This window comes from Triticum dicoccoides, chromosome 4B (assembly GCF_002162155.2).
Source record: "Triticum dicoccoides isolate Atlit2015 ecotype Zavitan chromosome 4B, WEW_v2.0, whole genome shotgun sequence".
Lineage (NCBI taxonomy): Eukaryota > Viridiplantae > Streptophyta > Magnoliopsida > Poales > Poaceae > Triticum > Triticum dicoccoides.
This window is the reverse complement of record NC_041387.1, coordinates 527132705-527204793: the sequence shown is the minus strand read 5'-3', so window position 1 is coordinate 527204793 and position 72089 is coordinate 527132705. Positions and strand designations below refer to the sequence as shown.

The 72089-nt window shown below is 46.9% G+C and overlaps 2 protein-coding genes across 4 annotated transcripts; one reads left to right on the top strand and one right to left on the bottom strand.

Moving 5' to 3' along the window:
• The first annotated feature begins 35043 nt into the window (after nucleotides 1-35043).
• LOC119291245 lies at nucleotides 35044-41732 on the top strand. The gene is made up of 3 exons (XM_037569968.1): nucleotides 35044-35279; nucleotides 36557-36653; nucleotides 37148-41732. The coding sequence occupies exon 3, from the start codon at nucleotides 37225-37227 to the stop codon at nucleotides 39739-39741; it is 2517 nt and encodes an 838-aa protein (XP_037425865.1). The 5' UTR covers nucleotides 35044-35279; nucleotides 36557-36653; nucleotides 37148-37224; the 3' UTR covers nucleotides 39742-41732.
• Nucleotides 41733-45851: 4119 nt separating this feature from the next.
• Nucleotides 45852-48147, bottom strand: LOC119291246 (remorin 1.4-like). 3 transcript variants are annotated; one of them, XM_037569971.1, is made up of 6 exons: nucleotides 47914-48147; nucleotides 47623-47711; nucleotides 47054-47269; nucleotides 46618-46957; nucleotides 46466-46547; nucleotides 45852-46237 (listed from the first exon to the last, which is right to left on the bottom strand). In XM_037569971.1, exons 3-6 carry the CDS (start codon nucleotides 47262-47264, stop codon nucleotides 46049-46051), a joined length of 822 nt encoding a protein of 273 aa, XP_037425868.1. In that variant the 5' UTR covers nucleotides 47265-47269; nucleotides 47623-47711; nucleotides 47914-48147; the 3' UTR covers nucleotides 45852-46048. The 3 variants fall into 3 exon arrangements, with proteins under 3 accessions (XP_037425868.1, XP_037425866.1, XP_037425867.1); XM_037569969.1 differs by having other exon boundaries at nucleotides 47968-48147; XM_037569970.1 differs by having other exon boundaries at nucleotides 46499-46547; nucleotides 47968-48147.
• Between the last annotated feature and the right edge of the window lie 23942 nt (nucleotides 48148-72089).

Here is a 72089-nt window from a genome sequence, read left to right as displayed (position 1 = left end):
TTCCCCCGCACAGACGGGGCGGACGGCGGAGGCGACCCTGCTCAAGTCCACGAGGAATATCAACCCGAACCACTCACTTCTCTGCAATGGGAAGATCTTCGCCGCCGGAATATGGATGTTCTGCATACTCCCATCGTAGGAGAAACTCCCGAGGCTCGCACCTTGGAAGGTGCGCGTTTGGCCAACTTGGCTAAGAGCACTCGACTGGAGAATCTCCAACGAGCACTCGACGAGTGAGGGAGTCCTGGACTAGGGGGTGTCTGGATAGCCGAACTATCATCATCGGCCGGACTCCAAGACTATGAAGATACAAGATTGAAGACTTCCTCCCGTGTCCGGATGGGACTTTCCTTGGCGTGGAAGGCAAGCTTGGCAATACGGATATGTAGATCTCCTACCATTGTAACCGACTCTGTGTAACCCTAGCCCTCTCTGGTGTCTATATAAACCAGAGGGTTTTAGTCCATAGGACGAACAACAATCATACCATAGGCTAGCTTCTAGGGTTTAGCCTCCTTGATCTCGTGGTAGATCTACTCTTGTACTACCCATATCATCAATATCAATCAAGCAGGAGTAGGGTTTTACCTCCATCGAGAGGGCCCGAACCTGGGTGAAAACATCGTGTCCCTTGTCTCCTGTTACCATCCGCCTAGACGCACAGTTCGGGACCCCCTACCCGAGATCCACCGGTTTTGACACCGAAATTCGTGCTTTCACTGAGAGTTCCTCTGTGTCGTCACCGATAGGCTTGATGGCTCCTTCGATCATCAACAACGACACAGTCCAGGGTGAGACTTTCCTCCCCGGACAGATCTTCGTATTCGGCGGCTTTGTAGTGCGGGCCAATTCACTTGGCCATCTGGAGCAGATCGAAAGCTACGCCCCTGGCCATCAGGTCAGATTTGGAAGCCTGAACTTGATGGCCGACATCTGCGGAGACTTGATCTTCGACGGATTCGAGCCACAGCCGAGCGCGCCGCACTGTCACGATGGGCATGATTTAGCTCTGCTGCCGGACAGTGCCCTGGAGGCCGCACATGAGTCCGCTCCGACCCTTAATTCAGAGTCGACCGCGCAGATCGAGGATGGGTGGCTAGACACCGCCTCGAGGGCTGCAACCTCTATGGCGATGGAGCCGAATACTGACTTTGTCCCTCATGAGGCTAGTGACTCTGAGGTGCCGGACTCCTCTCCGGACTCCGAACCTCCCACGCCCCCTCCAATCGAATCCGATTGGGCGCCGATCATGATTTCACCGCTGCAGACATCTTTCAACACTCACCTTTTGGCGACATCCTGAATTCGCTAAAGTATCTCTCGCTATCAGGAGAGCCCTGGCCGAACTGCGGTCAGGACGGTTGGGATGCGGACGACGAAGAAATTCAAAGCCCACCCACCACCCACTTTTTAGCCACTGTCGACGATCTAACCGACATGCTAGACTACGACTCCGAAGACATCAACGGTATGGACGACGATGCCGGAGACGACCAAGAACCAGTGCCTACGAGGCACTGGAAGACCACCTCGTCATACGACATATATATGGTGGACATCCCAAAGGATGGGAATGGCGAGGAAGCAGCGAAGGAAGACTCCTCCAAGAAACAACCCAAGCGCCGGCGTCAGCGGCGCCGCTCTAAATCCCGGCACAGCAAGAATGGAGATTCCGGCACCGGAGATAATAACACCCCAGAGAGTGCCGAAGAGAACCCCCTCCAGCAAGATTCAGCACAGGAGGACGGAGAAGCCAGCCCTCATGAGAGAGCGGCAGACGAAGAGGTAGAGGATGATAATTACATGCCTCCCTCCGGAGACGAGGCAAGCCTCAACGACGACGAATTTGTCGTGCCCGAGGATCCCGTCGAACAAGAGCGTTTCAAACGCAGGCTAATGGCCACGGCGAATAGCTTAAAGAAAAAGCAGCAACAGCTTAGAGATGATCAAGACCTGCTAGCCGACAGATGGACTGAAGTCCTTGCGGCCGAAGAGCATGAACTCGAACGCCCCTCCAAAAGCTACCCCAAGCGCAAGTTGCCCCCCTGATTAGAGGAGGAGGCATATAAACCTGCATCACCAGCGCACAATACGGCGGACCGACCACCTCGTGGCCGCGATAGAGAGGCCTCTAGGCCCTCCACTAGAACCGTACCCCGGCACCGCTTGAAAAGTACGAAGCCAGGGGGAATGCGCCGGACTTGCGAGACATATTGGAGGATAAGTCAAGACAATCAAGATCGATCTATGGATCACGTGGGTGCCCCACGATGCGCGACGACTACCGTCGCACCGGATACAGCAACTCCGGCCGGGCCGAACACAGTAGACAAAGCTCGCTTGAGCTACGTCGTGATATAGCCCAATATAGAGGCGCCGCACACCCACTATGCTTCACAGATGAAGTAATGGATCATCAAATCCCCGAAGGGTTTAAACCCATGAACATTGAATCCTACGATGGCACAATAGACCCCACGGTTTGGATCGAAGACTATCTCCTTCATATCCACATGGCCCGCGGTGACGATCTTCACGCCATCAAATATCTCCCACTCAAGCTTAAAGGACCAGCTCGGCATTGGCTTAACAGCTTGCCAGCAGAATCAATTGGGTGTTGGGAGGACCTGGAAGCCGCATTCCTTGACAACTTCCAGGGCACATATGTGCGACCACCAGACGCCGATGACCTAAGCCACATAATTCAGCAGCTAGACGAATCGGCCAGACAGTTCTGGACACGGTTCTTAACAAAGAAAAATCAAATCGTCGACTGTCCGGATGCAGAGGCTCTCGCAGCCTTCAAACATAACAAGATGGGCATAGACCCCTCAAGGATTAAACCCACAAAGACAACCTTCAAAGGCGTCATACCAGGTGTAGAGGCCAATTGCATAGGCTCAGTCACACTTGAAGTGGTCTTCGGATCCCCGGATAACTTCCGAAGCGAGGAGTTAATCTTCGACATAGTTCCGTTCCGCAGCGGCTATCATACTCTGCTCGGACGGACCGCGTTTGCAAAGTTCAACGCGGTGCCGCACTACGCATACCTCAAGCTCAAGATGCCAGGCCCTCTAGGAGTCATCACGGTCAACGAAAACACTGAATGCTCCCTCCGAACGGAGGAACACATAGCGGCTCTCGCGGCAGAAGTACAAAGCAGCCTCTTAAGGCAATTCTCGAGTCCGGCCGTTAAGCGACCGGACACGGCTAAATGCGCCCGGAGTAACATACAACAAGACCACCTGGCACGTTCCGAGCACGCATAGCAATGCGGCCCCAACCCCTGCCCTTGCAAAATCGCAAGACTAGTCCTTCGCGTACATCACTACGCTCTAGAGATACCATGGGTATAGGGGGAGGGGCACGACCACCACAGGCCCAGAATGCGGCTTAACCGCACCAGGGGCTCCCAAGTGTGTCACTCTTTTTCTTTTTTCTTTTTTTCTTACCCACAGGACTCCGTTCACCAGAGGCCCTGTCCGGCAGTAGACCTGCCGAACTCACGATGCAACAGCCAGGGAAGGAGAAAGGCTACGACGAGTATCCAGGTGGTCTCCATTATGAGCATTAAATCCGTTTTCATACACTATTCTGCAGCCTACCCCTGGAGGGGGACATGTTTAATGGTCCTACCCCTTGCTTACCGCACTATTTGTATCATTCTGCATTCATGGCAGTATTCCTTGAATAAACAATGCATCGCTTTTTGCTTATAATTGCATTTCTTTCTTATATATATGTTCATTTATGACATGATTGCATCCGTACACTTTGGTACGGCTAAACACACCAGGGGCTTAAGTTCCCCACATTATGGTGTGATAAGTCCGAACACTTTCACAAGTGCGGCACCCCGAACTTATAGCATTATATGCATCGGCTCCGAATCATGTCTTGGGTCAATAGTTGGGTTTGCCCGGCTCCCATGTTTTGGTACCTTACATTCTGTTGTATCGGCTAAGGTAGCACTGGGAGAACCACTGCGATTGCGCCCCGGTTGAGCTGGGCGAGCGCCTTAGTGGAGAAAGCTAAAACTGACCGTCATGATAAGGCGAGAGCTGGTCGCTGTTCGAGAGGTTTTTTCGAGTCCCTAAAGACTCATGCCGCTTAGAGCGAGGAACCGGCTTTGTTCGGCCCAGGCGTGGATAGCGCCCCGAACTCGGTCTTCCGAACACTAGGGGCTTCGCCAAAATTTCAAATCATAGAATTCTATGGCTAAGTGAGAGTGTTCAAGCATTATAAGTCCGGTTGCCTAGTTCGTTGTGTTGAACGCCTGGGAACAAGAGCGCTCAAGTTTATCCCGAACACCCCAGCACTTGTGGCATGGGGACTGAAGCCGACGACTTGCCATCTCTCAGATTTGATAAACGGCCGCACAGAAGGTAATATTTTAAATTAACAAGCGTTGCTTAGCGCATATGAACAAAGTTTTCAGCGCACAAGATAACAAAATGCGAGTCTACTCAAATATTACATCTTTGGAGCACTCACCTGCAATCATGCGGGCACTCTTCAGGACACTCTTATAATACATTTCGGGCGTACGACACTCCTTGCCCGCCGGCGGCGCGTCCGTCAGAAGCTTCTCCGCGTCCATCCTGGCCCAGTGCACTTTTGCACGGGCAAGGGCCCGACGGGCACCTTCAATGCAGGCGGAGTGCTTGACCACTTCAACCCAGGGACACGCATCCATCAGCCGCCGCACCAGGCCGAAGTAGCTCCCAGGCATGGCCTCCTTGGGCCACAGCCGAACTATGAGGCCCTTCATGGCCTGTTCGGCCACCTTGTGGAGCTCGACCAGCTGCTTCAGCTGGTCGCTAAGGGGCACCGTATGTCCGGCCTCAGCATACTGAGACCAGAAGACCTTCTCCGTCGAGCTCCCCTCCTCGGCCCGATAGAATGCGGCAGCATCGGACACGCTGCGGGGCAGATCTGCGAACGCTCCTGGAGAGCTCCGAATGCGGGTAAGTAATAGGTAATTCACATTTACATGCTTACTTTGCATGAAAAATGCCTTACCCGCCGCTATCTTCTTTAACGCCTCGATTTCCTGGAGGGCCTTGTGGGCTTCGGCCTTAGCGTCTTTGGCACTCTCAAGAGCCGATGCAAGCTCGGACTCTTGAGTCTTTGAGTCGCGCTCCCACTCTCATGTTTTTCCACGAGAGCCTGGAGCTCTTGCTGCACCTCGGCCACCCGCGCCTCCTGCTTCTCTCGCTCGGCTCGTTCCGCGACCGTATTGTGTTCCACCGCGAACACCGCCTCCTTCAGGGTCGCCACCTCGTTCGTGGCCCCTGGAGTACCCACAGTTATCCTTGTTATTTCTCTTGCAACCAAAATCCTTTTCTGTAAGGTACAAAATTAATATGGTGTTACTCACCTTCCTTTTCCTCGAGCTGCTTCTTGGCACGGCCGAGCTCGCTCTCGGACCGCTCGAGGTTCTGCTTCAAAGCATTAACCTCCGCAGTCAGTGCGGCAGAGGTCAGCAGCGCAGCCTGCAATCCCATATTGACATATTTTTTAGAACTCCCACGTATATCTTTTTAGATCCTCAGTCCGGCTTTTCTTTCCGAACACCGAACCGAGCATCAGGGGCTACTGTTTATGCGGTATTATATTACATGTCTTAAAATTCTTACCTTAAAGCCTGTTAGAAGGCTGCTGCAGGCTTCGGTCAGCCCGCTCTTGGCGAGCTGAACCTTCTGAATCACCGCACTCATGACAGTGCGGTGTTCTTCTTCGATGGAAGCGCCATTGAGCGCCTCCAGCAAGTTATCCGGCGCCTCCGGTTGGACGGAGGCCGCTGGCGTCACAGTCTTGCCCTTCTCACAAAGGGGCCGCTCGCCGGACTCCGGAACCACTACAGGTTCCGGTGCGGAGTCCGGTGCAGAGTCTGGGAGGTTGCCTTGCGGCACCTCTGGGGCCTCCTCCTCCTGGCGGGTCCCTTCCCGGGATCCCATCTCGGCGTCATCAGCGTCACGGGGGGTCGAGGTGGTCGGAAGAGAATCCATATCTGACGTACCCAAGGACCCGCTCGACGAAGCGGGAAGATCGTCCTTGGCCGGACTACAGGTTGTATGCGGCATTAGAAAGACACCATGTGGCGAAAAGAAAAATTATAAATCATCCAGGAGTCCGGATACTTACGATCTTGCCAGGAGCTTGGCCCTTGAGGGCCACTCCTCGTCGCCGTCGCCGACGTTGGCGGAGCAGTCCGGGGGAAGTGTCCTTCCCTTCTTGGACCCTTCGGCCTCCCTCGTTGGGGAGGCCTTCCTCTTCTTCTCTCCCCCCGCTGGGGGAGAGGCCTCTTTCTTCTCCTCTTCGTCTTCGTGGGAGGAGTCCGCCTCGGAGTCATCGGACGATGAGTCCGATATCACCTGACACCGGGAACTCCTTCGGGTTCCCGTGGCCTTCTTCTTGGCCTTCTTCTCCAGCACTACGTAAAGTGCCGGGACCAACAACCCTGTCAAACGAGCGTCCGCTGGGTCTTCTGGAAGGGGAGCCAGACAGTTAACCTGTCCGGACGTCTTCTGCGAGTCCTGTTAAAGGTATTGGGAGTTTAGATCCCACATAGAGTCAAACTATGAAAGGAAAAATGAGTGTCCCATAAAGGATAACGTAGCTTACCTCGCCGGCCGAGCGCTGCATGCTGAATCCGCGATCTTCGGTTGCGGATGCGGGAGCTTCAGCGCCCTTAACAGCACCCTCCAGGCAGCTTCGTACGTCGTGTCGAAGAGCCCATTCAAGGTCCGGTGCTGTGCCGGATCAAACTCCCACAAATTGAAGGCCCGTTGCTGGCAGGGGAGAATCCGGTGGACGAGCATGACCTGGATCACATTGACAAGCTTGAGCTTCTTGTTCACCAGGGTCTGGAGACAGGACTGGAGTCCAGTCAGCTCTTCCGAACTACCCCATAGCAATCCCTTCTCTTTCCAGGAGGTGAGCTGCATGGGGATGCCAGATCTGAATTCGGGGGCTGCTGCCCATTTAGGGTCACGCGGCTCGGTGATGTAGAACCGCCCCGATTGCCACCCTTTGATGGATTCCACGAAGGCACCCTCGAGCCAAGTGACGTTGGGCATTTTGCCCACCATGGCGCCTCCGCACTCCGCTTGGCTGCCCTTCACAACCTTCGGCTTGACGTTGAAGGTCTTTAGCCACAAGCCGAAGTGGGGCTGGATGCAGAGGAAGGCCTCGCACACGACGATAAATGCCGAGATATTGAGGATGAAATTTGGGGCCAGATCGTGGAAATCCAGGCCGTAGTAGTACATGAGCCCCCGGACGAAGGGGTGGAGTGGAAAGCCCAGTCCGCGGAGGAAGTGGGGAAGGAATACGACCCTCTCATGGGGCCTAGGGGTGGGGATGAGCTGCCCCTCGTCGGGCAGCCGGTGCGCGATGTCACTGGACAGGTATCCGGCGCTGCGCAGCTTCTCGATGTGCCCCTCCGTAACGGAAGAGGCCATCCACTTGCCTCCCGCTCCGGACATGGCTGGAGAAGGTTGAGGTGAGATGTGCGGACTTGGGCGCTGGAGCTCGAGTGCGCGGAGATGGATAAGCAAAGGAGGAAGAAGGCATAGGTAAAAGAGGTGGATCCTTATCCCCTTGTATATGGGCGGACGAAAACTGTGCGTCCCCACTGGCCTGGTAAAACTCGCTTATCTCCCAAATGCCACAATCAATGGCGCGGTTGGGTTACCCACGTCCGTATTGATGGGAATCCCGAAATAAGGGGAACACGATCTCTGCTTCGACAAGACGTGCCAAGGAAACCGCTTCGCTAAACGTGCTGAGGTGGTATAATAAAAACGATTCAAGTAAAAGCTTGGTAGTGGTGTGACATCACGCCACAAAATACGTCAGCAGATTGAACTTGTGTACATATTATTCTCTCTACGGTGGTATGTGGAATTTATTTTACAGAGCCGGACACTATCCTGGCGTTCACAATCTTCTACGAATTATTCGGAGGAGGAACACGCCTTGCAATGCCGAAGACAATATGCGCGCCTGACTCGTCGTCATTGAAGCCTGGTTCAGGGGCTACTGAGGGAGTCCTGGACTAGGGGTGTCCGGATAGCCGAACTATCATCATCGGCCGGACTCCAAGACTATGAAGATACAAGATTGAAGACTTCGTCCCATGTCCGGATGGGACTTTCCTTGGCGTGGAAGGCAAGCTTGGCAATACGGATATGTAGATCTCCTACCATTGTAACGGACTCTGTTTAACCCTAGCCCTCTCCGATGTCTATATAAACCGGAGGGTTTTAGTCCATAGGACGAACAACAATCATACCATAGGCTAGCTTCTAGGGTTTAGCCTCCTTGATCTCGTGGTAGATCTACTCTTGTACTACCCATATCATCAATATCAATCAAGCAGGAGTAGGGTTTTACCTCCATCGAGAGGGCCCGAACCTGGGTAAAAACATCATGTCCCTTGTCTCCTATTACCATCCACCTAGACGCACAGTTCGGGACCCCCTACCCGAGATCCGCCGGTTTTGACACCGATAACGAGCGCGCGCGGCAACGAGTACCCGACTCCAGTCGACGTCAACTCTTTCCACCACCGACTCAGGTATATCGAACCCCAACTCAGAATCTAGCAGCTGCAGCCCGTATAGCCGAGTCAATTCAGCCCTCTCAGTCGGAGGCTGGCAGAGGCTTGATGCAGATCCGAGATTTGCTCCGGGCAACGGGAGATCAGAATTCAGCTGTGTCACAGTCACGCAATAGGATTCACAGTCGATCCGTCACTGCGAATACAGCCCAGTCGGCTCATAGCCCAAGATCGCCTCTGCAGCGTGAGGGACGTGGGGGTCGACGTGATCAGTATGATGACCGATTCGATCGTGATGATCGGCGTCGAGTGCCCACTCCTCCCCCAAGGGGTGGGTCTTACGCCCCTCGGCAGCAAGATGACAGACGCCAGCACAGTGTTGGGCGGAGAGCTCCGGTCGACCCCAGGGAACCAGGCTTTGACGCGAGATCCATCATCGTGCAAGGTTTGGTCGACCGGAACAGAGCTCATCAAGAAGGCCACGACAGAGATGCGCCCACCAGCAGCCGAGTCCATGTTTCAAGTCCAGAATGTTTTAGCAGAGCCATCAGAGCCGCGGTGATCCCTCCCAACTTCAGGTTGGCGACTGGGTAAGTAAGTTCACTGGTGAGTCCAAGCCCGAAACTTGGCTCGAAGACTACCGAGTGGCTGTACAGATTGGCGGTGGCAATGATGAGGTGGCCATGAAACACCTACCACTCATGTTGGAGGGTTCGGCCAGGGCTTGGTTGAATCAGTTAGCTCCTAGCAGCATTTACACTTGGGAGGATCTTTCCCGAGTGTTCTTCAGGACATTTGAGGGAACTTGCAAGCGACCAGTAGGACTGACAGAGCTGCACGTCTGCGTGCAAAAGTCAAACGAGACCCTGAGACATTACATCCAGAGATGGATCACCTTGCATCATGCGGTGGAGAACGTATCTGATCACCAAGCAGTCTGTGCCTTCAAGGATGGTGTTAAGAACAGAGAGTTAAGTTTGAAGTTTGGTCGGACCAGAGATATGACCCTGAGTCGAATGATGGAGATTGCCACCAAATATGCCAATGGTGAAGAAGAGGATCGACTCCGGAGTGGCAAGTACAAGCCGAGTCAGTCGGAAAAAGGAAACTCTAGTCGGAAGCAGAAGCGGAAAGCCGAGCCAGCTGCTCCTGGAGAAGCTCTGGCCGTGACTCAGGGCAAATTCAAAGGGAAGCCCAAAGGATCCTGGAACCCCAAGAAGGTAAAGGATAAGGAAGGAAACGACGTGATGGATCTGCCATGTCACATCCACACGAAGAAAGACGAAGACGGTAACTTCATCTACCCAAAACATACCACTCGCCAGTGCCGACTCTTAATCCAGCAGTTTCAAGGAAAACAACCCAAGGATAAGGAAAAGGAGTTGGACAAGGCTGAGGACAAAGAGGATAGTGATGAAGGATACCCCCATGTCAATTCCACCCTGATGATTTTTGCTGATGTGGAGAGCAAAAGTCGATTGAAAGTTATCAACCGTGAGGTGAATATGGTTGCTCCGGCGACACCCAGCTATCTGAAATGGTCTCAGACCGCCATTACATTCGACTAGTCTAATCACCCGACACACATAGCCACCCCTGGGAGGCAAGCTTTGGTGGTCGACCCAGTCGTTGAAGGCACTCGGCTGACTAAGGTTTTGATGGATGGTGGCAGTGGACTGAATATTTTGTATGCGGAGACGCTGAAGGGAATGGGCATTCCGATGTCCAGACTCAGTTCCAGCAACATGAGTTTCCATGGAGTCATTCCTGGAAAGAAGGCTGAGTCACTCGGCCAAATAGCTCTTGATGTGGTTTTTGGCGATTCGAAGCATTTTCGCAAAGAGAAGCTAACATTTGAAGTCGTGGATTTCCAGAGTGCTTATCATGCTATTTTGGGCAGGCCAGCTTATGCACGGTTCATGGCTTGACCATGTTACGTATACCTCAAACTGAAGATGCCTGGCCCCAAGGGTGTGATCACCATCACTGGCAATCGGAAAAAGGCAGAAGAGTGCTTTCAGACGGGCTCAAAGATTGCCGATTCTCAGATAACAGTGCTGGAGCTGGAAGAATATAAGAAAAATGCAGATCCGAGTGATTTATTGCGGGCCAAGAAGCCCGCCACAGAGTCAGCGTTCCAGTCGTCTGGTGAGACGGAACCCGTTCATATTCACCCGACCGACCCCAGCGCGGCTCTGACTCATATTTCCACAACACTCGACTCTAAATAGGAAGAAGCGCTCATCTAGTTCCTCCGTGAGAACTGGGACATCTTTGCATGGAAGCCTGCTGGCATGCCGGGTGTTCCCAGGGGGCTGGCTGAGCATCGTTTACGAGTCGACCCAAAAGCAAAACCTGTCAAAGAACATCTTCGATGGTCCACCGTCCAGAAGAGAAAGGCCATTGGCGAGGAGGTGGCTCGGCTCCTGGCAGCAGAGTTTATCCGAGAGATATACCACTCCGAGTGGCTCGCCAATGTTGTCGTGGTCCCCAAGAAGGACAAGTCACTTCGCATGTGCATTGATTTCAAACATATCAATCGTGCCTGCCCAAAAGATCATTTTCCTCTCCCTCGCATCAACCAAATTGTCGACTCGACTGCGGGATGTGAGATATTGTCTTTTCTAGACGCCTATTCCGGGTACCATCAGATCCGTCTGTATGGACCCGACGAGATCAAAACAGCTTTCATCACTCCATTCGGGTGCTTCTGTTATGTCACCATGCCATTCGGTCTCAAGAATGCCGGAGCCACGTTCATGAGGATGATTCAGAAGTGTTTACTCACTCAAATCAGTCAAAACATGGAAGCGTACATGGATGATATTGTGGTCAAGTCATGAAAGGGTTCCGACCTGTTGACTGACCTCGCTAAAACATTTGCCAATCTCAGGAGGTATGATATCAAGCTTAATCCATCAAAGTGCACATTCGGAGTTCCTGGTGGAAACTTACTCGGTTTTCTCGTTTTAGAATGAGGAATCGGTGCTAACCCAGAAAAAGTTGGCACTATACTCCGAATGAAACGCCCTGTGCGTGTGCACGATGTCCAGAAGCTTACTGGATGCTTGGCCGCGTTAAGTCGATTCATCTCTCGCCTCGGTGAAAAGGCATTGCCTCTTTACCGACTGATGAAGAAGTCAGACAAGTTCGAGTGGACTCCAAAAGCTGATGCAGCGTTTGCCGAGCTAAAAGCTCTGCTCTCCACCCAACCGGTGCTTGCTGCTCCAATCAGCAAAGAGCCTCTGTTGCTTTACATTGCAGCCACAGGACAAGTCGTCAGTACAGTACTTACGGTCGAGCGGGAAGAAGAAGGGAAAGCCTTCAAAGTTCAGCGCCCAGTGTATTATCTTTCCGAAGTTTTGACCCCATCGAAGCAAAGATACCCTCATTATCAAAAGCTCGTGTATGGGATCTACATGACCACGAAGAAGGTTGCTCATTATTTCTCTGATCATTCCATTACAGTCGTCAGTGACGCCCCACTGTCAGAGATTCTGCACAACAGAGATGCGACTGGTCGAGTGGCGAAATGGGCGATTGAACTCCTTACCCTTGATATCAAATTTGAGGCAAAGAAAGCCATTAAGTCCCAAGCAATAGCAGATTTCCTTGCCGAGTGGATTGAACAACAGCAGCCGACTCAAGTTCACTCAGAGCATTGGACCATGTTCTTTGATGGCTCTAAGATGTTAAATGGTTCCGGTGCTGGGGTAGTTTTGGTTTCCCCCCGAGGAGATAAGCTCAGATATGTGCTCCACATCCACTTTGATTCCTCCAATAATGAAGCAGAATACGAGGCACTCTTATATGGGTTGCGCATGGCCATTTCACTCGGCGTCCGTTGCCTTATGGTTTATGGCGACTCAGATTTGGTGGTCAATCAGGTGATGAAGGAGTGGGACGTTAGAAGCCCAGCCATGACTGGATACTGCAATGCAGTGAGAAAGCTTGAAAAGAAATTTGAAGGGTTAGAGCTCCATCATATACCCCGACTGAAGAATCAAGTGGCTGATGATTTGGCGAAGATAGGTTCCAAGAGAGAAGCCATTCCTAGTGACGTGTTCTTGGAACATATCCATACTCCATCAGTTAAAGAAGATCCTTTTACCGAAGAAGCTCCGCAGCCTAAAAGTGTCACAGATCCGACTGAAGTTGAAGTTCCAGCAATGGTCGACCTGATCATGGAAGTGTTGGTGATCACTCCCGATTGGACAGTGCCGTATATCGCGTATATCTTAAGGAAATAACTCCCAGAGGATGAAGAAGAGGCTCGACAGATCGTCCGCCGATCTAAAGCCTTTACCGTGATAAGGGGACAGTTGTATAGAGAAAGCGTGACTGGAGTTGGTCAGAAATGTATAACGCCAGAAGAAGGTCGGATAATCCTTGACGATATCCACTCGGGGACCTGTGGCCATCATGCGTCCTCTCGGACCATTGTGGCCAAAGCATACCGAGCCGGATTTTACTGGGCAAGAGCGAATGAAATGGCGAAGGAGATAGTCAACAAGTGTGAAGGATGTCAATTCTACTCCAATATGTCACACAAGCCCGCCTCGGCCTTAAAGACCATACCACTCGTCTGGCCTTTCGCTGTATGGGGATTGGATATGGTTGGACCTCTGAGGACAGGCAGAAGCGGCTTCACCCATGTGCTGGTGGCAGTCAACAAGTTCACCAAATGGATTGAGGCTAAACCCATCAAGAATCTTGATGCCGGCACTGCTGTCAGCTTCATCAGAGAGCTGATATTCAGATATGGAGTTCCTCACAGCATCATCACTGACAATGGGTCAAACTTCGATTCCGAGGAATTCAGAGCCTTTTGCACATCTCAGGGCACACGAGTCGACTATGCTTCAGTCGCTCACCCTTAGTTGAATGGACAGGCAGAATGAGCAAATGTCTTGATTCTCAAAGGGTTGAAACCCCGATTGATGCGCGACCTCAAGCATGCAGCTGGTGCATGGGTCGACGAACTTCCATCAGTACTTTGGGGATTAAGGACCACACCTAACCGGTCGACTGGGAGAACTCCGTTCTTCTTGGTCTACGGAGCCGAAGCGGTCTTGCTGAGTGACCTGCTTCACAACGCTCCCCGAGTCGAACTCTACACCGAAGCTGAAGCAGAACAAGCCCGGCAAGACGCAGTCGACCTTCTAGAAGAAGAAAGGGAGATGGCCTTGATCCGATCGACCATTTACTAGCAGGACTTGCGTCGCTTCCACGCCAAAAAAGTGAGGAGTCGAGCCTTCCAGGAAGGGGATTTGGTTCTCCGAGTGGATCAGCAGAAGCCACACAAGCTTGCTCCTTCTTGGGAAGGCCCCTTCATCGTCACCAAAGTTCTCCACAATGGAGCATACCGTCTTTACAATGTCGAGCACCAGATCGACGAGCCCTGATCTTGGAACGCGGAGCTGCTCCGCCCCTTTTACACTTAAGTATGCACTCGAAAATGTAATAAAAGTACTTCTGTAGTTCATTTTTCAAAGACAATAGTGTTATAATTTTCCCAGTGATTGTTGTTACTTTTGTTTACACAAAGATCCCCCCAGTGGGTGGCTTAGCTGCGAATCCGTTTCGCCTAAGTTTGTAAAAATCCTACCGAGTGATGAGCCAGCCTCACACTCGGAGGCTTAGCTGCGAATCCGTTTTGCCTAAGTTCAATAAAATCCTACCAAGTGGCGAGCCAGCCTCCCACTTGGAGGCATAGCTGCAGTCCAAGTACTCGCCTAAGTTTAAATAAAATCCTACCGAGTGGTGAGCCAGCCACCCACTCGGAGGCTTAGCTGCAGTCTAGGTACTTGCCTAAGTTTCAACGAAATCCTACCGAGTGGTGAGCCAGCCTCCCACTCGGAGGCTTAGCTGCAGTCCAGTCGCCTAAGTTTCAACGAAATCCTGCCGAGTGGTGAGCCAGCCTCCCACTCGGGGGCTTAGCTGCAGCATAGCGCTCGCCTAAGTACAAGTATAACGTGCGCTCCACAAGGAAGACGAGGTGCAGGTCGACTGCTACCCTCCTCTTCCGAGCTACGCCACAAGTATAATGTGCACTCCGCAAGGAAGACGAGGTACAGGTCGACTGCTACCCTCTCCTTCCGAGCTACGCCACAAGTATAATGAGCGCTCCACAAGGAAGACGAGGCGCAGGTCGATTGATGCCTTCTTCTTCAGAGGTACACCACAAAAATCCTACCGAGTGGAGAGCAGACCTCACACTCGGGGGCTTAGCTGCAGCCCAGCGCTCTCCTATGTTTTTGAAAATCCTACCGAGTGGAGAGCAGACCTCCCACTCGGGGGCTTAGCTGAAGCCCAGCGCTCGCCTAAGTTTTTGAAAATCTTACCGAGTGGAGAGCAACCCCCCACTCGGGGGCTTAGCTACAGCCCAGCGCTCGCCTAAGTTTTTGAAAATCCTGCCGAGTGGAGAGCAAACCTCCCACTCGGGGGCTTAGCTGCAGCCCAGTGCTCGCCTAAGAGTGATGAGGTACAAGTCGATTGCAATATGTGCTTCACCCTAGCCTGCAAAAGGACACCTCAAACCAGATGCAAACATATTCAACGTCGAATCCAAGTTCAGATAACGTCTTACGGAACCAGAAGTGCTCAGGAGCTAAGCTTGTTAAAGTTATCGGTTACAAAAACCACTCGGCATACCGAGGCAAATTTAAAGCATCAAGCATAGAAGTTTTTTACCCCTCCTATGGAGGGCTGGAAGGCGCAACGAATTCGTCCAGGTCGATTCCATCTGCGATCCGAGTGGCAGCGGTGATGAAGGTCTCCATGAAGGATCGGAAATCATGCTTCTTGGTATTGGCCACCTTGAGAGCTGCCATCTTGTCCTCTCGCGCTTCCTTGCAGTGAACACGGGCCAGAGATAGAGCAACGTCCGCACCACACCTGGCAGAAGACTTCTTCCATTCTTGCACTCGACTTGGAACATCGTTCAGTCGAGTCATCAGAGACTCAAGGTCATTCTGAAGTGTTTCTCCTGGCCAGAGTGTTGTGTCGATGCGAGAAGTTGCAACCTTCGGCCTTGCAAGATAGTCGACAACAGCAGCAACGCGAGACTCAAGTCGGAGCACATTCATGGCGGCTTCGTCCTTCACAGGAGAGTTGATGGGATCTAGGCTCTTTTCTAGTCGACCAGTCTCCTCCTCAAAATTCTGGCAGAACTCTGCAGACACAACCCCAAAGTCAAGACAGCAGTTTGATGGCAAGATCATAGTAAAAGGGTCTGTCTGATACAAAGGATTACCTTCGAGCATGAGGAATAGCTTCTTGGCGAGTCCTCCCAGGTAATCCTCCAGATCATTCTTCTTTCCCGCCAACTCGCTGGCCTTGTCACTCAAAGCAATCTTGTCATTCTTCAGTCGACTAACCTCCTTGTTGGCCGCATCAAGAGCATCTTTCAGATTGGTATTTTCCTCTTCAAGCTTGGTAATTGAGGCCAGATTTTCTTCTGCGAGCTTGGTTTTCTCTGAAGCTGCTTTCTGTGCCTCAGCGAGGTCAAGATCCTTCTTCTTCAGAGAACCCCTCAGTTTATCTTCAAAATCACAGTGAGACCAGACTCGGGAATGAACAAGAAACAAAGGCAGTTGTCAAGGTTCTCACCAAACATACCTTTTGCCTCCTCCTTTGCCTTCGTGAAGTTCTCCTGGACAAGTTTCAGATCAAGTTCGAGCTGGATATGCTTGTTCTCCAACTCAGTATAACGAGCTACAAGCTCACAAGATTTCTGCGAAGAACCAATCGACAGACGTCAAAGATAGGTCACTTCCGGGTGACTAAGGAAAAATTGTAGCATTTCTAAGACCACAGCCGAATCTAAACATTCGACCGTAGTCTCGGGGACTACACCCAGTGGGTGCACTCAGCGTGCCCCCACTAGTTCTATCAGCTAGAGTCGATCAGTCGACCAAAAAAAAGACAAAAAGGCTAACCACCAGCAGATAGCCACAAAAAAAGGAGAAGTGATCTTCAGACTGTAACCGACTGCCAGCGGTCGACCACAGTATCGGGGACTACACCTAGTGGGTGCACTCAGCGTGCCCCCACCGGTCTATGATTCCATTCGACCTGATCGAGTAAATAAAAAGCTTAAGACATAAAGACTATGATCGACTGCCAGCAGACCATAGGGGACTACACCCAGTGGGTGCACTCAGCGTGCCCCCACCAATCCAGAATTTCAATCGACGCACTCAGTGGGTGTACGACAGATACTAAGATTTTCAGAAAGAAAAGTGTTCAGGTATCATATCCTAACAGAACAGGCGGTGATCGACTAACCTGAACATTGCTCTGAAGAGCTGAACTGGCGTCATAAGCCGCTTGACTGGCGTCTCAGATTGCCTTCTCCATCATGATCCCCGCCTGACGTATGGCTTCTTTAGCAGCGCTTGCTTGGTCTTCTGGGACGTGGTGGGTCGAGAAAAGTGAAGGCTGATCAACACTCGACGACGAAGGGCGTGCACTCGTCAGCGGCACCGCAAAAGATACGGTAGGCCGAGTGACGTTGTTCCCTTCCACAACCAACGTCTCGGGTGCCGACACGACCTGAGTTGCCTTGCCAGCAGACGCTTTCCTATTCCTCCTCTGCCTCAGTGGTTCCTCGTCATCGTCATCGGGAAGGTCAATGACGATGTTAGTTGGAGCTGCAGAATAGAGTCAAAATTAAGAACAAAGACCCTACCGACTGAAGGCGAAACTACAAAGTTCGTACCAGGTTTGGAAGTGATAGCATCTTCCATTTCGTGGTCTTCAGGTCTGGTCGAGGTATCAGAAGTAGCAGCACTACAGTTTCAGAAATCAGTCGGTCAGCTAACGAATCGACCAAGAGTAAATCCATGAGAAACAAGGAGATGCAAGTTACGTCATTACCCAGAGATAGTGGGAATCACCATCTTCATCTTCGGCAAGGCCTTCGTCGGTTTTGACGGCGCCACTCGAGATTTCTTCGGCGCTTTTTCAGTCGGCACTGGAGAGGTCGTCCGACTACGCTTGGTCGATTGAACAACAGGCGCGACTCCTTTGCCACGCTCGACTGCAGGATCATGGACAAGTTTGGATCTCCTTTCGGAACGGGGAGGCGCGACTTCCTCCTCCTCTTCCTCCTCCTCTTCCTCGTCGGAGCCATCATCTTCATCACCCTCATCGCCATCCGATTCCCACTCCTCTTGACTTTCACCTCCACTTCCTTCCTCCTCCTCAGTCGGTGCCTGCGCCCCGTTGGGTATCAAATACAACTCAATGGTAGCCTGGAAGACAAGAAAAACAAGACAAAGGTCAGTCGACCAATTTGTAGTGAAACAAAATGAATGAAACAGGATCACAGTCGGGGATAAGTGGTCATACCGTGTCTGGTTCATAAGACTGGTCGAGCGGTGGGATCCTCCTAGCCCCATGAGGGTTGTCCTTGTTCCCCATGATGGCAGTCATCCACCTCTCCAGTGTGGCGTTGTCGACCTCCTCTGGGTGGACCCGAGTGGTGTCCTCGGTACCAGAGTACAACCACATCGGGTGGCCTCGATACTGGAGTGGCTGAATGCGCCGTCGAAGAAAAACCTCCAAAAGATCCATGCCAGTGACCCCGTCGTGAATGAGTTGAACTACACGCTCCATCAACATTTTAACCTGAGCCTTTTCCTCCGGAAGTACCTTCAGGGAAGATGGCTTGTTCACTCGGTCCATGGAGAATGGAGGGAGACCAGTCGACTGCCCCGGCGTCGACTCGTCTTGGCAGTAGAACTAGGTCGACTGCCACCCTCTAACCGACTCGGGAAGGGTCATGGCTGGAAAAGCACTCTTACTCCTCATTTGGACCCCAAGACCCCCACACATCTGGATTACTTTGGTCCTCTCGTCATTCGGACTCGCTTTTTTCACCGTCTGAGAACGACAAGTGAATATGTGCTTAAAGAGACCCCAGTGCGGCCGACAACCCAGGAAGTTTTCGCACAGAGACACGAAAGCGGTGAGATAGGCAATGGAATTGGGAGTGAAGTGATGGAGTTGTGCCCCAAAGAAGTTCAGAAACCCTCGGAAGAAAAGATTCGGCGACAGAGAGAATCCACGATCTACATGAGTGGCTAAGAGGACACACTCACCCTCCTGTGGCTGCGGTTGCCACTCCGTCCCCGGAATTCTTGCTGACCCATGAGAGATCAGTTCCTCATTGGCCAGATCGTCGAGATCCCTCTGGGTGATGGTCGAGCGGATCCAATCTCCTTGGACCCAGCCTTGCGGCAGGAGGGACCGCGACGAAGATCCGCCTCGACTGGTCGCTCTCCCCTTCGCTTTCGCCGTCGTCGTCGCCTTCTTCGCTCGCTCCAAGGCCGCCGTCTTCTCCTTCACCATCGTCGCCGGCGAGGCGCGCGAGGAGCAGTTGAGCGGGGATGAAAGCGGGCGCAGCGGGCGAGGTTGAGGAAGGGGGAGAGGGGAATGGAGACGCACTGTTCAAAAAAACCCCGTCTGACGCCTTATATAAGGTCAATTTCGAGTGGCTGACCGGTAGGCCCGAGCGATCCTGTCAAATCCCTAAACAGTCGCGCTCGCGATACGTGGCGAAAAAGGTGGCACGGAAATCAAGGCATCTCTACCTTATCCCATCCGAGTACCGCGGTCTTCTCTGCTTCGCGCGCTTCCCAAAATTCGGATCCCGCTAAATCCATCAACAGCAGAGCAATTTGTCATACAGTAGATTTCCTACGATCCGTCGCTCGGAAATCCACCAAGTTCAGAAAGTTCACTCGACAGAGGAAAAGAATGGATCAAGGCGACTGAAAGAAAAGTTGATGCCATCGCTAAAAAGTCATTGATCCAGAGTGAGACATACTCCGAACACAAAAAACAGGTCGGAAAAATTATCAACTCCTTCCTCACTGAAACCTCGATCCATTCGGGGGCTAATAATGAAGTCATGTACCTAGGGTAGGGTCATGTACCTGTCTAAGGTACCCTTCCCAAGGACATCTTTAGAAGAAGCTGCCTTCCAGTCGACCAAGAGGGATTCCACTCGACGGACTCGAAGACACTCGACCATGAAGACTCACTCGACCACCAGGAGATCAAGAGCCACTCTGTATCCAAACGGTCTGTAATTAAGTAGTCTTTATGGCCATGATGACACTTTATGTAAGGCGTTACCAGTAACGCCAGGCCTTAATGTACTTTAAACCCTCGGCTGCGTGGGCTGGCTGGGGTCCTGGCAGACACTGTATAAGCCACCCCCCTCCACTGGCAGAAAGGTTCGCACCCCTGTAACTCATACGCTTATAATCCAGTCGACCGCCTCCGGGCTCCGAGACGTAGGGCTGTTACTTCCTCCGAGAAGGGCCTGAACTCGTAAATCCCTTGCATATACAACTACTCAATAGCTAGGATCTTGCCTCTCCATACCTACCCCCTATTCTATTGTCAGCCGTAGTACCACGACACTGCCCCTGCTGTCACTGGGAAAGGACACCGCAAGATTGAACCCAAAGCTAAGCACTTCACCCATGGCAAGAAAGATCAATCTAGTAGGCCAAACCAAACTGATAATTCGAAGAGACTTGCAAAGATAACTCAATCATACATAAAATAATTCAGAGGAGAATCAAATATTATTCATAGGTAAACTTAATCATAAATCCACAATTCATTGGATCTCGACAAACACACCGCAAAAAGAGTTTACATCGAATAGATCTCCACAAGAGAGGGGGAGAACATTGTATTGAGATCCAAAAAGAGAAAAGAAGCCATCTAGCTAATAACTATGGACCCGTAGGTCTGTGGTAAACTACTCACAACTCATCGGAGGGGCTATGGTGCTGATGTAGAAGCCCTCCGTGGTCGATTCGCCCTCCGGCGGAGCGCCGGCGAAGGCTCCAAGATGGGATCTCGCGGATACAGAAGTTTACAGTGGTGGAAATTGTGTTTCCTTGGCTCCCTCAATGTTTTCGGGGTACGTAGGCTTATATAGGAGGAAGAAGTACGTCGGTGGCTGCCCGAGGGGCCCACGAGACAGGGGGCGCGCCCTATAGGGAGGCGCGCCCTCCTATCTTGTGGAGGCCTCGTCTGCTTCTTGACTTGCACTCCAAGTCCTCTGGATCACGTTCGTTCCAAAAATCACGCTCTCGAAGGTTTCATTCCGTTTGGACTCTGTTTGATATTCCTTTCTTCGAAATACTGAAATAGGCAAAAAAAACAACAATATGGGCTGGGCCTCCGGTTAGTAGGTTAGTCCCAAAAATGATATAAATGTGTAAAATAAAGCCCATAAACATCCAAAAGGGGTAATATAATAGCATGGAATAGTCAAAAATTATAGATACATTGGAGATGTATCAAGCATCCCAAGCTTAATTCCTGCTCGTCCTCGAGTAGCTAAATGATAAAAAGAGAATTTTTGATGTGGAATGCTACCTAGCATAATTCTTAATGTAATTTTCTTTATTGTGGCATGAATGTTCAGATCCAAATGATTCAAAATAAAAGTTCATATTGATAAAAGAAATAGTAACACTTCAAGCATACTAATCAAAGTAATCATGTCTTCTCAAAATAACATGGCAAAAGAAAGTTCATCCCTACAAAATCATATAGTTAGGCTATGCTTCATTTTCGTCACACAAAGATGTTCCCAACTTCTATACCCCCGATGACAAGCCAAGCAATTGTTTCATACTTAAATAATCTCAAACTTTTTCAACCTTCACGCAATACATGAGCGTGAGCCATGGATATAGCACTATGGGTGGAATAGAATATGATGATGGGGATTGTGTGGAGAATACAAAAAAGGAGAAAGTCTCACATTGATGAGGATAATCAACAGGCTATGGAGATGCCCATCAATTGATGTCAACATGAGGAGTAGGGATTGCCATGCAACGGATGCACTAGAGCTATAAATGAATGCTCAACAAAGGAAAACTAGTGGGTGTGCATCCAACTTGCTTGCTCACGAAGACCTAGGGCATTTGAGGAAGCCCATCGTAGGAATATACAAGACAAGTTGTATAATGAAAAATTCCCACTAGTGAAAAAGACAACTTATGAGACTCACTATATGAAAAACAAGGTGCTACTTTGAAGCACAATATATGAGACTCACTACATGAAGAACAAGGTGCTACTTTGAAGCACAAGTGTGGAAAAAGAGATAGTAACATTGCCCTTTTTATTTTATTTTTATTTTTTTGGGCCTTTTTTGGGCCTTTTTTTTCTTTTTCTTTTTTTTATTTGGGCAATGCTCTAATAATGATGATCATCACACTTTCATTGATTACAACATATGAATTACAACTCGAAACTAGAACAAGATATGACTCTAAATGAATGCCCCCGGCGGTGTACCGGGATGGTGCAATGAATCAAGAGTGACATGTATGAAAAATAATGCATGGTGGCTTTGCCACAAATACGATGTCAACTACATGATCATGCAATGGTAATATGACAAAAGTAATGTATGTCATGATGATGAACGGAACGGTGGAAAGTTGCATGGCAATATATCTCGGAATGGCTATGGAAATGCCATAATAGGTAGGTATGGTGGCTGTTTTGAGGAAGATATAAGGAGGTTTATGTGTGATAGAGCGTATCGTATCACGGGGTTTGGATGCACCGGCGAAGTTTGCACCAACTCTCAAGGTGAGAAAGGGCAATGCACGGTACCGAAGAGGCTAGCAATGGCGGAAAGGTAAAAGTGTGTATAATCCATGGACTCAACATTAGTCAAAAGAACTCATATACTTATTGCAAAAATTTAGAATTCATCAAAAATCAAGTACTACACGCATGCTCCTAGGGGGATAGATTGGTAGGAAAAGACCATCGCTCGTCCCTGACCGCCACTCATAAGGATGTACAAGCCAAGTACACTTCATGTTTCAAATTTGTTACACAACTTTAACCATACGTGCATGCTACGGGACTTGCTAACTTCAACACAAGCATTCTTTAAATTCATAATCACCCAACTAGCATGACTTTAATATCACTACCTCCCTATCTCAAAACAATTATCAAGTATCAAATCGATCATAACATCCAATTCACTTCCTATGATAGTTTTTATTATACCCAACTTGGATGCCTACCATTCTAGGACCAATTTTATAACCATAGCAAATACCATGCTGTTCTAAAAGACTCTCAAAATAATATAAGTGAATCATGAGAGACTAGCAATTTCTACAAAATTAAGTCACCACCGTGCTCTAAAAGATATAAGTGAAGCACTAGAGCAAAAAACTATCAAGCTCAAAAGATATAAGTGAAGCACATAGAGTATTCTAGCAAATTCTAATCAAATAGGCTTCTCCCAAAAGGTGTGTACAGCGAGGATGATTGTGGTAAACTAAAAAGCAAAAACTAATATAATACACGACGCTCCAAGCAAAACACATATCATGTGGCGAATAAAAATATAGCTCCAAGTAAAGTTACCAATGAACGAAGACGAAAGAGGGGATGCCTTCCCGGGGCATCCCCAAGCTTAGGCTTTTGGCTATCCTTGAATATCTTGGGGTGCCTTGGCATCCCCAAGCTTAGGCTCTTTCCACTCCTTATTCCATAGTCCATGAAAGCTTTACCCAAAACTTGAAAATTTCACAACACAAAACTCAACAGGAAATCTTATAAGCTCCGTTAGTGAAAGAAAACAAAACCACCACATAAGGTACTCTAATGAACTCATTCTTTATTTATTTTGGTGTTAAACCTACTGTAATCCAACTTCTCAATGGTTTATAAACTATTTTACTAGCCATAGATGCATCGAAATAAGCAAACAACACACGAAAAACAGAATCTGTGAAAAACAGAACAGTCTGTAGCAATCTGTAGCTAACGCAAACTTATGGAAGTCTAAAAATCCTACCAAAATAGGAAGTCCTGGAAATTTTGTTTATTGATCAGCAGAGAAAAGAATCAACGAAAAAGCACGTTTCTGTGATTTAACAAAACTAAATTCGTGCGCACAAAGTTTTTGTTTTTCAGCAGAATCAAATCAACTATCATCATAGGTTATCCTATAGGTTCTACTTGGCAGAAACACTAATTAAAAGATAAAAACACATCTAAACAGAAAGTAGATGCAAGACTTATTACTAAACAGGAACGAAAACAAAAAACACAAAGAAAATTGGGTTGCCTCCCAACTAGCGCTATCGTTTAACGCCCCTAGCTAGGCCTAAAAGCGAAGATAGATCTAAGTAGTGCCATCTTTGGCACTAAATTCATAAGTAGCCCGCATGATAGATTCATAAGGTAATTTGACTTTCTTTCTTGGAAAGTGCTCCATGCCTTTCTTTAATGGATATTGGAATCTTATATTCCCTTCCTTCATATCAATAATCGCGCCAATCATTCTAAGGAAAGGTCTACCAAGAATAATAGGGCAAGAAAGATTGCAATCTCTATCAAGAACGATAAAAATCTATGGGCACCAAATTTCTATTTGCAACAATGAGAACATCATTGATTCTTCCCATTGGCTTTTTAATGGTGGAATCCGCAAGGTGCAAATTTAAAGAGCAATCATCAAGATCATGGAAACCTAAAATATCACATAAAGTTTTCGGAATCGTGGAAACACTAGCACCCAAATCACACAAAGAAAAACACTCATGATCTTTAATTCTAATCTTTATAGTAGGTTCCCACTCATCATTAAGTTTTCTAGGTATAGAAACTTCCAAATTAAGTTTTTCATCATAAGATTGCATTAAGGCATCAACAATATGTTTGGTAATAGCTTTATTTTGACTATAAGCATGAGAAGAATTAACAACGGATTGCAACAAGGAAATACAACCTTCTAAAGAACAATTATCATAATCAAATTGCTTGAAATCCGAGATAGTGGGTACAATACTATTTAAAGTTGTGATCTCTCCAATCCCACTTTTACCAAATTTAGCATTAAGATCTAAAAAATCCGAATTCTTGGGACGCCTTCTAGGTAAAGTTGACTCATCATCAGTCCCATAATTATCAAGACTAGAAGAACGCCCATGCGTTGCAACGGGGCCACATTAACTTTAAGAGTTCAATATTACGATATTGGCGACCTTTTTACCATCAAATCCTCACACACACACACAGACACACACTCTCCCTCCCTCTTCCTCACTCTCTATCCCCCTCTCCCTCTCTCTCTAACACACACACATATCCATCTTATTGGGTACGGGACCATAATCCATCTATTTCACACATACACGCTAGTGCATAACAATATGGATTATGTGTATTATATTTGCCACCAGAACTGTGGGAATTAATTTCATGTAAATCGACCAGCCACAGCTCCAAGAATACGCGGACAAGGTGGCTCGGGTCGGTGTCGGCACCGTCCTGCACGGGCCACGGGCCCGCTTCCAAGTGCACGTGCAATGCACGCCTTCACAAATATTATAACCAGATGTGAGAAATCACATGCATAGAAAAGACATTCTGATAGCAATCAGAATACCATACTCAATTGAATACCTAACCTGGACAATACTCTTATTTCTATGCGCCAGAAAAAATGGAATAGCAAAGCTAAGTATGCCTACATACACTCAGATTATATATAAGAATCTTGGGTGAACAATTGCAACAAAGCACTAAGCAGCGATAAATTTAAATAAAAAATCCATTAACTATGCAGGCAACAGGCTTGTTACAACATAGAGATATAGGAAAATGTCACCTCCAGTAATGTAGCGCAAAGGAGTGGAACGAAGCATGAATGAGCGGTTGTCTGTTCTTCTCCATGTACATGGATCAGCAGTAGAGGCCAAGTATATAAGTACTTGACCGAACTCCACTCTTCGTGTACGGAGAGCCATGTCACCTTCTCGCCGCTGCAGCGTGGGAGGATGGCTGGTTCACGTGACCCTCCAGCTGGGGGATCCATGGTGGCTGACCGTCGAGCTTGAGGCAGAGAAGTTGAGTGCAGTAGTGGCGAGATCAATGCCGGCCAACCGGGCGAAGAGGAGGTCGTCGGGGAGGGACACATCGGCAAGATCCGGTCACCACGCGACCTGAAGAGCAACAGTGATCTCCACAAGTTGTAGGCCGGCGGCGTGCTCCATCCCCTGCGATGGGGTGACCATGGCGGTGGCCACAGCTCCTCATGCTCGCCTCGATCTTGGCGACACACCCTGAGTGTAGGAGGCAGCAACGACCTCGACGAAATCATGGCCTCCATCCCGGAACGCAATCATGTCGCTCTAAATAAATGGATTCAATCATGTGACTCTAATTACTTCGGATTGTTATGTGCACACTAAGCGGGGTGCAGTTAGGAAAGAAAGTGTTTTCTAATTAAAGTGATTGAGTGATTTAAGGTAAGGTTAATTAATTTAGATTTGATTTTTAGTGATTGTTAGTAAAGTATGATGCGTCTTTAAAATCTTTTATTTGTTTCCTTAAAATCTATTATTTGTTTCCTAAAGAAATTTGCAATAATGGAAGGTATCGATTGATTTGGATAAGTTAGTAAATTTAGATCCGTGATTGCGTGCACGTTTGGAAAGTGCTGATTTGCAAGGAAAGAGCTGAGGGGTAAATAAACCGGTGAATAAGAAACCAGCATCGAAAAAAATCTACGACGGTTAACCTACAAAAAAAACCGGACGAAAGTGGTGGGACGAAAAAACCCTGGAAGCGAGACTACCAACTGCTCCATTAGGAGTAGAGATTCGTATTGCAAAACATAGATCTAATAGGAGACGCAGCAATAACTTTAAGATATTCATCATTATTTTCATGGAAACTAGAAGAACACGCCTTTACAAAGCAATCTTTCTTAGCACGCAATCTAGCAGTTCTTTCGTTGCACTCATCAATGGAAATTCTCATAGCTTTGAGAGACTCATTGATATCATGCTTAGGAGGAGAAGATCTAAGTTTAAGAGAATCAACATCAAGTGAAAGTCTATCCACGTTCCTAGCCAAATCATCAACTTTGAGCAATTTTTTTTCAAGCAAAGCATTAAAATTCTTTTGAGAAATCATAAATTCTTTCACACTATTCTCAAAATCAGAGGGCATCTTATTAAAATTACCATAAGGATTATTGTAGGAATTTCCATAATTATTAGAGGAATTACTAGGGAACGGTCTAGAATTAAAGTTTCCTCTATAAGCATTGTTTCCAAAACTATTCCTACCAAGAAAATTCACATCCATAGATTCATTATTATTATCAATCAAAGTAGACAAAGGCATGTCATTGGGATCAAGAGGAGTATTTTTAGTAGCAAATAATTTCATAAGTTCATCCATCTTTCCACTCAAAACATTGATTTCTTCTATAGCATGCACTTTTTTACTAGAAGATCTTTTGGTGTGCCATTGAGAATAATTAGCCATAATATTATCAAGAAGTTTTGTAGCATCTCCTAACGTGATTTCCATAAACGTACCTCCCGCGGCCGAATCTAAGAGATTTCTAGAAGCAAAGTTCAAACCGGCATAAAAAATTTGTATGGTCATCCATAAATTCAAACCATGAGTAGGGCAATTGCCAATCATCAATTTCATTCTTTCCCAAGATTGGGCAACATGCTCATGATCAAGTTGTTTAAAATTCATAATATCGTTCCTAAGGGTGATAATCTTAGCGGGCGGAAAATACTTAGAGATAAAAGCATCTTTGCACTTGTTCCAAGAATCAATACTATTTTTAGGCAAAGACGAAAACCAAACTTTAGCACGATCTCTAAGTGAAAATGGAAATAACTTCAATTTAACAATATCGTTATCCGTATCTTTCTTCTTTTGCATATCACACAAATCCACAAAGTTGTTTAGATGAGTAGCGGCATCTTCACTAGGAAGGCCGGCGAATTGATCTTTCATAACAAGATTCAACAAAGCAGTATTGATTTCACAAGACTCAACATCATTAAGAGGAGCAATCGGAGTACTAAGGAAATCATTATTATTGGCATTCGAGAAATCACACAATTTGGTATTATCTTGTGCCATGGCAACAAGTAATCCAACACACAAGCAAACAGAAAAAGGCAAGTGAAAGAAAGAAGAGGAGATTGGGAAAGAGAGGGCGAATAAAACGGCAAGGGTGAAGTGGGGAGAGGAAAACGAGAGGCAAATGGCAAATAATGTAAATGCGAGGGAGATGGGTTTGTGATGGGTACTTGGTATGTCTTGACTTGAGCAAAGACCTCCCCGGCAACGGCGCCAGAAATCCTTCTTGCTACGTCTTGAGCTTGCGTTGGTTTTCCTTGAAGAGGAAAGGGTGATGCAGCAATAGTAGCATAAGTATTTCCCTCAGTTTTTGAGAACCAAGGTATCAATCCAGTAGGAGGCTCCTCAAAAGTCCCACGCGCCTACACAAATAAACAAAGAACTCGCAACCAACGCAATAAAGGGGTTGTCAATCCCTTCACGGCCACTTGCGAAAGTGAAATCTAATAGAGATAGTATGATAAGATAAATATATTTTTGGTATTTTATAATATAGATGCAAAAAGTAAAGATGCAAACAAAAGTAGATTGGAAGCAAATATGATAAGAGATAGACCCGGGGGCCATAGGTTTCACTAGCGGCTTCTCTCAAGACAGCATAAGTATTACGGTGGGTGAACAAATTACTGTCGAGCAATTGATAGAAAAGCGAATAATTATGAGATTATCTAGGCATGATCATGTATATAGGCATCACATCCGCAACAAGTAGACCGACTCCTGCCTGCATCTACTACTATTACTCCACACATCGACCGACTCCTGCCTGCATCTAGAGTATTAAGTTCATAAAGAACAGAGTAACACATTAAGCAAGAAGATGACATGATGTAGAGGGATAAACTCAAGCAATATGATATAAACCCCATCTTTTTATCCTCGATGGCAACAATACAATACGTGCCTTGCTGCCCCTGCTGTCACTGGGAAAGGACACCGCAAGATTGAACTCAAAGCTAAGCACTTATCCCATGGCAAGAAAGATCAATCTAGTAGGCCAAACCAAACTAATAATTCGAAGAGACTTGCAAAGATAACTCAATCATACATAAAAGAATTCAGAGGAGATTCAAATATTATTCGTAGGTAAACTTGATCATAAACCCACAATTCATCGGATCTCGACAAACACACCATAAAAAGAGTTTACTTTGAATAGATCTCCACAAGAGAGGGGGAGAACATTGTATTGAGATCCAAAAAGAGAGAAGAAGCCATCTAGCTAATAACTATGGACCCGTAGGTCTGTGGTAAACTACTCACAACTCATCGGAGGGGCTATTGTGTTGATGTAGAAGCCCTCTGTGGTTGATCCCCCTCTGGCGGAGCGCCGGCGAAGGCTCCAAGATGGGATCTCGCGGATACAGAAGGTTACGGCGGTGGATATTGTGTTTCGTTGGCTCCCTCGATGTTTTCGGGGTACGTAGGCTTATATAGGAGGAAGAAGTACGTCGGTGGCTGCCCGAGGGGCCCACGAGACAGGGGGCGCGCCCTATAGGGGGGGGGGGCGCCCTCCTATCTCATGGAGGCCTCGGCTGCTTCTTGACTTGCACTCCAAGTCCTCTAGATCACGTTCGTTCCAAAAATCACGCTCCCGAAGGTTTCATTCCGTTTGGACTCCGTTTGATATTCCTTTTCTTCGAAATACTGAAATAGGCAAAAAAACAGCAATACGGGCTGGGCCTCCGGTTAGTAGGTTAGTCCTAAAAATGATATAAATGTGTAAAATAAAGCCCATAAACATCCAAAAGGGGTAATATAATAGCATGGAACAATGAAAAATTATAGATACGTTGGAGACGTATCAGGGGTGCGCCCAGGGGGTGTGGGTGCACCCTCCACCCTCGTGGCCAGGTGCTTGCCCCCCCCCCTACAGTGTTTTCAGTGCCTAAAATCCTCAAATATTCCATAAAAAATCATACTAAATTTGCAGGGCATTTGGAGCACGTTTATTTTCGGGATATTTTTTTATTGCACGGATAATTCGGAAAATAGACAGATAATATTATTTTTGCTTTATTTATTCTAAATAACAGAAAGTAAAAAGAGGGTACAGAAGGTTGTGCCTTCTAGTTTCATCCATCTCATGATCATCAAAATGAATCCACTAACAAGGTTGATCAAGTCTTGTTAACAAACTCATTCGGAATAACACGGAACCGAAGAAATTTCGAATAACACTAAGTTACCTCAATGGGGATATGAACGTCCCCAACAATAAGAATATCATAATTTTTCTTGACAGTAGGAAGAGGAAATTCAAAACCTCCAATAATGATAGTTGGAATTTTTTCAATAGAATTGATGCTATGAACTTGAGATTGTTTCCTCGGAAAGTGTACCGTATGCTCATTACCATTAACATGAAAAGTGACATTGCCTTTGTTGCAATCAATAACAACCCCTGCAGTATTCAAAAAGGGTCTACCAAGGATAATCGACATACTATCATCCTCGGGAATATCAAGAATAAGAAAGTCCGTTAAGATAGTGACATTTGCAACCACAACAGGCACATCCTCACAAATGCCAACAGGTATAGCAGTTGATTTATCAGCCATTTGCAAAGATATTTCAGTAGGTGTCAACTTATTCAATTCAAGTCTACGATATAAAGAGAGAGGCATAACACTAACACCGGCTCCAAGATCACATAAAAGCAGTTTTAACATGGTTTCTTTTAATGGAGCATGGTATAGTTGGTACCCCTGGATCTCCAAGTTTCTTTGGTATTCCACCCTTAAAAGTGAAATTATCAAGCATGGTGGAAATTTCAGCTTCTGATATCTTTCTTTTATTTGTAATGATATCCTTCATATACTTAGCATAAGGATTTAATTTAAGTATATGAGTTAAGCGCACACGTAAGAAGATAGGTCTAATCATTTCAGCAAAGCGCTCAAAATCCTCATCATCCTTTGTCTTGGATGGTTTAGGAGGAGAGGGCATGGGTTTCTGAACCCATGGTTCTCTTTCTTTACTGTGCTTCCTAGCAACAAAATCTCTCTTATCATAACGTTGATTCTTTGATTGTGGGTTATCAAGATCAACAGCAGGTTCAATCTCTACATCATTATTTTTGCTAGGTTGAGCATCAACATGAACATTATCATTAACATTATTACTAGGTTCATGTTCATCACCTGATTGTGTTTCAGCATTAGAAATAGAAATATCATTAGGATTCTCAAGTGCGTCTACAACAGGTTCACTAGAAGCATGCAAAGTCCTATCATTTTTCTTTTTCTTCTTTGTAGAAGAACTAGGCGCCTCTAAATTATTTCTCTGAGAATCCTACTCGATTCTCTTAGGGTGGCCTTCAGGATACAAAGGTTCCTGAGTCATTCTACCAGTTCTAGTAGCCACTCTAACAACAAAGTCATGTTTATTATTTAATTCATCAAGCAAATCACTTTGTACTTTAAGTACTTGCTCAGCTTGAGTGGTAACCATAGAAGCATATTTGCTAATGAGTTTAAGTTCACCTTTAACTCTAGCCATATAATCACTCAAGCGTCCCATCTCGAAAGCATTATTCTTTAATTCTCTACCAACATAAGCATTAAAACTTTCTTGCCTAGCCATAAAGTCATCAAATTCATCTAAGCATGGGCTATGAAATTTAGTAGACGGAATATCAACTTTATCATATCTATAGAGAGAATTTACCTTTACTACTTGTGTCGGGTTATCAAGACAATGTGGTTCTTCAACATGCGCTAAATTAAGACCATGTATTTTTTCAATAGGAGGTAAATTCTTAACACCTTCAGCTTTAATACCTTTTTCTTTCATTGATTTCTTTGTCTCTTGCATATCTTCAGGACTGAGAAATAGAACGCCCCTCTTCTTCGGAGTAGGTTTAGGAATAGGCTTAGGAGTTGGCTCAATTGACTCAGGAATTGCCTTGGGAATTGGTTCAGGAAGAGTCCAATTATTTTCATTAGTCAACATATTATTCAATAGTAATTCAGCTTGGTCGATTGTTCTTTCCCTGAAAACACAACCAGCACAACTATCCAAGTAGTCCTTGGAAGCATCGGTTAGTCCATTATAAAAGATATCAAGTATTTCATTTTTCTTAAGAGGATGATCAGGCAAAGCATTAAGTAATCGGAGAAGCATCCCCCAAGCTTGTGGGAGACTCTTTTCTTTGATTTGCACAAAATTATATATTTCCCGCAAGACAACTTGTTTCTTATGAGCAGGGAAATATTTAGCACAGAAGTAATAAATCATATCCTGAGGACTATGCACACAACCAGGATCAAGAGAATTAAACCAAGTTTTAGCATCACCCTTTAATGAGAACAGAAATACCTTAAGGATATAATAATAGCGAGATTTCTCATCATTAGTAAACAGGGTGGCTATATCATTGAACTTGGTAAGATGTGCCACAACAGTTTCAGATTCATAGCCATAAAAAGGATCAGATTCAACCAAAGTAATTATTTTAGGATCAACAGAGAATTCATAATCCTTATCAGTAACACAGATAGGTGAAGTAGCAAAAGCGGGGTCAGGTTTCACTTTAGCATTAAGAGATTGCTGCTTCCATTTAGCTAATAACTTCTTAAGATCATATCTATATTTGCAAGCAAAGATAGCTCTAGCAGCTTCCTCATCCATAACATAATCAGGGGGAGAACTTTCATCATCACTATCATCAATAATAGCATCTTCAATAATTTCATTCTCTCTAACCCTAGCAAGTTGGTCATCAAGAAATTCACCTAATGGCAAAGTAGTATCATGCACAGAAATAGTTTCATCATAAGTATCATGTATAGCAGAAGTGGCATCATCAATAACATGCGACATATCAGAATTCATAGCAGTAGCAGGTTTAGGTGTCGCAAGCTTACTCAAAACAGAAGGAGAATCTAGTGCAGAGCTAGATGGCAGTTCCTTACCTCCCCTCGTAGTTGAGGGAAAAATATTAGTTCTTTCGTCTTTCAAGTTCCTCATAGTGATGAACAGATATAAATCCCAAGTGACTCAAAGAATAGAGGTATGCTCCCCGGCAACGGCACCAGAAAATAGTCTTGATAATCCACAAGTGTAGGGGATCGCAACAGCTTTTGAGGGTAGAGTATTCAACCCAAATTTATTGATTCGACACAAGGGGAGCCAAAGAATATTCTTAAGTATTAGCAGTTGAGTTGTCAATTCAACCACACCTGGATAACTTAGTATCTGCAGCAAAGTATTCAGTAGCAAAGTAATATGATAGTAATGGTAACAATGGCAAAAGTAAAGATAGCAGTTTTGTAGTAATTGTAACAGTAGCGACGGAAAAGTAAATAAGCAAAGCACAATACGTGAAAAGCTCGTAGGCATTGGATCAGCGATGGATAATTTTGTCGGATGCGATTCCTCATGTAATAGCTCTAACATAGGGTGACACAGAACTAGCTCCAATTCATCAATGTAATTAGGCATGTATTCCGAATATAGTCATACGTGCTTATGGAAAAGAACTTGCATGATATCTTTTGTCCTACCCTCCCGTGGCAGTGGGTTCCTAGTGGAAACTAAGGGATATTAAGGACTTTTTTTAATAGAGAACCGGACCAAAGCATTAATACATAGTGAATACATGAACTCCTCAAACTACGGTCATCACCGAGAAGTATCCCGATTATTGTCAATTTGGGGTTGTCGGATCATAACACATAATAGGTGATTATAGACTTGTAAGATAGGATCAAGAACTCACATATATTCATGAAAACATAATAGGTTCAGATCTGAAATCATGGCACTCGGGCCCTAGTGACAAACATTAAGCATAGCAAAGTCATAGCAACATCAATCTCAGAACATAGTGGATACTAGGGATCAAACCCTAACAAAACTAACTTGATTACATGGTAAATCTCATCCAACCCATCACTGTCCAGCAAGCCTACGATGGAATTACTCACGCACGGCGGTGAGCATCATGAAATTGGTGATGGAGGATGGTTGATGATGACCACAACGATGAATCCCCCTCTCCGGAGCCCCGAACGGACTCCAGATCAGCCCTCCCGAGAGAGATTAGGGCTTGGTGGCGGCTCCGTATCGTAAAACGCGATGAAACTTTCTCTCCGCGAAACGGAATATATGGAGTTGGAGTTGAGGTCGGTGGAGCATCAGGTGGCCCACGAGACAGGGGCCGCGCCCAGGGGGGAGGGCGCGCCCCCCACCATCGTGGATAGGGTGTGGGGCCCTGGCCTTGATTCTTTCGCCAGTATTTTTTATATTTTTTAAAAGTTATCTCCGTGGATTTTCAGGTCATTCCGAGAACTTTTGTTTTATGCACAATAAACAACAGCATGGCAGTTCTACTGAAAACAGTGTCAGTCCGGGTTAATTTCATTCAAATCATGCAAGTTAGAGTCCAAAACAAGGGCAAAAGTGTTTGGGAAAGTAGATACGTTGGAGACGTATCACTCCTCCTCCACGAACAGTTGCTCCCGCCTCACATTGCGGATGTGAGTGGTTCGACGCCATCTCCCACTCGGACTGGAGCAACTCTAGGATGGCCTGGTTTTCGGCCACAAGGACGAGATCGGCGACAAGTGTCGCGAAGGTGGTAGCAACCGCGTGCTCGGCCTCTGAATGCGCCTCCCGGCTTGGGCGAGGTGGAACTTTTCCTCCACCTCCTCCATGTCCGCCTCCTCCTACATGACGGCTTTCTCCTCCGCCAGTTACATCCTCCTCCTCCGCAATGTGAGTGGCGCGACGTGCACCGGTGATGCGCATCTCGGCTACTATCTCTACCTGGTGCTCCGACTTCAGCAGTTTGTAATACGTAACCTTTTGACGGACAAGGGAGGCCGGTGGGGTCGAAGCGGAAGGGGACGAGGATAGGGAAGCTGTGGCGACGCAGACTGTAGGAAACGAGAGGGGGGGGGGCTAGAGGTTTGCACTTTTGGTGACGAACGGGTACGGGCACGAGCACGTACGGGCGTACCGATATCCGTCCCGTATGTGATGGGCTGGGTTTGAGATGTGCGAGACAGGCTGGACATATGAAGTGATTTTGAAGGGTTTGGTTGTACAACGTTTTTGGCCCCGACGATATCCGGTATCTATATCTACACCAATATAAAAAGACCCAAAGGGGCAGATCGAATTAATTTGGCCATTAAATCATGTCAATCCAACAACCTACACTGCTTCAATGTCGAGCGCTCAACACGTTTAGCGTGCAGTTAATTTCATGCCAATATAGTGCTAATCACATAATAACACACAAATAATATCCTACTTAATATCCGCATGCTAATCACGTAATAACACACAAATAATATCCTATTTAATATCCGCATGCATTTAATATACTTCCAAATTAACGTCCACATTGACTAGTCTTTGCTAAAAACCTTCTGTCACCCTGCTTGTAACCGGGCCCCGCACCAGATCTGCGGGGAAGGCAGGCAGCAAAACAGCACAGGCGTTGCGGAAAACGCCGCGAAGACGATACGCTACGTGCAGCAGTGAAACAGACGGTTTACGCATTTCTCCTCCCTCCCTCTCTCTCTCTTTTGGTTGTTGCGCGCACGACTTCCTTCCTCGAGAAGGAGAAGGGGGAGCCCGCCTGCCCAGCCCCAGCCCAGCTGCCTGCGTCGCCGCCACCACCACCTCCTCCTCCTTCCTCCCCCGCTGCCGCTCCCGCTTCGGTCGCCTTCGCGCTCGCAGCGGAGAGGGAGGCTCCGATCGGGGCCTCTGTCTCCCGAAGCCCAAGGTATGGATGATCTTGCCGCCACGATTTTCTCGGTGCGGATCCTTGCTTTCGTTGGGTGGGGTTTTGATTTGCGCGATTCACCCGCCGGGAGCGTTTCTTTGGATTCAGCGATGCGTCGGGGTTGGTTTAGGTACTCGGTCGAGGTAAAGTGTGTACTACTACTGCCTACTGCGGAAGGCGAGATTTTTGCATGCGAGAGAATACGATGCAGAAAACTATGGAATTTCGACGTGCAATCGCTGCATTGACCGGTCTGTTGATCTTTCTGTCCCCGTTTCAGCTCTTCCCCCAATGATTACATTGGGAACCTGCAAAAGCTGTGTTTTCTTCCAGCACAGAGAATAAAAATAGCCTGTTAAAATTCGCTGGTTACATTTATTCTGCCCAAAGTTCCCAATCAAGTTGCCTGTGTTGACGTGTTCCTAAATTTCGCGTGAAATGTTCTGCTCCAATGGTCTGATTAGTAACTCAATAATCTCACTGTCAACTGCAAGATTAGAGCATTCCGTCGAAAAGGTGTCAGACTGTCAGCCACCTTTGAGCTTGACCAGCGTAGGTTTCTCCTGTCTCCGTAGGGGTTTTGGTTGGCAGCTTGTGCTTTTTTGTCCTCGCAGTTCCTAGCTGGAAAACTGTGGGGTGGAACTGTTGGATCTATGACAGCTTGGCTAGAAAAAAGCTGGTCCTGTTGCTGTTAATGATCAGTAATTGGGTGCTGAACGTTTGATGGGAAGTGGGATCCTGGAGGATTTTATTTCCTTGGAAACATAGGGAGGGGTCTTGGAGGGTAGCTTAAGAATAAGATACAGCAAGATTTATATAACCATTGCGTATGGACTTTTTGGTTTTCACTTCTGCTCTTGTATACTGTACTGTCATTAGTATTTTTGGATTTATTCAATATCAGGTAAGACAGGGGTAGTTGGATCAACTATTTTGTGCTAGTGCTAGACATGGACGGTTGAACTCGTGAAGTCTTGATTTCCCTTCTGTTATATCAAAGAAATAGGTGTTATGTCATCCACTTGTCTGTTCCATTTCCATCATTTCAGTCGTGAAGAGCTTGTCAATATCTTTATGATCGTCCTTTTTTCTTTCAATTTTTATAAAAAAAAAATCAGTAGTGCAGCAGGTACAATAACAGTTGGTGAAGAAATAAATGATAGTGCAAGCTAGTTGCGAGGATGGGCACTTTATTGTTCTTTATCCTCAATTAATATGTGAATAGTGGATATTGACATTATTGATGCCAAAATGACCTTATCCCCTTGCACTTTCAGGCCTATTATTTTTCTCGGGAATCAGATTTGGATACACTCTTCAATAATTGTTGTCAGAGGTGTGAACATCGAACTTCTCGATATCTTCTTTTGGGAGGTATGCTACTCATGTGACGGCGTTTTATCTAGGTTGTGCTTAAGACTTTTTTTCTTTAATCTTTCAGTTTGGCTTCAAGCACTTCAACCTTGTAGGAAGAATTTCCATTTGCCTTGTTATGATACTGTTTGCCCCCAACAACAGCAGCAGCATATCAATTGTCACACTATAAATTCTTTTGAAAGTTAATAACTAGGATGAGGTGCAACATGTTTTTTGCATGCAAAAAAGTTCCCTGCCAGTAAGCAGTTGGGATCAAATCGCACACATGCTATTCAGGTGACCATAACTGTAATTTAAGATGATGCATACTGCCTTACTCTAGAGCGTGCAGTGTTCACAGATAAGATTCAGGTCAGGTATCTCAAATTTGTGTGGTTATTTAAGTGATTGAAACCGGTACAGTTCTGTGATGCTAACTATTTTTGTTTAAAATTACCTTTTTTTCTGTGGTTATGCAAGTTCTGATTAATAACACATGCTCTTTGTTACAGCATTTTAGATATTCTCCAATTCAAAAGGAATAACACTCAGCTGAGACAAGCATTATCTCAGCTACTGGAAGGCCTCAATGTCCAAAGTTTTGGAAAGAAGAAATTCATTTGGTACCACCACTCCTACGAGTTCAGCTTCAGCTTCAGATTCGAAAAAGAATGAGAAGACGGTATCACGCTATCTAAGACCTTCTACAGGCTCATGTCATGATTTATGCAAGCATGGACACAGGAATCCTTCTGAAGAAAAGCTTCTGCTTTCAGGGGGGAGAAGAAAGAAACTTCCAACTCATTCAAATAATTTGACACTGCATGGGTCAGTTATCTTAGATGCACCCAAGGATGTCAGGAACAGAAGAAATATTTCACTAGTCAAGTCGAGTATATCACTGGGTGAAGCTGATCGTGTTGTTAACAAGATAAAATCAGAAAATTTAAGAGGCGCTGCATCATCAGAACACTTGGTTCCACGCATCGCTTCATCAGCAGATCATAAAAACGTGAACTCTGATGGCAGAAAGAAACATCCAATGGTTACCCAGAGGACTTTGGCTAATCCAAGGTATTCCAGTGGAGTACCCAATTTTGATAAAAAAGCAGCAATGCCAGTCAAGGGTTCAAAGTTGCCAGAGAAGACACTGCAGGAAAAAGCTAGAACTGTGGAGAAGGCCACTACTCTCAAGCAACCGTTAGTTAAGAAACCAGCTTCACTTCCTACTAAACTGAACTTGATTAAGAAAGTTCCTGTGTCATCTCAGGCTTCTAATAATCTTGTATCTTCAAGAGATAAAAGTACTCTGAAAGGAAAGGTTCCTTCTTCACCAGCAATTATTACTGGCAAGCGTACAAGCAATACTGGTAAAACTATGAGGTCCAGCAATGCAAGTATCAATTGCAAGGAACGCTCAGATGTGCCCAGAACACCATTCTCCATTGAAGATGAGTTTATTGCATCTGTTGAATTACAAGAAGGTGATGTGGAGTCAACAGTAGTGGAGCTGTTTCCAGATGCCACAGAATATGGAGACATATCTGAAACAGCACCAAAAGAAGAAAGCAGAATCGGTTCAGAGGATGGCTTGGATATGTCTGAAATATCGTCTTCTGTCCAGTCTGAGTTGACTGCTTCTGTTGAAACAGATGAAGATGATGTGCAAGGTTCATCTATTACAGGCCATCTTGTGGAGTCAGCGCTAGCAGAAATGTCTTCACATGCCACAGAATATGTAGAAGAATCTCAACCAGCACCAAAAGAAACAAGTAGATTCAGTTTAGAGGATGGTGTGGTGGAAAGTAATGAAGTGAGTGAACCATTGGTCTCTGAACTCCCCGTTGCTGCTGAATTGCAGCTATCATTTGATAATCAAGAACTCAAGACTATGCTCAGTAAACCGGATCTAGAGCATATGCAACCAGAGAAAAATTCCACTAATGGTCGAGCTTCAACGGATGAAGACATCCGAACAGATGATGCAGCTCTCTGCCAGCTACCCAAACAATTAACAGCTGTGCAAAATGCAGATGTATATGATTCTGCATTAACTGAAAGTAGCTCGGGAATGGAAGCTGATCGAGTGAAAGTCAGTGCTAGTGTGGAGTCTGTAATCACTGAAAATAAGGAGGACATGGGTGCTCATGAAGACCTTCAAGGACCTCCAGAACTGTGGGCAGTTGATGAAAAACATGCTGAGGATCCTGAGTATTGCCTCGATTGCACTACAGGAAATGTAGCTGAAAATGTCGAGGCTGCTGAAATTGACGATGTTGGGAATATTAATAGTACATCTCATTGCCAATCAATTTTAGAAACTTCATCCGATGGTGAACTTCTGGAGCAATCAGAGCCTGTGCCAATTGATTCTAATCTACAAACCGATGAGTTAGCAAGTGTCCATAACAATGACACCTCTGAACAGGATGAACTGAAATCAATGATTGTTGCTCAACAGTTAGTGGAAGAACTATCAGATGATGAGAATTATGAAGAATATGATTATGAGTTAATTGAATTAGATGACTTTGATGCAGAAGATGAAGGAGAAGCAATCAACCCAAATGATGAATCTTCAAAGGCTAAAGGCCAAAGGCTGCAAAGGATCTCATCACTTCACCCAGATGATGCTAGTACCACACCTTACAAATTGAAGTTTAAAAGGGGTAAAATTGTAGAACTCACACCAGACAGTAATGGCCCGAGAAGACTCGTATTTAGAAGAAGAGCTGCCAATGAAGTTGCAAATGGTGAAGGTCAGCTAGTGAGAAGGATTTATAAGAGGAATACCAGAAATAATGGTGTTCCTACTGAGCCTGACTTGGAATCTCCTTCAGTGAAACTGAGGCATCAAGATACACAAGACAAGAAGGATGCGCAGGGACTGTTCAACAATGTAATAGAAGAAACTGCAAGCAAGCTTGTGGAGTCTAGGAAAAGCAAGGTAAAAGCTTTGGTTGGTGCTTTTGAAACGGTGATACTTCTCCAGGATAGCAATCCCACTACACCACAGGCAGGTAACTCACCACGACTTCTTGGCGATTGCGGAAGCAAGCGCATATGTTCCTCTGCATCGCCGGGCTGCCGTTCGAACGGCGATTGAAGGTTTGCTGCATGAAGCGCATCTTTTTACCACTGAATGTAGTGATTATCCTCTGGGTATTGGAATCTTTGGTTTTGCAAGTTCTTTCTTGAGAGATACGGCTGTCAATACCCCGCTAGAGCTTGAGGAGGAGGATTTGCTTATCACCTTTGTGCCGCATAATGAAGCTCTTAACAGACGCACTACCTCATTTGGCCCAGAGATTTGGTTGATGTTTTTTGGATTTCCTTACGATTACCAAACAGACTACTACATCACCAAGGCTTTAGGGGGTTATGGATCTCTTGTCAATTGGTACAATCCTCGCCAGGATAGACGGTACATGCTCATCAAAGCTCGCGTTATCCGTCTGAATCTCGTGCCCAAGAGTTTTATTGTTTGGCAGTTGGGAGGTGCACGAGACTGCTGGACGGTCCAGGTTACTATTTTGAGAAGCAGTGACTGGAATGGGTTGCTGCCTGATGTGCTGCCTCCAAATGAAGAACCTCCTCCCGCAGATGGCAATCCACATCCTCAGTTCGGGCCTGAACTCACTGCTGAACAACTTTACCAGCAGCAAGTTCACAACTGGCTGGTACAGAATGCTGCCCCCAATCACCCTGTGCATCACAACAATGCAGAAGCTCCCAACCAAGGGTGGGCTCCCTGGCCTGAACCTCCAGCTCCTCCTATGCCACCCCACCTAATGAACTTCCAAGCCTGGCTGGCCTCTCAGGGTTTGACTGTTATGCATGGAGTGGTTCCTGACAATAATGTCACTGACAATCCTATGCAAGCATGGCATGAGGCGATTACTGAATCTTCTGAATATACATCCTCGGAAGACTCTGATGCCACTGTCTCCGACTTGCTTGTTATGCCAGTGACTTCTCCAGGAGCCTTTTCTGCTGCTCTGGCGGCTCCATCTGCTGCTGCTGACGTGGTTACCATCTCTGTCGACATTCATGACCAAGGTATGCGCTTTGGTCTATCTGCTCAGGGCGATTCCCTCATGGAAATCCTTTTGGCCAACCCTGTTCCCCGACAGCAACTCAATACTGCACTTTTCAATGCCATCCGGCCTATACTTGCTACAAGGGGACCATGGGCTGCTGGTTTTGGATTCAGACACGAGGTTATGCACTTTGAAGTTCAGGTCACTGCTGGCCCTACTGGCATTCAATTCTCACAAAATACTCTGCTTGCTTCGGCAACTACTGCATCAGTGCTCATTGATGAACTTTCTGACAGCCAGGCACCACTTGTTGATCAGTCCAGGCTGGAGCCACAGGGCTCCATGGAAGCTTCTCATGTGCTGCTGACTGAAACTGAGGATTCTGCCACTGTGGTGGTACAAACCAACAATTTCAGTTCTGATTCGGAGACTGATTCACACCTCATGGACTTGGCTGCACATCACTCTGAAACTCAGACTGGCCTGCTTCAGATTGCGACAGGTGCCATTTCTGAAACTACAATCAGTGCGGTGGGTTCTTCAGCTCATAAACGCAAAGGAAAGGCGCCAGTCCCCATTGACACTTCCACTCTCCGTCGCAGCACTCGTACTAACAAATATGATGGATTTCGCACCACCTCTCTGTCTGAAGCCAAGGTCTCTAAATCCAAGGTAAAACCGCGCACTGTTCCTACAGCCGTCTCTGCTGGTCCTGCAACTGCTGCTTCAAATCAAATGGCTCCTGAAGATCTCCCTCCTCCAACTGACATTGCCACAATGCAAGCCATTGGCACAAATCTATGTGCTATCCCGGAGGAGGAGCTCACGGTTGCTGCTTTCACTGAAGACCCGGCGGGGACCTCTTCATCAACCTCAGCTTGATTCCTCGCTTTATTTCTTCGCTTAATGGCTCTTTTGCAGTCGTGGAACGTACTTTGTTGGAACATTCGTGGTCTTAATGCGGACAAAAAGCGCTTAGCCTTATCTAATGCGATCCAGTCTAGTGGATGTGCGATTATCTGTCTTCAAGAGACTAAAATGCAGACGTTTGATGCTAGCACTCTCAAGTTGATTTGTTCGAAACGCTTTGATAAATTTGCGTATATCCCGTCTGTCGGAGCGTCGGGGGGAATTGTTACGATCTGGAATAGTGCTCTCTTCTCTGGTACGATCGCCTTTGAGGAACAATTTGCGTTAGGCGTCACCTTCACTTCCACTCAAAATGCGCATACTTGGACGTTGGTTAACATCTACGGCCCGTGTCAAGGGGAGCAGCGTAATACTTACACTAAATGGTTGTTTGACTTGACAATCCCGCCGACTGAAGATTGGCTACTGCTTGGAGATTTCAATTTCATTCGATCGCCTGACAATCGAAACCTACCAGGGGGAAACGCCCAGGATATGTTTACTTTCAACAACTTCATCCGTGAGCAAGACTTAACTGAACTTCCTATTAAAGGTAGGGCTTACACCTGGTCGAACATGCAGATCAACCCCCTGCTGGAACAACTAGACTGGTTCTTTACCTCGCTCAACTGGACGACATCCTTCCCCAATACCATGGTAAACCCTTTGGGCCGCCCTGTATCTGATCACATTCCCTGCTCCGTGGTCATTCAATCCACAATCCCCCGGAGCAAGATCTTCCGGTTTGAAACCTACTGGATTGCGCACCCTGGCTTCATGCAGACTGTGGAGGATGCTTGGAATAAACCCATAAAATTTGGCAAAGACAAAAATGCAGCTTCGATCCTTTGTCAAAAGCTGAAAGCTGTCAGATACGCCCTATCCCACTGGAACAAAAAGATTTCCCGCCTAAAAATTGCCATTGAGAACTCAAATAAGGCCCTTCTTGAGCTGGATAGTCTTGAAGAACGACGTACACTTTCGATCCCTGAGCGTAACTTCAGAAAAATCCTCAAAAAACACCTCCTACGACTCCTTAGTTACCAAAAGGAGTACTGGAAGAAGAGATGCACAATCCGTTGGATTAAGTTTGGCGACGATCTCGAAATTTTTTCAAGCTGTTGCCACGGAACGATTCAGACGAAACTGCATTGCTACCCTAAAATCTGAAAATGGGTTTGTTGTCAAGGATCATGCAAGTAAAGAAGCTATCTTATTTCAAGCCTTCAAACAAAGGCTGGGTTCTTGCTCGAAACCTAACATGAAACTCAACCTATCGTCTCTGCTCCGTCACCAAGTGGACTTTGATAGCCTCACTGCCCCGTTTGCAACGCATGAAATTGATGCTGCGATTAAGGAAATGCCCCCGGACAAAGCCCCGGGCCCGGATGGTTTCAATGGAGCCTTTCTGAAAGCTTGTTGGCCTATCATTAAAAATGATTTCTACAACTTATGCAATGAATTTCACAGAGGAGACTTGAATCTTGAAAGCTTAAATTATGGTTATATCACTCTGATACCAAAGAATGCCTCCCAGGAGACGGTCAATGACTTCCGCCTAATCACTTTGCTCAATTGTTGCCTTATGCTGATCACCAAACTACTGGTCAATCGTCTCCAAAAAATCATCTTGCAGATAGTCCACCGTAATCAGTACGGGTTCTTGCGTGGTCGATCCATACATGACTGCTTAGCGTGGGCCTTCGAGTATATTCACCAGTGTCAAGCCTCGCAAAATGAGATTATCCTACTGAAACTTGATTTTGCCAAAGCCTTTGACACTATTCAACACTCGGCTATGCTCCACATTATGAAAAAAGTGGGTTTCAATGACAAATGGCTCCACTGGATGCAAAGTATCTTCAATTCTGGCAAATCCTCAGTCATTCTAAATGGTACTCCAGGAAGTTCTTTCCTATGCAAGTGCGGTGTGCGACAAGGTGACCCCCTCTCGCCTCTGATATTTGTTATAGCTGCGGATCTCCTTCAATCTGCAATCAACGAGGCTCTTCGGAATAATATCCTGGACTTACCAATCCAACGTGACACTAACGGGGATTACCCAGTTATCCAATACGCGGATGACACACTCATCATCCTGCCAGCTTGCACCCGACAACTCACCAAGATTAAGGAAATTCTGGAGGATTACGCCACGTCAGTAGGGCTCAAAATCAACTTCCATAAGTCCACACTTGTGCCAATTAACACGCCTCCTGACAAATGCAAAGAACTGGCTGAGCTGTTAGGTTGCACAGTGGGTTCCATGCCGTTCACATATCTGGGGCTGCCCCTAGGCACCACTCGTCCGACCGTGCTGGATCTGGCTCCGCTTGTTTGCAAAGCAGAAAGAAACATTACGGCTGCTATGTCTCTAATGTCGTACGCGGGGAAACTTGCTCTAATGAATTCGCTGGTAACCTCTCTTATCATGTTCACTATGGGTACCATTCGCATCCCACCAAAAATTGTGGCCCAACTAGACAAGATCAGAAGGCATTGCCTATGGCAAAAACGGACCGAGGATGGGACCAAGAGCAATTCTCTTGCGGCTTGGGACATGGTCTGCAGGCCTAAGAAAAATGGTGGACTGGGAGTTGTCAACCTCAAAATACAGAATGACGCTTTGCTGCTTAAGTTTCTCCACAAGTTTTACAACAGGCATGATATCCCTTGGGTACATCTCATTTGGGATTCCTACTATGGTGACTCCATCCCTCATGCACATGATGCATGTGGCTCCTTCTGGTGGAAAGACTTAACTCAGCTAATGCCCATATATCGCGGCGTCACGCACGTAAAAATTGGGAATGGATCTTCTACGCTCTTTTGGAAAGATAATTGGAGCCAGTCCATATATGCTGATAGTTGCCCGAGAGCCTACTCATATGCTATCTCTGAAGATGTCTCGGTCCAACACATTTTCACGTCCCCCCATCTGCAGGAAAACTTTCAACTCCCGCTCTCTATTCAGGCCCGTGATGAGCTGCGATCCATCCAACTTGAAGTGGCCGAAAACACTCTTACGGAGGAACATGACACCTGGCAGTGTATTTGGGGCGGCAATACTTTCCAGACATCATCATACTACAGATTCTACTTCAGAGATGTAACTGCCCATGAAGCCTTCGGTTGGTTATGGAAAGCAAAGTGTACTCCCAAGCTCAAAACATTCGGGTGGTTCCTGCTGGTTGATCGCCTCAACACCAGAAACATGCTCAAGAGGAGGCACTACAACATTGGGACAAACTTTGACTGCCTCCTTTGTGGCCAACATGTTGAAGAAACGGTGGAACACCTCTTCTTTCACTGCACATTTAGTCAGGAATGTTGGCTACATCTTGGCTTCAACTGGTCTTTGCAGCATGACAGACTTGACATGATCAAACATCAAAAGACCGTGCACCCTAGAAAGATGTGGATGGATATTTTTTTGACGTCGGCCTGGAGTCTCTGGAAGGAGAGAAACAACCACCACTTTAGGAAAATTAAGCCATCAGTTGCTTCCTGGAAACAGAGGTTTAAGTTGGACTTTGACAATCTTAGATATAGAGTGAAACCTTCCAAACAACATATTGTATCTGCCATACTTGGGTCCATACAGTAGGTGTCTTGTAAACTAGGGTGCCCCATGGTGGTGCCACAACCACCCATGTATGTAAATCACACATGTAATTGTACCCCCTGAGGTTTTAGTAATATATATGCAGTAGGAGCCTTTCCTACTGTCTTCACAGTCAAAAAAAAAATGAAGATGAAAAGCCACGGGATGAGCCATTGTAGATTATGCACATCTTACGGAATCACCAAATTTTCTCATTAATGTTCTGGAATCTTCTTTTTCCTCCGAAACTGGATTGAGTGAAGAGTATTTTTGTATAGCTTGTGTGTTGCATCTCTTTTAGCGAGAAGTAACATTTGCCCAAAGGTTTGGATTATTACAGTGCATAGCCAAGGGGCTTCATGCAGATAGTGTTTTCAATTATATTTCAATGTACATCGATTGAGACACCAAGAAAACAAAACAAAGTGTGCTTTTGTTGGCTTGGATTTGTGAAGTTCTATAATACAAGTGTTGGTTTGAAATTTGTTACAAGCATGCTGCTCTTAATCTTGGGTTTGAATTTGCTATCCTGGTGGGTGTATTTGTATGTTATAGGCCTAGAGCTGATGCAGGGGAGCTCCTAAACGTGCTCTGTTGCAATGCCTATTTTCATACAGTCCCTGCTTCATCTTGAAGATGTATGCACAGATAATTCCTTGGTACTTTTCATCATCCACACCCTTCAAACTTTTTTATATTGATCCTGATGCAATGCAATTGCATGTTGGATGTAACTCTACACTCTTATCACTCATCAAACCAAATACGTTTTATAATACAATACATGGCTGTCGTGAGACTTTTATCGCATTCAAGCCGCGCCGTTCATCTCGTTTCAAATTTTGTTGAATGGCAATGTCTCAAAAGCAGCATCCACGGGGAGACTTCCCTGTTGAACGTATCTTCTTGGCCTTCTCTCTGATCTTTTTCTCATCCTCGTATTTCCTTTCCCCAGCCATTGACCTTGCTCCTCCAGCAATTTTGTTGATCCTTGTCATTTCCTGATTGTACTCTGCCAGTTGTTTCGCTCTCTTTCTGTCCAACGCAACCTGCAATTTAGCAAATTCTCAGTTCCTTCAGCCCCATCATTTAGTAACTAATTGCATCATGAATCATGATAATGATTTGGTTTTGCACATAAGGTTTTGTACCCCATCTCCCCTCGCAAATAAAATAATTAATCATAACAATGAAAAACACAGTGCCCTATTCTTCTAAAAAGAAAGAGAAACATGCTGCTCTTCTCTATCAAATTATGCTTTCGAATCAACAAAAACCTCTTTCTGTTCTTTTTGGCGCTTGGCCTTCACCTTCTTCTCAGTCTCCCACTCGGCTATGGTCTCCATCATCTTTTCATACCTAAATTCGGCGGTTATGTTAGCTGTAGCCGCATCAAATAATCAGCAAAAACTAAAATATTTATACTCACTCCTCCCTGACTCTAGCAAGCCTTTCCTTCTCCCATGCATCAGCCTTGGTCTGTGTGCCGGCAATAGCGGTTACTCCAGCTGCGCCATCGTCGTTCCGCCTAGACTGATACGATGTTGCTGGCCTGACAGCGGATGGCACCCTCTGAACTGCCTGCTCCTGCTCAAACCTCTTGCTTCCTTTCTTGTCTGGTGATTTTCTGGAGGAACCCGGAGCCTTTTTTGCACCCACAGAAGAATCATGCATCTTTGGTGGAGGTGGCAATGGCACCTTCTGGTCTGAACCCGCGCCTCCGGGCTTCCTTTGTTCTGGTTTCAGCGGCCTCCTTACCGATACATTGGCTGAAACGATGATGCGACGCAACATTGTTATAAGAGGTTTTATTAGTAGAGTAGAAGTGACAAGGGATTGTGTTAATGGGCAATAGGTAAGAGTACCAGGTCCCTCGTCAGCATCTTCTGCACGCTCTTTGGCACTGAACCATCTTGAGATCTTGCTGCCTCCTGTAGGCTTTCTCATGCTTTCACCTCTCTTGGTTGGCGGCTGAATGGGGCTGGCCTTCTGCTTCTCTTCTTCTGCTGCGATTGCGTATGCCGCCGCGGCAATTGTGGCTGCGAATATAGCGTTGTATTCGTCGCCGCTATCCATTTGTGCTGGAAGGTGGCAATGCCAGTCAGGTTCTTTGTACCTTTTTTTGGTTTGTTTGGTTCATCATATGATGGATTTGTTTCTTCTAACAAAAATTCAGTTCGGCATGAAGACAATTAGGAAAAACCTATAGCTGGTTTCTGACATGATCTGTTTGAAGAGTAGTTTCCTTGCTCATAGCATCTGAATATCTGACGGTTCCATAGTATATGTTTTACAGTGTGGATTAACTGATTTGATCATAGTGTGACGGGACAGGAATCTAACTGAAATCTACTTTTACTGAACAAAATAACAATAATGATTTTTGCAGTTGTACTATGTTTGTAAACTGAAAGAGCAATTCTTGATCACATACCTCTTCCAAGAGCTGAGTTTTCTTGTGGCAGTATTATTGAATCTTCCCTACCACCTTTGTCCCTCTTGTTTACTCCAGAAAACTGAACCCTGCAAAAGGATGATCTAAGAACAAGTAAACTAAACTAAAAGGGAAGGATCAACTTTTATTTATTTTTGGCTTGGAAAACTTTGAAGCCCTCATAAAGACGAAGACAAGAAGAAGAACATAAAGGATTTTTTTGGAAGCAGAAAAACATAAAACTCATCGCTCCGAGATGAAATCAAACTTAAGCATGGAGAAGAAGCTCACAGTTAATCAACCAAGCTTTTAGCAAGCCCGGCTCTAGATGCCGCAGTTCTTTACCTCAGCGCTTTCAAGTTGCCGTCCATGCCGCGCAATGTATTTGTAGAGAAGAAGCAGCTCCAAGGCCAAGGGGCACCAAGCCTTGCATTTATTTAACTATGGCTTGCTTGTATTTGGAGGTGGTGAGGATGAGAGAGGGGGAGATGGACAGAGGAGGGGCAAGGAAACTGTTGTCTTGGAGGCAGGCAAAGAGCACTTTGTATTGGAGCCTTCCAGATGGGATTGCTTTAGCTTCATGGAAGCCTTCAAGAATCTATCCCCTTTTGGGTTTGCGCTGCCCTCCAAGAAGAATCCCACCTTCTGCCTTCTGCTCAAGTCAAATATGACAGCTAGCCTAGGAATGAGAGCTTTCCTTAATGCAAATTACTAGCATCTTCTCGTGCATTACCCCTGCCTAATTATGCAGGATTCTCGTGCTCTGTACATGGCTAATTGGCCACTTTCTTTGGATAATGGAATCTAATTTTGCTTTTTTTTATCGTTTTATATTGTGAGTGCTGGATCCGTTCTAGTACAATGGTTGCTTGATGCTAGATTTGCCACTCTGCGCTTTCCTGGTGCGGTAGGTGGGATCCTACTAGCTAGAAAGGGAAAAGTTGATGATGTGCTACGTTCTGTCCCAAGAAGGGGCTCCGATTTCCAACTTCCAAGATTTTGTTCTAGGCCTCTAGCGAAAGACCTACCAGGTTACAAAATGCAGAGCAAACTCTCGTCACCTTTGCACCAGACGATGCACGCATTACGACCAATAGACCAAAAGGAAAAGCGACAAGACATGACAATTAATGTACCCTTGCAAGTCCCTGTGATATTTTTACTTTTTTACTTTGCAAGTACTCCCTTTGTTCCAAAATAAATGACCCAACTTTATACTAACTTTTAGTATAAAGTTAGTACAAAGTTGGGTCATCTATTTCGGAATGGAAGGAGTAGGAGATGATATTAGCTCATTATACACTAGCCGCGAGGTTTTTGGCACTAGTTCATGTGGTCGAGTCTCTCTGTTTGTTGTATGACAAATTCAATTGCTCGAGGGTGGAAGTAGTCGACTAGGAGAAGGCGGCAGTAAATGGTACGACCGGCAGTACAAGCAAGTGCGGTCGTAATGTCGGTCGTCTTCTTTTCTGAAACCTCCAAATGAGGTGATGTTTTCTTCCCGAGGTCCATCTCTTTGTATGGAAGTGCGTTATATCGACTAGAAGGGGGGGGGGGGTGAATAGGCGATTTTTTTGAGTTCTTCACTGAGGAATTTGCTGCTGGTGAGAAAATTCCTAAATGAAGAACTACTTGGAGCGGAATAAGAGCAACTCCAACGGGCCGACCCAAACGGACGGCGATTTTGTCCGCTTTTTGTCCGTTTGGGTCGGCCACCCGCCCGGTGTCCGCCCTATTTTTCATATGGGTCGGCAGCGCGCCCAACGCGCCGACCCATATGTGCAGGCGTGGCCGCCTGACAGCCCAATTTTGCATTGCATTCAACATATTGTGAAATGAAAATTTAAAACAAACAAAATAGTCCGTCCAAATAAATAGTATAGTTTACAGGCCAAATAAAAATAAAAATGTTTCACATAGTTTTACGAACGAATAAAAGTAGATACATCTATTGGTTGCCAACATGAGTCCACATATGCTCAACCAAATCATTTTGCAGTTGCACGTGAGTTTCCCAATCACGCATGTCTTCATGAAACTGAGTGAACTGCTCAAATGTTGCCGCTACTCCATGCTCAGGCACAACATTCTCACCCTGAAACTGAAAGCCTTGATCGTACAGACGTTCCGGGCGCTCGTCTTCTACGATCATATTGTGCATGATCACACAAGCAGTCATCACCTCCCATAGTTTCTGCGTGCTCCAAGTATTAGCAGGATACCGAACGATGCCCCATCGAGATTGCAAAACACCAAAGGCACGCTCGACATCCTTTCTAGCACTCTTTGTTCTTGGGCAAATCTTTTCCTTTTCTCTCAAACAGGGTCGGGTATTGTCTTAACAATAGTGGTCCACTGAGGATAGATACTGAGGGAGTCCTGGACTAGGGGGTGTACGGACAGCCGGACTATCATCGTCAGCCGGACTCCAAGACTATGAAGATACAAGATTGAAGACTTCGTCCCGTGTCCGGATGGGACTTTCCTTGGCGTGGAAGGCAAGCTTGGCGATACGGATATGTAGATCTCCTATCGTTGTAACCGACTCTGTGTAACCCTAGCCCTCTCCGTTGTCTATATAAACCGGAGGGTTTTAGTCCGTAGGACAACAACCATTACAACAATCATACCATAGGCTAGCTTCTAGGGTTTAGCCTCCTTGATCTTGTGGTAGATTCACTCTTGTACTACCCATATCATCAATATCAATCAAGCAGGAGTAGGGTTTTACCTCCATCGAGAGGGCCCGAACCTGGGTAAAAACATCGTGTCCCTTGTCTCCTGTTACCATCCGCCTAGACGCACAGTTCGGGACCCCCTACCCGAGATCCGCCGGTTTTGACACCGACATTGGTGCTTTCATTGAGAGTTCCTCTGTGCCGTCGCCGATAGGAAGGATGCCTCTTCCCGTCTTCAAGGACGGTATCTTCGCCAAAGGAGCCTTGGCCGCCGGCCAAACTATCCGGCCAGGTGGTTTTCTCATGACCGCCTGTTCGGCCACCGCTTCGACGACGACCTCTCGAGTCATCAAAAGCAATCTTCACATCAACTCGGAATTCGCCGAGCAGCTGGATCCAACAGAGCTCTCGTCCGTAAACGAACTTTTGGATCGCATCGCCACCCTGGGAGTCGCTACAGACTACAATCAGATTGGGCTTAAAACCGATCTGAGAGAGATTAACTCTCCCCAGGTTACCCACCACGTCGCGGTGGTAGAGGAACATCGCGGAGACTCTTCTCCTATATTGAAAACTAGTCATGTCCGGGCTTCCGAACCCTCCATGCCGGATTCCCGCGGAGGGACGGACTTCGATCAAGCGCTGAACCTAAAGTCAGACATCGGATCGGACTCGTTGGACAACGTTCCACTTTCCAAGCTTCCAATGAAACTTCTCGGCCCTTGAGCCTTGAGATGGGTAGGGTTTCGGACTCAATTCCACCCACCCACCCAGATATATGCGATCTATCTCTAATCCGGCAAGAGCCTGCTGAAACAGTACATCATTACTGGGCCAGATTCCTCCTGGTTATGGACAGGATAAAGGACTGCCGAGAGGATAATGCAATCTCAATTTTTTGCAATAATTGCACGGACAAGGGAATCTTGAACGCCGTCAGCCGTCGTGGAATCACACGCTTTGCCGACCTGGCGTCCATAGTACGAAAGTACTGTGCGATGGAGAGTTTCCGGAAAACCGAAAATAACTTCTGGGACAATCTGGCCCCGAATACAACCCTAGGCCGCAACAAAAGGGTGCATTACACTCAGGCACCAGGTACAAAAACCAAAAAGCAAAAACCCCATAAAGGGCACGGAACCGTACTGGAGGGATGGCTTAGCGGACCCTGTAAAATTCACAGTACAGAGGGCGCCACCCCAACACATAGCCTTCGAGCATGTTGGATATTACGGCAGGTGGCCAAAAGTGGCGAGGAGCTTCTAGCCCCGGAAAACCACCCCAACAATACCGGTACGGTATCAACAGTCTTCGAAACTTTCGCATCAAACAATATGCGGAAACGAACAATCCGTAGCCTCGCCGAAGTCTACCAAGTAGCAACAACAAATCCTTGGAGCGACACGGCCATCACCTTCAACGCTAGCGACGAACCTAAATTCCGAACAGCCCGAGCACCAGCCGCATTGGTCCTTAGTCCAATAGTGGACGGCTTTCGACTTACCAAGGTACTCATGGATGGCGGCAGCGGATTAAACCTCATCTACGAGGAAACTCTGCAAAAAATGGAAATAGACTGGAGCCGCATTGAGCGAAGCAGCACAACCTTCAGAGGAATAATCCCTAGCCAGGAAGCGCGCTGCACCGGAAAAATCACACTTGATGTGGTGTTCGGCTCGCCGGACAATTACAGGTCTGAAGAAGTCACGTTCCAAGTGGCCCCGTTCAGCAGCGGATATCACGCTATATTAGGACGAGAGGCATTCACAATTTTTCAAGCTATACCCCATTACGGGTACATGAAGCTCAAAATGCCCGGACCCAACGGGATCATCACTCTTGCTAGTGACCCGGACATAGCACTCCGCGCCGAAAACAAGACAGCCGCATTAGCCCTGGAGGCACTATCCGAAGCCCTAGCGGCAGAAGAACTCACCGCGCTGCGCTCTACGGTGAATAGGGACGGTGTGATACTCGATAAGAGATCCAAATCCACCTCCTTTAAACCAGCAGACGAAATAGTAAAATTCCAGGTCCATCCAACGGACCCGACAAAGACGGCCTCCATCGGGGCACATTTGAACCCTGATGTAGACGCCGCACTGCGAGAATTCCTTCGGGAAAATTGGGACATTTTCGCCTGGCACCCTTCAGATATGCCGGGAATCCCACGCAGATTGGCAGAGCATAGCCTAAATATCCTAAAAGGGTTCAAGCCAGTCAAACAGGCTCTTCGACGATTTTCCGAACCCAAAAGACAGGCAATGGGAGAAGAACTAGCCAAACTACTGGAAGCCGGATTCATCAGAGACATCAAACATCCAGATTGGCTAGCAAACCTGGTAATGGTACCAAAGAAGGACAAATCCTGGCGCCTATGTGTCGATTTTAAAGACCTCAACAAAGCCTGCCCAAAGGACCCCTTCCCCCTCCCCCGCATCGACCAAATAATCGATGCTACCGCAGGGCACGATTCATTGTGCTTCCTGGACGCATACTCCGGCTACCATCAAATCAAGATGGCGGAAGCGGACCAAGCCGCAACGGCATTCATTACTCCATATGGACCATTTTGCTTCAACACGATGCCCTTCGGACTTAAAAACGCCGGCTCAACATATCAGCGCATGATTCAGACATGTCTGGCTACCCAGATCGGCAAAACAGTAGGGGCATACGTAGACGACGTAGTCGTCAAAACCAAACACGTCAAAACTCTAGTAGACGATTTGAGGCTCACATTCGACAACCTCCGAGCATATGACATCAAGATGAATCCGAAAAAATGCGTTTTCGGCGTACCAGCCGGAAAGCTCCTGGGCTTCATTGTATCCGGTAGAGGAATTGAAGCAAACCCGGACAAAATCCGAGCTCTGTCACAGCTGGATATTCCAAAAGACCTCAAACAGATCCAAAAATTGACTGGATGCATGGCGGCTCTAAGCCGCTTTATCTCCCGTTTGGGAGAAAAGGCATTGCCCCTCTATCGCCTCCTTAGACGCACCGAACACTTCGAGTGGACGGATGCTGTCACTGCCGGACTCGAAGAAATAAAAGCCATATTGGCAACAAATCCGGTCCTGGCTGCGCCTAACCTGGGCGAACCAATGTTGTTATATATCGCGGCAACACATCAAGTTGTAAGCGTGGTACTCGTCGTAGAACGAGAGACAGAAGGGCATAAATTCCCTCTTCAAAAACCAGTGTACTACGTATCCACTACTTTAACTCCCTGCAAGTCCCGTTACCCGCACTATCAAAAGATAGCGTATGCGGTGTTCATGGCATCCCGGAAGCTCCGACACTACTTTCAAGAGTGTTCGATAACAGTGGCCTCCGAAGTACCCCTAAATGACATTATAAACAACCGCGATGCGACGGGAAGGATTGCAAAATGGGCCATTGAGCTCTTACCATTCAATATAACTTACAAACCTCAGCGAGCTATAAAGTCGCAAGTTTTGGCTGACTTTGTCGCTGAGTGGACTGAAGCCGAACTCCCTAAAGAGTACGGCGCATACTCCAATTGGATTATGCACTTCGACGGCTCCAAAATGTTGGCCGGATTGGGGGCTGGCGTCGTATTGACGTCCCCAACCGGGGACACAGTCCAATACGTACTTCAGATAATGTACACGGACTCCAACAATGCAGCCGAGTACGAGGCCCTCTTACATGGCCTCCGGATGGCAATCTCCATGGGCATTCAACGCCTAGAGGTGCGCGGGGACTCAAACCTCGCAATATCCCAAGTAAATGGAGACTTTGACGCCAAGGATCCGAAAATGGCAGCCTATCGTAACACTGTCCTTAAAATGTCAGCTCGGTTCGAAGGACTTGAATTCCACCACGTAGCCAGGGATAATAACCAAGCGGCCGACGTATTGGCACGCATCGGCAAAACGTGACGCTGTCCCTCCAAACATCTTCCTGGAACAGCTGTTTAAGCCATCCGTACTATGGGAAGAGGAGTCTGGGAATAACAAACCGGAAGCAGCCGCACCAACCAACACAGAGCAATCTGACATAATCGGCGATCCGGCCGATGAAATAACACCTTCAGCCCACAACATAATGGCAGTAATCGCCCCGTGGACAGAGCCATTCCTAGCCTACTTGCTTAGGCAGGAACTTCCCAAAGACCAAAATGAGGCCCGCTGCATAGTTCGGCGATCCAAAGCCTACAAGGTCCATGAGGGAGAACTCTATAAGAAAAGCACAACCGGAGTCCTTCAAAGGTGTATCTCCGAAGAGGAAGGGCGAAACCTTCTGGCTGAAATTCATGCTGGACTAGGCGGACACCACGCCGCAGCCCGGGCCCTTGTAGGAAAGGCATTCCGTACAGGATTTTATTGGCCGACGGCCCGGGCAGATGCTCAGGACTTAGTCCTAAGATGCGTCGGTTGTCAGCTCTTTGCTAATCAGAGCCATATGCCACCCACCGCCCTCAAAACTATACCCATTACCTGGCCGTTCGCGGTCTGGGGGCTTGACATGGTTGGACCCCTTAAAGGGGGAATCCACAAGCAAAGGTACCTATTGGTCATGGTGGATAAATGCACCAAATGGATAGAGGCCAAGCCAGTTAAAACGGCAGAGTCCGGACTAGTGATAGACTTCATATCCGGGGTAGTACACCGTTATGGTGTCCCCCACAGCATCATCACCGATAACGACACGAACTTCACGGCCGATGAGGTTAAATCATGGTGCAAAAATATGGGCATTAAGCTCGATTATGCTTCAGTCTATCATCCTCAAACCAACGGTCAAGTGGAACGAGCAAATGGTCTAATAATGAGCGGCATCAAACCCAGACCAGTGCGGTCCCTTACGAAATCTGACACGCACTGGGTAGAGGAGCTCGATTCCGTACTCTGGGGGCTGCGGACAACGCCCAACCGTACTACCGGATTCACACCATTTTTTATGGTATACGGCGCAGAGGCAGTTCTGCCCTACGACATCATTCATGACTCACCTCGAGTGCGCATGTACCAAGAAAGAGAAGCCGAACTGGATCGGCAGGACAGCTTGGATGCATTGGAGGAAGAACGCGACGTCGCCAAGGCTCGTTCCGCATTCTATTAGCACCAGGCTCGAAGATATCAAAGCAGAGAAGTACGGACCAAGACTTATAACGTTGGCGAACTAGTTCTACGCCTGCCGGACAAGAAAAAGGACAAGCTCAAGCCCAAATGGGAAGGCCCCTTCATTATCGATCAAGTCTTGACCGGCGGAGCATACCGTCTACGAAATGCGTCGGACAACCGACTCGAGCCGAACCCATGGAACGCAGCCCGCCTACGAAGATTCTACGCCTAGCGCCGGACTAAGAGTTTGTCCCCTTCCCCCGTCCAAATTTTTACACTTCAGCTGTCTTTTGTTTCTCTTTTTTCTCTCACCCCTATTCATCAAAGCCTTAAAAAGGCTTACTTGCGCATCGTTCGCACGCAATTGATGTGCTATCCGCACTCATTATACCTGGGGGCTTCCTTACCAGAAGCTTAATTATAAGGGCTTCATGCCCAGCACGCGTGTCAAACTTCCACGTGTACCTTTTATTCACCAGTATATGCATCGATATGACTTAAGTTTTGGCCAAGCTGGGTTGCCTGGCTCCTGTGCTTACCCCTACGTTCCCGATTGTTCGGCTAGGAGGTAAAGGGAGCACCTCTGCGATTGTTACTGCCGGGTCAGCCGGATGTGTACCTCAGACTGGGTGAAGCCGAAAGCTAGTGTTCTTAAGGGAATATTCGGTCGGTGACTTGAAAGATGATTTTTTACCAATTTATTTATCTGCCCCCAGATGTTATCCTGCTCTTTTCGCAGTCCGGACATGCACTTTAGGGCATGCCTCCCAGCGAAAGAAACCCTTAACGGAACTATTCTCCCTGGAAGATGTTTCTTACTAACCATGTAATATAACATAACTAGTTGGGCACTTGTCTGATAAAGCACTAATGACCCCTACGCCTGGTCTCCATGCATGCCCCGGTTATTTCTTAACCGAGAAGGTATTCGGACACACTCCGGACTCTAGGGTCCCGAGGTTGAAGCGAAAAGGTCGGCAAAGACAAACGATCTACAATCCGGCTAGAAGGCATTTCACATGTCATTTTAAAATACATTGTCAAATCGATTGACTGTATTCCTCCTCAATCCCGTCTAACAGGCTGTCTAATTTACAGTCCCATTGGGAAAATTTTGCGGCCAACTCTACTTGGCCGTATACTAAACTCACAGGGATCTCCTTCCCATCGGGTCCCACAGGTCCGACCTCGGCCATGTGGTTGGGATCCGCCTTCTTGTACCGCGTCTTCACCATGGCCCAGGCCTCCCTGGCACCTTGGCGACAGGCCGAAATCTTCCATAAACGGAAGCGCTGCCACACTCCCTGAAGCTTCTCCGCAAGCTCCCCAAGGCCCTCGGGTAGGGAGAGGGCTGGCCATAAAGCCTGGACGACGCTGCTCATTGCCTGCCGAACTCGTTCGAGCAGTTGCAACAGCTCGGGAAGTTGATCACCCGTTGATACGGGCATCTCCTCCGCAGGGCGACCTGTGAGTACACCTACAGACATATTTTGTCAATTGACTTCCTCGCCGAACTCTTCTTTTCAAAGGAGCTCGCTCAAGCACTTACTATAGATGCCGCGACGAAGCCGCTGATTCTCCTTAACGGAGCCAGACAGCTCGGCCCGAACACCTTTCAGCTCTTCTCCAAGCTAGGCGTGGGCATCCTGGAGCTTATTCCTTTCCTGCTGCACCCTCGTCAGCACCCTCTCGCCGGCCTTCAGCTGGCGCAGTAGTTCTTGCCTGTCCGGATCTTGTCCGGCAGCACCTGCAATGTCATTATTAGACTTGCACGCATGCCACACACCACTTATCTTTTTAAAAAAAATAATGTGTTACCAGGAGGGATCCCTGTGTTTCCTCCTACGGCAGCCAGTGCGGCCTCAAGTTGATCCCTGCGCTTTTTCTCCTACACATTATTGCAGGATCTTGTCCGGCAGCACCTGCAATGTCATTATTAGACTTGCGCGCATGCCACACACCACTTATCTTTTAAAAAAAATAATGTGTTACCAGGAGGGATCCCTGTGTTTCCTCCTGCGGCAGCCAGTGCGGCCTCAAGTTGGGCCTTACACTCTTGCAGCTCCTGAGACAGTTGGGTATTCTTCTTTGTAAGATCCTGCATTTCAAATGATCCTTAAATCAGTTAATACAACTACTTTAAGTCTCGGGGGCTACTGGCATATACAACTATTAAAATCTCTTACTCGTATGTCTTTTACATACTGCTCCGTGGCTCTGGTCAAACCATCTTGAGCAGCACGAAGGTGCGCGTCCCCCGCGTTAAAGGCATTCAACGCCTCAGGGGAGAAGCACGCATCACGAAAAATTGTCCGGCGGCGCCTATGGTTCATGGCGCTCTCCACCTCAGACTTGGTGGCGGACAGTCTGTCGGCATCCTCCGTTGGAGGAGTATCCGGCTCGCACCTTACGCTCGCCTCCCCCTCCAGACCAGGTGCTGGAGCTTGGCTGGGTCGGCAACCTCTACGCCCGCAGTCTGGCGGGTGCTTTTTCTCCTACATAAGTCATGAGCACTCAAACGCTTCCTAGGAACGTTGCTCTAAATAACGAACCGTGAGCTATACCTTTGCGGCGACGTTTCAATCCGCGCCGCGCTCCTCTTCCGCCTACTGGGCCGGACTGACCCTTGTTGGTCAGCCGCCGCGGGCTCGGCTTCCCGCCTTGAAGGCGCCTCCTGCAAAACACCATTACGGTGGTCAGAAATGAGCAAGGAAGAAATAATGGTGTCAGGACTTCGGTCACAATCACCTGGGAAGCCGGATATAGGCCGGGGTAGTCAGCCGTAATGGCGACCAAAGCATTGTCCATGCTGAGTTGGTGGAACACCCCGTCAATTAGCTCCACCTTTATGTCCGGGTCCTCTTCGGAGGCCGGATCCTGGGATCTCTCTGGATCCTCGGGTTGCGGAGCTGGACTAAGCATGCCCTCCACAACCCGACGCAGCTCCTGCGTCGAAAGCATAATATAAGAAACTTAAAACTTTGAAAGCATGGGTCGGGCACTCAAGGTGTTCGCTTACCCAACTCCGAGGGTTATTCATGGAGAACCCATTCAACGGGCTCGTCTGGAGGAAATCCTCCTTCTCCCCCTTATACAGGCCGAACAGGATCTTCGCCAGGTCTTCGGCTGATCCCGGCCCTTTGCGGCCATGACGGGTGGCATCGTCCTCCCCGTTGAAATCCCACATAGGGTGGCCCCTGTATTGCAGCGGCTGCACCCCTCGCATAATGCACGTTGCCATGACTCCAATCATGGTCAACCCGGAATGGGCCAGTAACCTTATCCGGCCCATCAAATAATGGACGCTCTTGTCTTCCTCCAGCTGGGGGCTCCGTGGGCGCCAGCTAAAGCGTTTCTTCAGAGGAGCATTACTGAACTCCGGGAGGCCGATCCGAACAGGGTCCGGCAGCGGAGCGTCTTCTACGTAAAACCATTCTGAAGGCCAGTCTTCGGACGCCTTCTTAGGGGTTCCGGACGGATATCCGGTCCCGGCGATGCGCCATATTTCGGCACCGCCCACTTGATATATGGACCCCTCGTGAGAGCGGGGTACAAGGCAGAACAACCTCTTCCACAGCGTGAAATGGGGCTCGACGCCCAGAAATAGCTCGCAAAGAGCTACGTAACCCGCGATATGCAGGATAGAGGCGGGCATGAGGTGGTGGAGCTGGAGTCCGTAGAACTCCAGGAGCCCGCGGAGGAACAGATGTATAGGAAGTCCGAGCCCCCTTATCAGATAGGGGACGAAGCATACCCGCTCCCCTTTGTTGGGACTTGGGGTAGCCTCCGCTTGCTTCCCACCTTTGTAGGTGGCCAGCCCGGCTCGAACCGGAACCATGAAGGCCGGAGGGAGATATCCCTCCGCTTGGAGCGTCACCAGCTCGTTGTGCGGGACAGAACATCTCCTCCAATCTCCTGGCAGAGGGCTGGGAGCGCGAGAAGAGGAGCCGCGTCGACGTTCCATGATGGAATGGATCTTTGGTCAGAAGCTCTCCTATGGGTACTCGCGGAAGGAAGATGGTGTGATTTGGATCTGGATTCTTCCCTCTCTTATAAGCAGGTTATTTGCGCAGCTAGGGGGTAAAACATAAAAGATACCCTGGCTTTTCGCATTCGTGCGACGCGTGGAAGAAGGCCATTATTGGGCGTGGAAGCCAAGAAGCGCGACATTGATAAGAAAGCCGGACACTGTTCGGTAGGTACATGGAACTTAAAGGAGAACCCGCCTTGCAACGCCGAAGACTATATACGCGCGGGACTTATTGCCATTGAAGCCTGGTTCGGGGGCTACTGAGGGAGTCCTGGACTAGGGGGTGTCCGGACAGCCGGACTATCATCGTCAGCCGGACTCCAAGACTATGAAGATACAATATTGAAGACTTCGTCCCGTGTCCGGATGGGACTTTCCTTGGCGTGGAAGGCAAGCTTGGCGATACGGATATGTAGATCTCCTATCGTTGTAACCGACTCTGTGTAACCCTAGCCCTCTCCGGTGTCTATATAAACCAGAGGGTTTTAGTCCGTAGGACAACAACCATTACAACAATCATACCATAGGCTAGCTTCTAGGGTTTAGCCTCCTTGATCTCGTGGTAGATCCACTCTTGTACTACCCATATCATCAATATCAATCAAGCAGGAGTAGGGTTTTACCTCCATCGAGAGGGCCCGAACCTGGGTAAAAACATCGTGTCCCTTGTCTCCTGTTACCATCCGCCTAGACGCACAGTTCGGGATCCCCTACCCGAGATCCGCCGGTTTTGACACCGACAGATACCGTCACCCAAATAGTACACTTTGTCATAGTTGTGGCCGTTGACAGTAAAGTTCCCCGGTGGGCTGTTGCCTTCGGCAAGCCTAGCAAACACCGGCGAGCGCTGAAGCACGTTGATATCATTGTGTGATCCAGCCATGCCAAAGAAAGAGTGCCAGATCCAGAGATCTTGAGACGCCACGGCCTCTAATATGACAGTGCGATCCCTGACATGTCCCTTATACTGCCCTTGCCAAGCAGAAGGGCAGTTCTTCCACTCCCAATGCATGCAGTCTATGCTGCCAAGCATCCCCGGGAAGCCCCTGCTAGCATTGATCGCCAACAAACGGGCTGTATCTGCAGCTGTCGGCTCTCTCAAGTACTCAGGGCCAAACACAACAATCACAGCCTTGCAGAACTTATACAGGGACTCTAGGCATGTAAACTTGCTCATACAGACGTACTCGTCAATGAGATCACTGGGCACTCCATATGCAAGCATTCGGATGGCGGCGGTGCATTTTTGATAAGAGGAGAAACCAATCTTGCCGACAGCATCCTCTTTGCACTCGAAGTAGTCATCATAGCCGACCACTCCCTCTCTAATACGGTTGAAAACATGCCTACTCATACGAAACCGGCGGCGGAATTGGTGATGTTTGAACAACGGGTTTGTTGTATCAAAGTAGTCCTTTCAGAGAAGGAAATGTCCGCTCTCTTGGTTACGATTCAACGCCGGAAGGTGGCCCGGAATTGAGCCATGGAACAACGGTCGCTGGTTGTTGAGGTGGTGATGGACCAACACGGCAGCCAATATCTCCTCCTCGTCATCGGATGACGAATCATCGGAGTCGCAAAAGAAATTGTGGAAAAAGAACTCGTCGGCGGAGTCCATTTTCGTACCTTGGCAAACTGTCGAACAGCTTGCGGGCGTCGAAGAAGGAGACTGCCGACGAGGGGAGACACGGCACGCACAGACCAGCTAGCTGCCCGGCCGGTGTCCGACGAGTGTGACGGCGTCCGAAGAGCGTGCCGGTCGTATGTGGCGGGGGCGACGAGGCGTCTTTTAGTCTTGGGCGGCTGTGCGGTGGGGGAAGCGGCGGCGGGAACCAGTTTGCTCCCCGGCGGCGGTGCGTGACTGGGGACAGGGGCGGCGTTGCTGGGTGGATGTGGAGGCGGCGGCAGCTGGAGGAAGAGTCACCGCAAAAATGGGCGGCGGTGTCGGTGACGGAGGAGGCGGGGGGCGAGGGTTGCTTGTTGGCAGGGGGAGGGAGGCCAATGTGCCACAGACTAGCGGGCCCGGGGACAGAAGTAGGCGACCTCACGCGCGTCCGTCGCGTGTGTGCACCGACGCAAATCAGGCTAAAAAATGGGCCGGGAATGGGTCGCCCGCGGACGAATAAAGGACGCGCGTCCCTTTGGGTCGGCGCGTTGGGCCACCTTTTTTGTCCGCGCCGACCCAAACGGACGGCCGCGGACGAAATGGGTCGCCCCATTGGAGTTGCTCTAAGTACTCAAAAGTAAACATAGCAGAACACAAGCATAGTCATCATGATGAAATGAAGACAAGCACAGAGTACAGAAAGCGTAAGCACACGATAACACAGGATGAAGACGGACAGACTGAAGAAATTGAACTGAGGAAATTGAGAGAGTCTTCAGTCAAAGTCTTCAAACAGATATGAACAAGCACACAACAACAGAAATGAGGAAATGAAAGAGTCGAGGAAATAGAACCAGTAAGCTTGGTGAAGACAATGATTTGGTAGACCAGTTCCAACTGTTGTCTCAGTTGTACGTCTGGTTGGAGCGGCTGAGTATTTAAACTCGAGGACACACAGTCCCGGACACACAGTCCTCACTGTATTCTCCTTGAGCTAAGGTCACACAGACCTCGCCCAATCACTCGTGGTAAGTCTTCAGGTGACTTCCAAACCTTCACAGACTAGGTCACTTGGCGATCCACAATTCCTCTTTGATGCTCTAGACCATGATGCCTAACCGTCTGGAAGAAGCACAGTCTTCAAAGGTAACAAGCGTCGGGTCCATGCAGGATCAATCTCTTCAGTGATGCTCAATCACTTTGGGTTGTAGGTGTGTTGGGTTTGGGTTTTCCTCACTTGATGATTTTGGCTCAAAGTCCTCGGAGGATGGGATGCTCTCAAATGACAAGTGTCAGTTTCTCTCGGAGCAGCCAACCAGCTAGTGGTTGTAGGGGGCGGCTATTTATAGCCTAGAGAGCAGCCCGACATGATAAGACATAAATGCCCCTCAATGATAGGACTGTTAGGTGGGTAGATATTTTGGGACAGCTGGCGCATAGCACAGCAACGGTCGGAATTTTGACTCTCAAATTCCTCAGGGCTATCATGTTCCTCACTGTGTAGGCAATCCGCACTGGCGAATTCCTAACTCCTCAGTCAGAACAAATTCCTCAGAGACTAGAAGAACTTCGTCTCTGTCACTGAAGAATATGACTGAACTGTATGAGATTTCTAATGGCTTCACTCGAAGGGATTGGTAGGTGTAGGATTTTGAGTTGAGCATCACATGGAAATTTTTCCTTAGTATTTCCTCGACCCCCTTTAACAGTACGGTGTTTCCTATGACTCAAGAAAGAGAAAATGAAACTACGAAAACAAAAGTCTTCACGCTTCATGTTCCTCGAATGATTGTCAAGTCTTCAAGGTCACACCAATTTCTTCACTTTCAAAGTCTTCAGAAAGCCTTCAGTAATCCAAAGTCTTCAGTTGAAGAACTTCATTTTTAGGGGTCGACTTTCTCTGTAAATATCAAACTCCTCATAGACTTATAGACCTGTGTACACTCACAAATGCATCAGTCCCTTAACCTATAAGTCTTCAATACACCAAAATCACTAAGGGGCACTAGATGCACTTACAATCTCCCCCTTTTTGGTGATTGATGACAATATAGGTTAAGTTTTCAACGGGGATAAACATATGAAGTGTAAATACGGATATTGAGGAATTTGATTGCAAGATATCGAAGAACTCCCCCTGAAGATGTGCATAGCGAGGAATTTGCTTTTGAAGCAATGCACACTTGAAGAGTATAATCATGGAGATCTCCCCCTATATCTTGTAATTCATACACGCATTTAATATATAGTATGAAGAATTTGAAATGCATGATGAAATATGGTGACTAATGTAATTCAGTATGCGTACATAAACATTTATGAGGAATAATCATGTAGAAGAACTCAGCAAAAGTATCAGGCCACCATAGAGTTTAAGATTACAACTCGATCCAGCAAAGTCATCAAAAGAACAAGAGTTGTAACTTAGAAAAAAACGCCCATGTAAGATAGACCCGCTTGAAGACTAACTCAAATTTCTCCCCCTTTGTCATCAAATGACCAAAAGGGTTGAAAATGAGGACTAACGCCCCTGACGAATATCATGAAGATGGAGGAGCGCCAACATTGTTGGGGTCTTGAGTCGTTGTAGGGCCTGCCGCAGTGTCGTCCAAGTCTTCATACACGTCCATGTCGCGTGATGAAGAATATGAACTGGCGACCAAGGAAGGAACCTTGACCTTCTTGAATCGCTTCGGCGGAGGAGCAGACCAGTCAAAATCTTCCTTGAAGCCCATTTGCTTCAGATCTTCTTCACCATAGAGATGTGACAGAATAGCTCAGGTGCGATCAAAGACTTCATGGAGGTAGTAATGGTTTTTCTTCACTGCATTATGTGTAGAAGTCATGTTGTGAAGAATAGAGCCAAACTGACGCTTAACCCATTTATGGTTTGGATCCACCTTCTAGTGAAGACTAAGAAGCCGCTCTCGGTCAGTCATCACACGAGGAGCAGTGGCTTGAGGATTTGGCTTGGATGCATTGGCAGCAGAATCATGTGTGGCAGAGTCATCATTGGTGGAATAAGATGCATCTTTGTGGAACTGGCCATCCAATGGACGAATACCTTCATCAATAATAGCTGGTGCCTTGCCCTTCTCATCAGCTGAGGAATATGTCCGCTTGAGGACCTCAATCGGTGGCAAGTAGCTGAGGTGATTCTGAAAGTCAGCTTTGTAGTTGAGTGAAGACCTTGTTCCGAGGAATCTCATGATCCAAGGAGCATAAGGCTTCAGCTCAAATGGAGAAAGTGCAACATTCGCCAGAGTCCTCATGAAGAAATCATGATAAGATATAGGGATTCTATGCATGATGTTGAATAGCATATTCTTCATGATGCCAACAATTTCCTCATCGGATGAGTCGTGGCCTTTGATTGGACTTATAGTCTTCGTCAGAATGCGATAGACGGTTCTTGGCACATACATCAATTCCTTCATGAGGAATTTGATTGTTGGGGCTTGACCAGGCTTTAGAGGCTACATGAGCACTTGCATACAATGAGCAGTGAGGTCAGGCTCTTGGTACAGACAACGAGCACCTTCAGATGGAGGATTGATTGGCAGGGCATGAAGCAATTCAGAGGCTGGTGCCTTGTAATGAGTGTTTTCGGTCATCCAGTCCAACACCCAAGTGTTGATATCATCAGCATCACCTGTAATGTGAAGTGTTGCATAGAACTGAATAATAAGCTCTTCATTCCAATCAAAAATGTCTGGGAAAAAGTTGAGCAAGCCTGCATCATGAAGCATACTGAGGACTTGAGAGAAGCAAGGCATTGATTCCATGTCCACGTGAGGAATATGCTCGTGGTCGAAGACTTTGTCATTATTGAAAAGCAGTGAAGAATAGAAGTTGGCCTGGCTGGCAGTCCAGAAATGCTTCCTTCTAAGACGAGCATTGTCATAAGGATTGAATTCAGCGAAGAAAACATGCTCGCCGAAGAAATCATCAGCCTTGAATTTCTGCTTCTTTGAGAAGGGATCCTTTGGCTTGGGCTGAGGAGTGTCAGTCAATTGCATCACCACCTCAGGAATCACAATCTCAGGATCCACAGACTGAGGAATTTCAGGTTCTTCTTCAGCTGCAGCTTGGGTCTTCAATTCTTCATTTACATTTTCTTCAGCACTAGTGGCTGGAATTTCTTCATGGACAGATGGGGTTGCATGAGGTTCTTTAGAACCCATTTGTACTTCAGTAGCAGCAGGGGACTGAGGAATTGCTTGAAGTGGAGTGAACATCGGAGAGTTGGGGTGCTGACTTTCCCAAAAGTCATCATTCAACGCAGGTGTGGTACAGCCAATATCCACATCCTTATCTTCCATTTCTTCAACACCGGCCTCTTCAGCAGTGAACTAAGGCATAGGCGAGGAGACAACTAGAGTTGAAGGGATTTCATCCACTTCAATTTCTTCATCCAACTGCTCTGACGAAGCAGCAGAAGGATTCTCTTCATTGGATTCACTTGGAATCACATAATCTTCACCAAAAGGAACAAGGTCCTTTGATGGCATGAATGAGACAGGAACGACATCAATTGGGTTGTTAATTGAGCTTGTCAACGGCTTCATCTTTTTCGAAGCTGAAGAATCTGATGAAGTTGATGCCTTTATTTTCTTCACAGCTGCACGCTCTGCAGCCTTGTTCTTCTTCGCATCTGATGCAGATGGAAGAATTGGAGTTGGTGTAGGCGCAGGAGGAGCAGAGGAATTTGGTTCAGTTTCTTCAGGCGCAACTGATGCAGTTGCCCCGACTTCTTCACTTTCTTCAGGAGCACCACTAGTGGATGCCCTGGCAATATCTTCAGCGGCTGAAATGCAGTCATCAGCCCTGGTACTTTCATTTTCTTCAGCAGCCTGATTTTCATCAGCGGTGCTGGCATGTTCTTCGGTAGGCTGAGCAGATGCTTCAGCCGAAGTGACTTCAATGTGCACAGGAGCAGCAACACTTGAAGTGAATGTCTTCGTTAACTTGACGAACCGGACCTTGGCGCCCTTCCAATCAGCATAGTAGCGATTGAATTCATCACTCAGTTGCTTGATTTCAGCTTGCAAGGCAACGAGTTGATCAGAGGTAAGAGTGAGGACATTGTCCTTTAGGTAGCGCTGCTTCTTGTACTGCGCTTTCTTCAATCTTCTTCCTTCTTCAAATTTCCACTTCTCTTCTTCAATGAACGCAGTCAAAACATGACTTTGACCAGGAGTGAGGTTCATCTCCGGCAAAGGCGTGTTTGGGTCCTTGTGCCATAGATCAATGAAGTCTAGGATCATCTTTGGATCCAATAACAGTGGCACATTGCTGCCTTTGGCTCTAGCGGTCCTGGCCTGCCTGTCTCTGATGATTTCAGCAAGTTCTTCATCATCAGCCTCATCGTCATCAGAGGGCACTTGAAAGGCGATCTACTTCTTGTGAGGACTTGGTCGAAGGCCTCATCTAGCAGTGGCCTTTTTCTTCAGCAGAGAGGGGCCAGCTGAGGAATTTGGTGCAGCTGAGGAACTTGCAGATGCTCCTGAGGCAATTGAGATGCCTGCGGTCCTTTGGCACGTGGCGAGATGCACAGGTGTAGAGGATTTAGTCGGAGCAGCTGAAGACTTTGTCGGAGGAGCTGAAGACTTTGAAGGAGGAGCAGATTGAGGAATTAGCCGTGAGGGCTTTGAAGAATCTAGCCTTGAGGGCATTGCTGAGGAACTTGGCTGTGAGGGCATTGAGGTAGAAGCACTTGGCTTATGCGCAGGCTTCTTACGCATCGCCTTCTTCGACTTACTAGCAGAGGCCTCAGCAGCGATAGCAGCAACAACAGAATCTTCATTAAATTTCCTCACTGCTTCCTTTGCTTGTTTGGTCAGTTTGGTCTGGCGCTTTGCCCATTCATCAGGATAGTCCTCACCGCGCTTGATGCTGGCGGGATCTGCCAATTGGCCTGGTGCCAATGGAGGTCTTGGGCATGGAGGGTTGAGTGCGAATTTCTTCATATACTTGGGAGTGACGTATCTGTAGTCCCTCCATTCCCGTGCCCATCTCCTCTCAATCTTTTGAATGCGCACCTTGCGCTGATTTTTGTCTTCCTCAGGGGGTGTGCAGTATCCATCGTAAATGTCATCAGGTATCTCAAATGCTGTGTTGACCTCAGGCCTCTTTCCACCCTTCCATGGCTTCTTTCGGCAGCCATTTTCTTCAGCTGAGGAATATGAACAACTGAAGTTTTTGAAGAAGTGTGCAACTTTTCTTCGAGGAACGCTGTAAATGAGTTAAGTTGATGAGAACCTAGAGATTCAGCAGCGGACATGTGTACCTGTGAACAGAGTATAGTTGCGAGGAATTTGGAGAGGTCATATGCGTTCTGAGAAGGGATTTCAAAAATAATAGGTTTGAGGAATTTGACCAGATGAGTCTTGAAGAATTTCACTAAGCGTTCTTTGTCTTAGAGAAATCCACACAATTGAGTTGTATAGACCGAAAATCCACACAATTGAGGAATCTTGAAGAAAATCATTGCTTAGAGAAATGAATCAAGAGCAGATGACATGTGAGGTGTTTAGTGTGTGACTTGAAGAATAAACACCTTTGAAGATTTTCAAGAAAACAATTGAATCAAGGAGGGTAGAAAAAGTAACTTTTAATTACCCTTGATGAAGAACACGACGAACTGGGAAGTGTAGATGTGAAGTTCGCCAGTTCAGATCTTCCATGCCCTAACTCGGTAGAGGAAGACAACTACGACGGCGGCGGAGTGAAGAAATCCGCAACCGTCGCGAGTACGACGGCGACGAGGTCGAGGCAGTGAAGCTCTTCCTCACCGGCGACGATGAAGTAGCGACGGAGCTAGGGTTTGGGAAGATCGAGCGGGAGTGAGAACGAGCGGAGTAAAAATGAAGTGTGAAAGAGGCGGGGGTATTTATAGTGGGAGTGAAAAACTGTACGCCCGAGGAAATCGGACGAACGTGCCCCTGGCCCTTCTCATTCGCTTGACATGTGTCAGCCACGTACTGAGAGGTGGCGATCGTGTAGGATCGTGGGTGAATAAATAAGTATTGTCGTGGGATGCAGAACGGTTTGAGCGGCAAAGCCGAAAATTTAGATAAGATAAGTTAAAAGTTCCGTTCGCAATTTCTTCAGCTGTCAAGGATACAGTGAAGATTTTGAACGAGTTTCAAATAGAACGCACATGAAAAATTTGTGAACAGACTGGGTTGAGTTTAGCATAGAGGGGTCCGACCACATTCACTTAGCAGAAGAAATCAACTTGAAGAATTAGCAATAAGTGAATGCTGTAGAGGACATAAACTCATATATATATATATATATATATATATATATATATATATATATATATATATATATATATATATATATATATATATATATATATATATATTGTGTTACTATTCATCACCCAGGGTCCAGAATACATTATTCTTTATCCGAGGTAATCTTACGATCATTTCATAAATAAATTATGTTTCAAATACAAATAGTTACAGTCATATTGATTCACTGCATAAAATTTGGCGTAAAAAAATGTCATAAGACCAGAAAAATTACATTTTATGTACATTTTACACTATATTTTTACGTTTGAAATTTGCGTAATATAAAATATTTTTTACGGCGATTATATATTTTCTTACGTTTTTTTATGTCTGAAATAAGACAAAATTTACGGAACATAAAATTACTGTGTATTCATGTTAAAATAGAGAGGGGTGAAGAAATAACTATTCCTCACCCAGGATGAATTTTCCCTATATATATATATATATATATATATATATATTCAAATGAAGAACAACGCCGGAAAGAGTGAAGACAATGCAAAGTTGAAGAATTTGAAAGACTGAGGAATTTCAAAAATGAAGAAAAACTCAAATTGAAGATTTTCAACTTTGGTTAGTGGCGTAACCCACCGTATAAGAAAATTGATTTCAAACACCGCGTACAATTGTCGTAGGGCTCCGAGAATCAATTTCTTCATTAATTTCTTCACACTTAGAGGGTTAGTCTTCATTGATTGAAGAAAAATGTTACTTTGTGTGTTGCGCATCTAAGTCATCAAGTCAGCATAAGTGTTAGGATGTGTGTCCATTTCAGAGAACATTCGAAGATTCTACGATATTTAGCTCACACCGTAACTTGCTAAATCTCTTCTCATCCAAGGGCTTAGTGAAGATATCGGCCAACTGGTCTTCAGTGCTAACGTGGTCGATGGAGATGTCGCCCTTCAACACATGATCATGAAGAAAATGATCACGAATCTGGATGTGCTTGGTCTTTGAGTGTTGAACTGGGTTATGAGCAATCTTGATAGCGCTCTCGTTGTCGCGGTAGAGAGGCACATTCTTCATGTTGATGCCATAGTCCTTGAGTGTTTGCTTTATCCATAGTAATTGAGCACAACACGATCCAACAGCAATGTACTCAGCTTCTGCAGTGGAGAGTGATACGCAGTTCTGTTTCTTCGAGGACCAACAGACCAAAGATCGTCCGAGGAAATGGCATGTGCCTGACGTTGACTTGCGATCCACATGATCACCAGCATAGTCAGAGTCTGAATTGTTGGGGAACGTAGTAATTTCAAAAAAAATTCCTACGCACACGCAAGATCATGGTGATGCATAGCAGCGAGAGGGGAGAGTGTGTCCACGTACCCTCGTAGACTGAAAGCGGAAGCGTTATGACAATGCGGTTGATGTAGTCGTACGTCTTCATGATCCGACCGATCCAAGCACCGAACGTACAGCACCTCCATGTTCTGCACACGTTTAGCTCGATGACGTTCCCTGGACTCCGATCCAGCAGGGTGTAGAGGATGAGTTCCGTCAGCACGACGGCGTGGTGACGATGATGATGTTCTACCGGCGCAGGGCTTCGCCTAAACTCTGCGACGATATGACCGAGGTGAAATATAGTGGAGGGGGGCACCGCACACGGCTAAGGAACGATCCGTAGATCAACTTGTGTGTCTATGGGGTGCCCCCTGCCCCCGTATATAAAGGAGTGTAGGAGGGGAGGGCCGGCCCTCTCTATGGCGCGCCCTAGGGGAGTCCTACTCCCACCGGGAGTAGGATTCCCCCTTTCCTAGTCCAACTAGGAGTCCTTCCAAGTAGTAGGAGTAGGAGACAAGGAAGGGGAAGAGGGAAGAGAAGGAAGGAGGGGGCGCCGCCCCTCCCCCTAGTCCAATTCGGACTAGTCAATGGGGGGGCGCGCGGCCTGCCTCTCCCTCTCCCCTAAAGCCCAATAAGTCCCATATACTTCTTCCCCCGTATTCCCGTAACTCCCCGGTACTCCGAAAAATATCCGAATCACTCGGAACCTTTCCGAACTCCGAATATAGTCGTCCAATATATCGATCTTTACGTCTCGACCATTTCGAGACTCCTCGTCATGTCCCCGATCTCATCCAGGACTCCGAACTCCTTCGGTACATCAAAACTCATAAACTCATAATAAACTGTCATCGAAACCTTAAGCGTGCGGACCCTACGGATTCGAGAACTATGTAGACATGACCTAGAACTGTTTCCGGTCAATAACCAATAGTGGAACCTGGATGTTCATATTGGCTCCTACATATTCTACGAAGATCTTTATCGGTCAAACCGCATAACAACATACATTGTTCCCTTTGTCATCGGTATGTTACTTGCCCGAGATTCGATCATCGGTATCCAATACCTAGTTCAATCTCGTTACCGGCAAGTCTCTTTACTCGTTCTGTAATACATCATTCCGTAACTAACTCATTAGTTACAATGCTTGCCAGGCTTAAGTGATGTGTATTACCGAGAGGGCCCAGAGATACCTCTCCGACAATCAGAGTGACAAAACCTAATCTCGATATACGCCAACTCAACATGTACCTTTGGAGACACCTGTAGAGCACCTTTATAATCACCCAGTTACGTTGTGACATTTGGTAGCACACAAAGTGTTCCTCCGGTAAACGGGAGTTGCATAATCTCATAGTTGTAGAAACCTTGTATAAGTCATCAAGAAAGCAATAGCAACATACTAAACGATCAAGTCCTAGGCTAACAGAATGGGTCAAGTCAATCACATCATTCTCCTAATGATGTGATCTCGTTAATCAAATGACAACACATGTCTATGGTTAGGAAACATAACCATCTTTGATTAATGAGCTAGTCAAGTAGAGGCATACTAGTGACGTTATGTTGGTCTATGTACTCACACATGTATTATGTTTCCGGTTAATACAATTCTAGCATGAATAATAAACATTTATCGTGATATGAGGAAATAAATAAGAACTTTATTATTGCCTCTAGGGCATATTTCCTTCAGTCTCCCACTTGCACTAGAGTCAATAATCTAGTTCACATCGCCATGTGATTTAACACCAATATTCATATCTGTATATGATTAACATCCATAGTTCACATCGTCATGTGACCAACACCCAAAGGGTTTACTAGAGTCAGTAATCTAGTTCACATCGCTATGTGATTAACACCCAAAATAGTACTAAGGTGTGATCATGTTTTGCTCGTGAGAGAGGCTTAGTCAACGGGTCTGTCACATTCAGAGCCGTATGTATTTTACAAATATACTATGTCTACAATGCTCTGCACAGAGCTACTATAGCTAATTGCTCCCACTTTCAATATGTATCCAGATTAAGACTTAGAGTCATCTGGATCAGTGCCAAAACTTGTATCGACGTAACCCTTTACGATGAACCTTTTTGTCACCTCCATAATCGAGAAACATATCCTTATTTCACTAAGGATAATTTTGACCAATGTCCAGTGATCTACTCCTAGATCACTATTGTACTCCCTTGCCAAAACAGGGCAGAGTATACAATAGGTCTGGTCCATAGCATAACATACTTTTATAGAACCTATGACTGATGCATAGGGAATGACTTTCATTCTCTTTCTATTTTCTGTTGTGGTCGGGATTTGAGTCTTACTCAATTTCATAACTTTGCAACACAGGCAAGAACTCTTTCTTTGACTGTTCCATTTTGAACTACTTCAAAATCTTGTCAAGGTATGTACTCATTGAAAATCTTATCAAGCGTCTTGATCTATCTCAATAGA

Excerpts from the sequence above, each read along its gene's own strand:
- LOC119291245 (XM_037569968.1), top strand. The coding sequence starts at position 37,225 with ATGTCCAAAGTTTTGGAAAGAAGAAATTCATTTGGTACCACCACTCCT.
- LOC119291246 (XM_037569969.1), bottom strand. The coding sequence starts at position 47,993 with ATGGACGGCAACTTGAAAGCGCTGAG. Across the intron at positions 47,270-47,622 it reads AAACTCAGCTCTTGGAAGAG|CACAAATGGATAGCGGCGAC; the intron begins GTATGTGATCAA and ends GCCACCTTCCAG. Across the intron at positions 46,548-46,617 it reads CTTGCTAGAGTCAGGGAGGA|GTATGAAAAGATGATGGAGA; the intron begins GTGAGTATAAAT and ends CGCCGAATTTAG.